We start from the raw sequence: 63,730 nt of genomic DNA on the forward strand, positions 1-63,730 counted from the left end.
GCAGCGTGTGACACTCTGGACAGAAGTCTGAGAACTGGATGAACTCACTGAAGCGGAGGTGATGCTGCTGCTGGGTTACATTGATAACACCATCAGCAGACAGAGCACTGGATCAGACTGATTCACTTGTTTCCCTGCAGACGAAGACTGACTGACACACAGCTGCACAACAGAGACATAAGCCTGAGAAAGTCTGCATGTGCAAAGGGGACTTGGAGGATAAAGAGGTTATTGCATCATTTCATTGATCATTTTTTGATGATACTTGATGCATCATGAATATATTTATTAATCTCTTTTTACACGTTACCTTTTGAGGCTTGAGTGAAAGACATTTTGAAGAACACTGCAGTTAAATTGTAATACTTTTAAAGGGATAGTTGACTCAAAAATGAAAAATCATTTATTTTACTCATCTTTCATTCGTTCCTGTTTGAGTTTCTTCTGTTAAACACAAAGACATACTAAACAATGTTGTGAAAAGACATCTATTGAATTTCTTTTTTTTATTGTACTATAGATGTTAATGGCTACAGGTTTTCAACATTCTTCAAATTATGTAGCACTTAAGGTTGAGTAAATGGTAAGTTTTCGTTATTGGGAGATTAAATCATAAATTCCTAACACAAACATATCAAAATCAAAGGAACTCAGCTTCAAAATTATTGCTGAATATTTTTGACATATTAGATTTTTTAGACATATTTGACAATTAACAAAAACAAAACTTGACTCTAATATATCCAAAACATTTAACAGCAATTTTGAACCAGACTTCATGAGTGTATTGCGCATATTTAACAAATAATGCCTCATTTGCATATGTAAATTTAATATTTTTTATTTTGGAATTGGGAATCTAAAAGACTTGAGGAATCCCAATCAACTTGGGAAAGTATGTTGATAACTACTGGTTATTTTAGTACCTTAAAGCAGTGTTTCTCAACCACGTTCCTGGAGGACCACCAGCTCTGCACATTTTCTGTGTCTCCCTAACCAAACAAACCTGATTCAGATCATCAGCTCATTAGCGGAGACTGAAAGACCTGTAATGGGTGTGACAGACAAAGGAGACATCCAAAACATGCAGTGTTGGTGATCCTCCAAGAACGTGGTTGAGAAACACTGCTTTAAGGTACTAAAATAACTAATAGCTATCAATACTTTCCCAAGTTGCTCAAAAATATTATGTGTACATATGCAAATGAGGCATTATTTGTTAAATATGCGCACTCACAGCACATAAAGTCTGGTTCAAAATTGTTGTTAAATGTTTTGTATACATTAGAGTCAAGTTTTGTCTTTGTTAATTGTCAAATATGTCAAGAATTCTAATGTGTCGAAAATATTAAGCAATAATTTTGAACCTGAGTGTCTTCGATTCTGAGACTTTTGTGTTAGGAATGTATGCGAATTAGACCAAATGTAATTAAATAATGGCTCATTTGCAATCAGTCTCATCAAAAGGATGTATGGGCTGTTTCTCTTTATCAAGTACGCAAAGTTCGGACTTGCGTTTTTGGAAGTTCAGACTTAACAAGTTCAGACTTGGAAGAACGAACTCCCGAGGACGCAAGGACACAAGTCAGGTACTTCTTTAAATGGAACGACAGTGTACTTTATAATGTCACTTACCTCACCATGGTTTCATCGGTTTCACTGTACATTAACAATAAAATGATTTAATTATATACAGCACGACCCTGTAATTAATATTATAAGTCTACATTTTTGGATTTAAGAAACTTTACACAAAAAATCATATAAATGTGAGGTAAAATTAGTTATTATACACAGACACGTGTCTTTGATCATCAGATTTAATAAACTACAATGTTAATTATACAAGTATATACAGAATAAGAAATATAAGAAATAAAGATTACGTCAAACAATTTGGTAAACAAAGACAAAAATCGTACAACACGGTAACACAATTAAAGACAATTATAAAAGGTAACAAAATAATACTGACAAAATAATACACCTGAGAACAAATAATAGATTTATATGACCAAAAACTGTCCGCTAGATGTTCACAAGATTTTCTTTGTTTTAATTTCCAAAATCAATCCTTTTGCACTTAACAAGTTTACAATGATAATTGTAATGTGTAGGATGCTGGATCCAAATGCAGGATTTATTATGAGAATGGTCAGACAAGCAATGGTCAACAAACAGATGTGCACGGGCAAATCCAGAGTCGTGGTCATACAACATGCGGATGGTCAAAAAGCAGGTAGCAAACAATGTAAATAAACAAAACAACAAAGCAAGGGTCTAACAAGACAAGGCGAGGCAAGGAAAATGCATCGCAATGTTTACAGATAAACAAGACTCAGCAAAGATGTGTGTGTGTGTGCACACTGTATTTAAAGCCCTTGTGATCAGTCCAAAATAATCCTCCAGTTTTGTGTGTGAGTGCACGTGTAATCAAAGTGATACAGGAACCGGTGTGTGCATATGCATGACGGAATTTTAGTCAAGGTTAAGGTGCGTTTTCATCATTGATCTGAAGTCACTAGATTGCTGGTGATCATACTAATAATTAAGCTTGTTAAGTTTTTTATGATTTATGGAGGAACTATAACGCTTTGTTTCATTATTTCATCTTCATTTACAAGCAGCAGAGTATTTACAGCTACTGTATATTTCTCTCCATTTACATCCCCTCAATTTGTGTCCTCTGGCAGCATTGTTGCAAACTACTGTTACACCTAATTACATTTTCTTAAACCATTAGTCCCAAGGCAGCATCACACACAGAGGTAGTGGTCATTTTGAACTGTGACTCACTGTATATAACCATAGATGTATATTCTATATTCTAAATAAAAGTCCAAAACACAGATTTCACACTTATTCCAAAAGAAATATTTTGGCTTTCTTAAAAAACCTTTGTTTGTTTAAAAATAAAGAACATTTTATTAATCGGAAGAACCATTTTGTCCTCAGTGAAGAGCCTTGTTTTTGGATGAAAAGATTCCATTGATGTTCAGTCATTAAAGTATTGATGCCAGCGAGTCAAGAGCCTTTATTTTATTAGTTGCTCAAAAATTAGTTGAGAATGACTCAAGGATGAGTAAATGATGATAAAATTGTCATGTTTGGATCAACTTTCCCTGTAACTTCACATTATTTCCAGGATTAAATGAAAACCGATGCAGCTTTGAATGTGGTCTCTGACTTTTAGACCTCACTGTAAGAGAAAACAGTCAGACCCTTAGACTCTTTATTGCTCTTTTCAAATAATAGCATGTTAGTTTAGGGTGGTTTTACACTGAGTTGTGTGAGGTTTGGTCATCGAGCTCCCAGAGTTCATGACGCTCGCTCTGAAGATTTCTACTTTTCTTCTTCTTGCTCTTCATATTGTCCATACGATGCAGGAAAGTGTACGGACAGTGTTTGTAAAATGCAGCTGCGAGATGTTTCTTGTAACTGAAGTCATTTGATTGTGTGAATTCTGCCAGAAAATATTTTTTAAACTTGTCAGAGTCTCTCCAACAACATACAAGTTTTACTACTTGCTGTTTCGGTCCAATTCTGTGAGAAGAGGAAAAAAAACACACTGAACTTTAAGAAGAAGCTGCAAATTGACTGTTCAAAATGGAAGTTTTAGTTGTGACAAAGCAGAGTATGACTTTTAAAGTAATCCATATATTTTGTTCTTTTTGTTCTTTTTTACTCATACAGACATATAATTAGGAAAAATGTGTTTTCTTTTCTTTCTGTTAAAGTACTAAAGTACTGTTAATGTGTGTCAAGGTAATTTCAGTTAACTATAAAACTTATTCTGTTCTATTAAAAAAAAAAATATTCACGCTAATTTTAAATTAATTTCAGCTCGTTGACAAGGAAGTGAGTGAATTTAAAAACCTAGGTGTCGTTACAGACTCAAAGCTTAAGTTTGTTGCCCATATTACGAAAATGTCTAAGACAATTAAAAGAAATTTAATCTGCTTTTATATGATAAGACTAAATATTTTACTCTTAAAGCTGCGCAAATGTTTGTGCATGCTATGATATTATCACATTTGTCTTATTGTGCAATAATCTGAGCTCAAGCTACTAAGTCAGTTGTTAAGCCTGTAATGTCACTTTACAAACAAACTTTAAAAGTAATGAATCAGAAAACAAGTAAAATGGCATCATTTTCATTAAAATATAACTATATAAATATAAGTTTTGATGGTTTTTAAAGTTTTCATTTTTAAAAACCAGGTTTCTTGCCCCTATAAGGTAGTCTGTCAGTTGATACATAAATTCAGCAGTGATGGGGCAAAGAGTAGAGAGGGAGCAAGTGGGAACCACTATGGGTCAGTCATCCTTTTCATTGAAAGGGTTATATCTATGGAAAGCCATGCCTGTTGATTTAAAGTTACAATCAGAACTTTCGTTTTTTTTACTGTAAAGCTGAAAGAATGGTTAAATGGTATTATTCTTTCAGGTTGGTCAGGTTTACATTTCTCTTTAGCATGCAGAGTGACTTACATTTTATGTTTGTGGCTCTGTATATACTGTACATGTTTGTTGTATTGTATTTTTTTTTATGTAAAGCCTAACCAGGCATGAGGGCTGCAAATTAACTTATAACCCTATGTACGCGACATCGGTTGTCTTTCTGTCAAGTGTATTGCCCCTGTTAAATAAACAAGCAAAAAATTAAATAAAATCTCATTTTACTTTAACAAGTTTATCTTGTTATACTAAATTAACTAAAACAAAATAATAGTAAAGCTATGTAGCCTTGTTTAAAAATAACTAAAGATTTTGAATATACAGTATATGTATGGTAAATTTTTAGTACGTGTAAATTAAATATAGTTCTTCAGTGATTTTTACAGTATATGTAATTTATATATGCTGTACAGTTGAAGTTATTAGCCCCCCTGAATTATCCGCCCCTCTGTTTTTTTCCCCCCCACTTTTGTTTAACGGAGAGCGGGTTTTTTCAACACAATTCTTAGCATAATAGTTTTAATAACTCATCACTGATTTATTTTATCTTTGCCATGATGACAGTACATAATATTTTACTATATATTTTTCAAGACACTTCTATACCTGGGAATTTACTCTTCAGAAATACCAAAAAAGGATGCATATCTTCTTAACACATCACTGACAACTAGCAAAAAGGCAATTAAAAAGAAATGGCTCAAAGCCAATCCTCCATCTGTAGGTGAATAGTATGATATTGTAAAAGAGGTCTAAGACATGGAAGTACTGATATTTTCCTTGAGATAACAAGCCTATAAAATTTCTGCATACTGGGGTAAATGTTTGAGAAGAAATGTATTTGTGTTTTAATTTTATAGTGGTGCTTTTATTATATACATATATATCTGGAGCCTGTTGATTTTTGATATGTAACCTTTATCAAAATTTTATATAGCAACATTTTATCAACGATAAATACGAGTGTAAATAAGAAGGTATTTGGTGATCTTTGACACTTGTATTGTATGTTTGTTTTGTTTCTATCTTCCTTTAAAAATAGGTGTTTTTTTAATTGTTGTTGTTTTGTTTGTTTGGTTCTGAACTGTTTTGAAAAAGGAAAAAAAGTCTTCTATACAGCTTAAAGTGACATATAAAGGCTTAACTGAGTTAATTAGGTTAACTAGGCAGGTTAGGGTAATTAGGCAAGTTATTGTATAACAGTGGTATGTGTTGTAGACTATCGGAACAAAAATAGCTTAAAGGCTTAAATTTTGACCTTAAAATGGTTTTTAAAAAATTAAAAACTGCTTTTACTCTAGCCGAAAAAAACAAATAAGACTTTCTCTAGAAGAAAAAACTTTATTAGACATACTGTGAAAACTTCCTTGCTCAGTTAAACACGATTTGTGAAATATTTAAAGAAAGAAAGAAAAAATTAAAACGGGCTAATAATTCTGACTTCAACTGTATATATAAATTAACCAACATGTGATAATGCAGCAGATCAGTTAGATTGTGAATAATTTCCAACCATAACGTATCTGACATGAATACCATCATTTAAGCTGAACAGCAAGGGAAGTCATGTGGACTTTCGCAATGGTGATTCAAAGTCTAAAAACGAGACAGAAGAGCACGTCTGCGTTGCGTTTGAGAGGTAGACCTGAAGAGCTTTTTTAATGACGTGATAAAGAGAAGAAAAAAGAGGAAATAGAGCTGAGAGGTGCTTCCCATTCAGCCTGTTATAGTAATGCAGCATTGCAGCACCTTCTGTGCCCAGGGACCCAGGGCCAGAGCTCCTCCTCCACAAACTCACTCACTTTCCGCTCTTTTTCTGTTTTAAAGAGGTTTGGAACAATCCAGCTCACATCCACTTCATTCTGCTGTTGTTTTATGTCAGTAAAGTGTTTTGTCTGTCTTCAGGCGTGCTTTTGTTTCTGTGCAAGAAAAAGGATATCGACAACTGGATGGCGTTTGGATGCATATTCGGCATCATAGGTCACAAGTGTGACCAATCAGCTGGACTCCTTTGTGTCATACAGCATATAATTGAAAAAACGCTCAACAGCTGCTCCTCTATTGGATAATTAACCATTTAGAGGCATTTGCTTATTTGGTGTTTGCAAAAAATGCTCAATTATGATCTGCAATGTGATGTATAGGCTGCAAGTAGAATCAAAGATTCTTTGAAATTCCATGCTATTTTCCTGCTTGTTTCAGTCATTAGTGCAATCTACATTTTCCACTTTTGTGAAACAATGAGTGCATTTATAAGCATGTTCACCATTTGGGGCGACACGGTGGCTCTGTGGTTAGCACTGTCACCTCACAGCAAGAAGGTCGCTGGTTTGAGTTCCGGCTGGACCAGGTGACATTTCTGTGTGGAGTTTGCATGTTCTCTCCATGTTCGCTTGGGTTTCCTCCGGGTGCTCTGGTTTCCCCCACGGTCCAAACACATGCGGTATAGGTGAATTGAGTAAACTAAATTGGCCGTAGTGTATGAGTGTGCGTGAATGAGTGCTTATTGATGTTTCCTATTACTGGGTTGTGGCTGGAAGGGCATCCGCTTTTGCAAAACATATGCTGGATAAGTTGGTGGTTCATTCCGCTGTGGCGACCCCTGACAAATCAGTGACTAAGTCGAATGAAAATGAATGAATTATACAAATGTTTCCAGAATGTATGTTCATATGTCCTGTTCTCTTTTATGTTCTCTTTACGTTTAAAAGAGGAACTTTCCTGTAACGTCCTGGAAGATGTATTTTGGTTACCAAAAAATCCTACAGAGAACATGCAAACTCCTCACAGATATGCCACATGGCCTAGCTGGGACTTGAACCAGAACAATCTTGCTGTGCGGCGACAGAGCTAACCACTGAGCCACAGAAATTGGCTTTACAAATAATGTGAAACAATATTTACATAAAACAGCTGATCTTGTGCCTCACTGACCCATAAGGCAGTGGCTTTTGAAGCAGCGTTTTCCCTACAGACACATCACAAACAAACAATCAAAAAACAATTAGTCATGTGCAGCTACAGTAAATATAGAGCTTTGGTAAGAACTAATGGAATACTGGCTTTCTACAGTAAAGTCTTACTAGAAATTAGAGCAAAAGTGGAAAAACATACGTTTTCACATAACGACTCCCAAGCAGAGTTTGTTTACAGGCGTCATCTTTATTTTTAGCTTAACTACCAGAAATGGGATAGATAGGATATCATTTTTTATGTATGTAATGTGTGTATTTTAAGTGTTGTGGGACCTCTGGAAGACTAGCAGTGCCTTAGTCAAAATCCAAAAATGCTGCCTTCAAATGTGTTGAAGTTTTCTCAGCAGACAGGAAGTTAAGCTAAGTTTAGGATTCAGATGTGTCTTCATTAGATTTGTGGCGATAATAATTTGATTCAGATTTTTAAAATGCATCTCTCTATGCTTCCTTTAATTAATTCAGTTAATAGAATTTAACAGCAGAGGGCACTCTAATGACTTTTTAAGGCATAGCTATTTTTTCTAGGCAATTTTTTTACACTCAAATGCTTATATAAAGAAGAGTGCAAATGCGCTGACTGGCGATGCATTCCAATATATATCAAGAGATATATGACCCCCAATAGAGCACTTTGGAGTAAAAAAAAAAATCATGGCCACCATATTAAAGTGTTGAGCTCCAAAGTGTTTAAAACTGGCCACTTCGAAGGGGCCTTTGGAAACAAGGATTTTAAAAGATACAACTGATGGATGTGTTTGGGTGCTCTGTGTTGGTCTCAGATAAATAGTCTACCAAAATGTGTATATTTTATACAAGCTGAAGCTGATTGGTCAATTCTTGTCACATGACTCGCAGTGCGCTGGATTTATTCAACTGGGTGCGTCTGGTCTGGAAGGCGCGAGTGCATCACGTACCTTCATTGGAAACATTGAACTTGTGCGAATTCTAGAAAAGACGTGATATGTCTATGGCCCCTAAAAGGCCGCCATTAATTGGGATCTCCATCTGTTGATTTTCTTGCATAGCCATGGTGGATTTACCTAATTTGTTGACAAATGGGTTTCGAATCCATTCCTTGTGCAGTTTGTGGTTCCTGACTGTTTCTGCTTAGCTAAGAAACTTTCCAAAGATGTCTGTTTCTTACTCATTTTGCTGCTTGTGGGTTAAATTTGGGCGCTCAAGTGACTGAGATGTAACTGAGAGAAAACGGTAATTTTTAAAAATAGAAGATCGTTCAGACTCAGATAATAAATAAAACAGAAATAATTTATGATTTCATGTGCGGCCCGGTTCCAGTTGATCCACAGAGCGGTAGCAGACCGTGACCTGGTGGTTGAGGACTGCTGCACTAATCCCTAAAGATGGACCCTCCAAAGGAATTAGGGCATAGGAATGAGCCTTTCCAAATTGAACCCAGCAACAGTCTTGTAAGCTTTTATGTCATGAGATTATTATAAAAACAGCTCACTGTTAAGACACGCTTTACTTATGGTATAATGATTATATTAGGTTCAAGTGGCATCTATAAGGAACTAGAAGCAAGCAACGTATGTATGTTTGTAAACATGCAGCTCCATCTGCTGTTTAAAACTAAGCTCAGATTCAAGAGAGAATTTGCATTTTGAAAATTAAAGAATCGTTTTTACATACGATTTTGCCACAGCTCTATTACTGATGTCTTCCCACCTTGGAATTTGTCCTTAGTAAGAAGCATTTTACAGCTTTTGAACCCATCCATAGTCTATACATGTTGAATTTATTTCACCTTAATGTTTCCCACATCCTGCGATATCCCTTCTGCTGTCCTACGACAGAACAGTAACCTGGTTGTCACCCTCATTGAACAAGAATGTAATTTGCTGAAATGCTCATGGTGTATAGTTTTATGACGCACTGTGTGATTTTGACTGATGGATACTGAGCTGTGTGAAATTCCGGGGTCTGTTTATCAGTGTTTTGCTAAGGTTTCTCCAGCTCTGCTCTGATTCTCATCTCTTCAACATCATCATAATGGAACATTCCACCTCCTGCTGGGTTCTTCAGAACTTACATAACCTGCTATCAAATCACACGTATTCTATTGAATGCCACAGATTCTGAAGATGAAACAACGGTAATAAAGTGGAATAAAGGAGTCTGGCTTGCATAACCTCAGCACAGCCCTGCCTTGATTGAAGAAAATCCGTGAGGTTTTTGTTCCTGAAAGAAATATGTTTAAGATGCCTGAGATAAATGAAATACATTTATTCAAATATGAAACCAGTATGTGTGGATGATGTACTGTAAATCAGTTCTGTGATCACATAGTCAATATTTTTGTAAATTCATGATATAAAAATCCTCAATCATGCAATAATATTAACATTTTTAAAAAACTGTTGAGCTCTCTCTTGAATTTTTTTTTTAACTTTCCCTCGCGGTACTTGTCGATATCGATCTTGTGCCCATATTAAGCATTAGATGGAGTTTACCACCTGTTTTGGGCTGCATTCTCAACTCACTTTTCAGCTTTGTTCAAATCCACATTAATGCAAATATTTAAGCCAGTGGCATGGCAGCAACTGCGTTATTTAGGCAGGTTGATGTGCTGGTCAGATGAGAATTACTTGTTCAGCTGATAGAATTTGGTGTGAAAAAAAATGAAAGCATGGATCTATATTGTATTGCTTTAATGGTTCATGCTGCTGGTGGTGAATTGGTGTGGGGGCACTTTGGGCATTATAGCTTTATTTAAATGGTCCAGTCTAGCTGTGTGGCAATGGCTTCTTCCACAGAATAATGGGCCATGGTTTTTAACATGACAGGTTGTTCATTTTACTGAAAATGGCCTCTGCAGTCACTAGATCTCAAGTATGCTGGAATGTGAGAGCCACAAAATGGACGTGTATCTGACAAATCTGCAGCAAATGTGCGATGCTTTCCTTTTAATATGGACCAAAATCTATGATGTTTTAAGAGTTGACACTTAGCTGATGATTTATTATAAAGTTTGTTTGGCATTCTGTCCCTGGAGAGAGCCCTGAGCGCATAAGATCCTCGAGCCCAGGGCTCCCTCCCATTGTAGGGCAAGAGGGGAGTCTGAGCTTAGGTAGGTCACGAAAACTCCCCTGCTGTAGTAGCAAATGAACAGATAGTGATTGCTCTTAAGATATAACTTCTTACTAGGATTGTGTCTATGATGCCGATTTGGATTTAGTCAATTGACTTAAGTTGTGTGTTTTTGCACGGTGGGAGAAAACCAGGGGGAAACCCACGTGAGGATGGGGAGAACATGTAAACTCCACTGTTGGCTGTCGGATGGCTTGGTGAGAACTAGAACATGTGGCGTTCTTGCTGTGAGGCAACAGTGATAACCACTGGGCCATGTGCCACCCATCTAAGAAAGGAGGAGGAGCTGGAGTGGAAGGGGGGATTCTTCAAAACGAACATGGCTGTTAAATGTAACTTAGGGTATTTATAGTGGCTTAGGAATCGTCTGATTGGTGAATCATGAATTGGCTAATGCATGACTAGCTATGTTCAGTCATAAGCACGTGATCCTCTTGAAATTTGTTTATAAATAAACCCCACTTGTTGAATCTATGCCACAAAGACTTAAAGCAGTTCTCAAGGCAAAGGTGGCTGAAATGCTACACTGGAAAGTTGTTCACAATAAAGCAGTCATGCTTAAATTCTGGGTGAAAGATGGCGTCTTGAGTGGTCAAGAAAAGACCTACTTAAAGATGCTATGGGAAGGGATGACAGCATTAAAGGGGTTAGTTCACCCAAAATTAAAATTACGTTAATAATTATTCACTGTTGTATTATTTGACCCTCCGTAGGACAGCAGGGGTCCAGAAAAAAGTCCATAAAGACACCTCAAAACAGTCCATGTGTCTCCAGTGGTTCAATTCATTCATTCATGCAAACTCCACACAGAAATGCCAACTGACCCAGCTGTAGGCCATAAGGTGAAGTAACTTTTTGTTTCTTTCCGTTCCCATATATTAGGCACTACACTCTTTTCATTGCAATAAAAGAATCAATTGGTATGGAATGAAAAAATAAAAGTTCTCCATAAATAATCCAGCAGTTCTTTTTTAGTATAAAGTCAGCAATAGTCCTATCCTCACGTAATAATTTTTTGATGGTGAGAGATGCAGCTATGAATAAAAGATAACAAAAACGTTTAAGTTCAAATATCTTCTTCAGTGTTATTTGGTACCAATCTGTAAAGTTAAAGTGCGTTGTAAAAAATGCTTTATTTCATGGTCTTCATTCGAAATTTTGTGTAACTAGTGTTAGTGTTTAAAGTTACTTAGATTAATGCACCAATACTAGTCTCAAATATGTAGCTTTTATATGTGAATTTGACATATTTTGTGTTGCTAAAATGCCTATTAATAAAGTTACATGCCAAACTAGCAGCATAAGATTTCATTTTTTGTTAATTCCTAATTACACACATTTTTGCGTCTTGACAAAAAACTGCTGTATTTTTTTGTGGAAAACTTTTAACATGTAATCCATTTAAAAACTAGTGCAGATGTGGGACCAATGTGGGACCAAACATCAATTTCTAGCCACTTTTTCTAGATTCAACTTATGGCCCACTGGGACTCAAACCAGAAACCTTTTTGCTATGAGGTGACAGTGCTAACCACTGACCCACTGTGCAGCCCTTGTGGTTCATATGTAATATTTTAAATCTATGAAAAAACATTTGTGTGCACAAAACAAAGACCTAATGTTGTGCTGCTGGCATATACATAAAAGATTGCCTTTAACTGACACAGAAGAGAAGAAACCGCTGAATAAAGTCATTATTTTAGTTTTTGTGTGCACAAAAAGGTCAAATAAATTCTTGGATTTCATCTAAAAATAAATAAATTTGTGTTTTAAAGATGAACACTCAGAAGGTCTCAGAAGTTGGTACAAAACTAAGGTGATTAATTAACAATAATAAATATCTTTTTTGGGTTGACACGGTGGCTCAGTGGTTAGCACAGTCGCCTCACAGCAAGAAGGTCTCTGGTTCGAGTCCCGGCTGGGTCAGTTTGCATTTCTATGTGGAGTTTGCATCTTCTTCCAAGGTTGGCATGGGTTTCTTCCGGGTGCTCCGGTTTTCCCCACAGTCCAAAGACATGCGCAATAGGTGAAATGGATAAACTAAATTGGCCGTAGAGTACATGTGTGTAAATGAGTGTGCATGAATGTTTCTCGGTACTTGGTTGCAGCTAGAAGTACATCCGCTGTGTAAAACATGCTGGATAAGTTGGCAGTTTATTCCGCTGTGGCGACCCCTGATGAATAAAGGGACTAAGCCAAAGGAGAATGAATGAATTATCTTTTTTTGGGTGAACTAACCCTTTGACATTAGAAAAGAATCAATGAGATGCATTATGGAAGACACACTTGTGTGAAATATTGTCCTTGTCACATTAACCCAGCTTTTAAAAGATGCACACAATCAGCGTATGGAAACTGGTAGAGCTGATTTCAACATTCAAATTGATATTCAATATGTTCAGCTGCGATGTGTTTTGATAGCGTGCATGTTTGCTCAGCTTTGGATAAAATATCACTCTCTGGGGCTTGAATGAAACCACATGAGACCGACAGACTCTTGCTATTAAATGGCAAAGTAAGTATTTTGAATTGGCCGAGTGGTACTTCCAGAAGAAATCTTTTCAAAAATGGCATAATATCTAAAGAGAAACCAGTTTTCTTAGATGATTACATCTTGTCACGCAATATCTTTGCTTGTGTACTGAATGACCATTGTGACAGAGAGTTCGATTTGTCTCCAGCTTAGAAATTGGTAGTTTATGAACACAAGATACCAAGTCATCATCGGTTTCTCTTTCTCTCTAGATTCTTAGAGACAACACTGCCATTGTATGAGCATATTTTAATCCCATTGTTCAATCCCTACTGCTCATAAAACAATTACTCTTTCTGACTCGTTTTGCTCTTAAATTTCCAACTTATTTTTTATGCAGGAGCTGATGTGGCCATTAGTAAATTTAATATGACTGTTAGTTGACTCAGCTACTAAAGTGCTGGTTAGTTATAACACTTTTATTTATCTTAGTGATTTAAACTGTAAGCAGTTTATGAATCAAAAGCTTGGACATTTACAGAAAACAGATTATTTCCGCACTGAAAAATAAGATGGATAAAATATACAAAAACATATTTAATTGTTCCAATGCCTTTGCAAAAGCATTGGAAACAGAACTGGCACTGTATTTCTCCACTTTTGTTAGTTTAGGATGTCTTATGTGTGGCTTAGAGTCGAACTGGAATATGGAGCGGATTTGCTTTTGTGCCATTTTTAGTGAAGTTACTTGCCAAAGTTGCAAAGCTTGTGTCAAAAAATCACATTACAGCAGCACTGTATCAGATCTTGATTTGATTTGCCAAAAGCAAGAGATCTGTAATTTATGAAGTTCTGACAATCTACCTAAAAAAGCAAGCAGCAAACCCCACTGCTGTTTTCCTTGGGCTAATATTTTTCCTGATGGCATAATTTTATATCAAGACCAAGTTAACTTTGCCAATGAAATATAGTTGTAGCCATAGTGAAATCAATTCATTTTATATGTCATGTGTGTCTTCTCTTGAAAAGTGATGCCAAATAGTATTGATCGTCCCCTTATGGCTGAATACAGTAGGCCATGACAAACCCTACCCTCAAATTGGACCTGTTACCTGAACTTAAAATACCCAGCAGCTAGCTCTCTGCAACTCTCACATGGTCGCTCACTGAAGCTAAGCAGAGTTGCGCCCAGTCAGTAACTGGATGGATGGGAGACCACATGGGAAAGCTGGGTTGCTGCCGGAAGTGTTGTGGTGTTAGTGAGGCCAGCAGGGGGGCGCTAAACCTGCGGTCTGTTTAAGTCCCAATGCCCCAGTATAGTGAAGGGGACGCTATGCTGTCAGTGAGCACAGTCTTTTGGATGAGACTTTAGACTAACTGTGACTCTCCTGACTCTCTGTGGTCATTAAAAATCCCATTGCGCTTCTCATAAAGAGTAGGGGTGTAACTCCGGTGTCAAGGCCAAATTCCTTCCATCGGCCCTTACCGATCATAGCCACCCAATCATCCCCATCTACCGAATTGGTCCTGACTCTCTGTGGTTGTTAAAAACTCCAGTATCCTGGCCAAATTTGCCCACTGGCCTCTGTCCATAGTGGCCTCCTGACCATCTCCATATCATAATTGGCTTCATCACTCTGAAAAAAATGAAATAAATAAAAACAAAAAACAACAATGTACATTACATTTTTTCCCATAATATTATTTAAGAAAATACAAAAAGATTACAGCCCCATTTTTTACACCTTTAAACAGTCAAAGGACACAGCAAACACAAAACATTATTACCGTTTGATTACCAGTAGGTTTTTTCAGGACCAAATAAGAGCATTTCGTAAATATTGCCTGTTCTTAATATTTTATAAATGTAAACTTCCTAGAACATTGCAGGTTGATTTGTTTCTAAAAACAAAAATTAGAACATAAATCATTCTAGGAATGTTCTCTTAAACTTCATGGAACCTTCTATTTGCATGAACAAACCTTCCCCGACAACTACACTGTAAAAAATGATATGATCAATTAGTCCTGACAGCATATTTTAGGTCACTAAGTTAATCATATTCTAACTTAATTTTATAAGTTGCACAAGCTGTTTAGGTCACCTAAACATGATATAAGTTTAATGGAATCATTCGTTCATTTTCTTTTCGCCTTAGTCCTTTTTTTTTTATTTGGGGTCACCACAGCGGAATAAGCCGGCAACTTCCAGCTGCAACCCATGACTGGGAAAAATCCACACACACTCATTCACACACTTTAGAAAATTTTGCTTACGCCAATTCCCCTTTACCACATGTCTTAGGACTGGGGGGTGGAAACTGGAGCACCCGGAAAAAACCCACGCAAACACAGGGAGAACATGCAAACTCCACACAGAAATGGCAACCGACCCAGCCGAGGATTGAACCAGCAACCTTCTTGCTGTGAGGCGATCGTGCTACCCATTGCGTCACCGTGACACCCTCAATGAACTCATAGGGGTAATTTGATTCAGCTTAAAAATGAAGGCAGCCAGGATTTTTTGTAGTCATAACCCACTGAGAACCTTCATAAAAACAGAGACATTCAGTCATTCATTTTCTTTTCGGCTTGGTCCCTTTATTAATTTGGGGTCACCACAGCGGAATGAACCGCCAATTTATCCAGCATATGTTTTATGCAGCGGATGCCCTTCCAGCTGCAACCCATCTCTAGGAAACATCCATACACACTCATTCACACACATACCAGCGACCTTTTTGCTGTATTTTCAGTATTTTTTTAGTCATGGGCTAGTACCGGTACGGGTCTATTACTTCATTTTTTATTTACTTATTTTAATTTCAACAATAGCTCACGGTAATTAAATAAGGTAAAATAAAATCACTTGAAACCGAAAGTGAAACAAGTAAGTTGGTATCGTTAACCGGAACACACGCAATTTGAACTACATGACCACTAGAGGCCACACCATACACCACTATGGAAACTTCGAATAAGGCGTGAGAAAAACCGCGATTTTACACAAAACACCGTCTAATCGTCTCGATTTTACTCCCTCTTAACCACTGGTGTTTTGTCTTTTAGAGAAAAACAACGGTTATTTTAGCAGGGACAAGTGGCTTTAAGTTCGATCAGTGTACGTGATGTGAAATGGAAAACCTGAAGTGGATCACTGGCCGAGTTGCTACAGAACACAACAAATCAACCTGTCAGTCGCTCCACTCCATTCATATCTGGCACTCCAGAACTGCGTGCAGTCTGATGCGAGAGAGAGAGCGAGGGCGACCTAGCTAGACTACAATTTAAATAAGAGGTTTATAATCAATATATTTAGACAATACGAACACAAATAAACTAAAAGTGAAAGCGCTTTTTTATTTAATGACAAATTAACAAATTAAAGGGAATCACGTATAGATAAATAGATAGATGTAAACAAATATAAGCCTATGTGTCTGACGTAATTTACATGAGCGCGACTGAGCGGTGAGTCTCATCTCTCGCATCTTCGCGGGCACATGACAGGCTCCTCCACATCTCTGCTCCTCCTCTCATTGACTCTGGCTAGGAATTTGGGAGAACTTGGAGGAGATATAACGTTACGTCACTGTAGGGCAGGACAGAAAGTTTGACTGCATTGGTAGGCTACCGGCATGACATTTTAGGATGGGAATCATATAATTCAGCCCCCTCCGCAGGTCCAGCTTTATATCCGAGTCTGACTGACATGGAATGAGCCGTATAAAGGGCTTCAGTCCAGTAGTTGCCAGCCAATTGAACTGAAAACAAGAACTGCGTGGATGTTATAGGGACTGTGGATATTTGTCACATATTTGTTAGAAGTTTTTTTTCCCACCTAACATTTCCAACATTTCTGTCTTAGAGGACATACATATTTTGTACTGATTCCGCGGGATTGCACGTTACAACAGGTGAGTCTTTCCTGATTTTTATAGCCTACAGTTCTACTTTTTGGCATCCTAGACTAGTTTAAATTTCATGAGAGGAAATAATAATCACTTTCATTCCTTGGTAAATGTCTTAATCTAGCTAGCCTGCTATAGTTAAACGCTTTTAAAGACCTCTCAGCTAAAGTGTTTGAGATGTCAATCTGATAGTCATTCATTTTTAGCCTGAAACTTTCACCACAATTGCATATTATAGCATAAAGTCATCTATTCATTGATATTTAACCCAATTGGTCCTGCTGAAGGGTTCAATACCTTTATAAATTGTCTAGCAAATCTGTGTTAATGTACCTTAGAGTTGTCAACTTGGCTTGTATATAAATGGCTGGTGTAAAACAAACACATGACCACAGCTGTTTAATTATCCTCTCTGAAAGACCATATGTTAAGAAGAACTTTCATAAAATGTTCACAGTTGAGGTGCATCTACTTAAAAATAAAAATATTTCTCTTTTGAGACTCCTTAGTCATGAAATGCATATAATACATCTAGATTAACACACACGTGCCTAATTACATACATACGTGCATATACAGTGCTCAGCATATATAAGTACACCCCTCACAAATATTTTAAATTCATATTTTTAATAGGAAGCTATACAATATTATTTTTGTGCATGTACATTAGATTAGGCATTACTTAAGCCAAATCTGGAGTTTACCTAAAAAAATAGCTTACGATAACGGTCCAAAGACTAGTACAGCCATATGTTATGGAAAAATATTAAATAACAATTTAAAAGAGAAGCAAAAAAACTAAACAATTAGAAAAATTTAGTTGAAATTTTTTAGGTTGCATTTATTTATCTATTTATTTATTTGCAATATTTTGCTTGATTTTAATTGTATTATCTTTAAATTTCTGAATATGTTTGGCGACCTAAATATATATATATATATATATATATATATATATATATATATATATATATATATAGCCTTGCCTATATTCACTGAGAAATAGATAAAAATATCCATTTTCAAAGTGGAGTGAACTCAGTTATGCTGAGAGCACTGAATATCTAACTTTTTAAAAACATGCTATGTCTCGTTAAGCAATTTATGCAAAATCTGTAGTGAAATTGGTTGTTAATATGTTGTTTTTAAAAAAATATGTCTGTGTATTTTGAAGGAGTTATGATACTCAGGAGTAACCTCTGCTTGTGGCCTTTGCTGTTACTATGTATCAGAGCACTACCTCAAGGTAAACCCAAGATCCCCCTGTACACGCATGGTTTATGAATACACAGTTGAAGTCAGAATTATTAGCCCCCCTTTGATTTTTATTTTTTTTTTTACATATTTCTCAAATGATGTTTAATAGAGCAAGGAAATTTTCACAGCAATTCTGATAATATTTTTTCTTTTGGAGAAAGTCTTATTTGTTTTATTTCGGCTATAATAAAAATTTTTAAAGTCAATATTATTAGCTCCTTAAAGCAATTTTTTGTCAATTGTCTACAGAACAAACCTTCTTTATGGTTTGCCTAATCACTATAACTTACCTAATTAACCTATTTAAGCCTTTAAATGTCATTTTAAGCTGAATACTAGGGTCTAATTTCTAGTGAAATATTATTTACCGTTATCATGGCAAAGATAAAATAAATCAGTTATTAGAAATGAGTTATTAAAACTATTATGTTTAGAAATGTGTTAAAAAATCTTCTCTCTGTTAAACAGAAATTTGGGGAAAAAATAAAACGGGGGCTAATAGTTCTGACTTCAATATTGTTTCCTGTTATTTCTATATCTGAATTTGAGATGTCCATCTGACACAATACTCCCATTATCCTTTGTGCCTCCAAGCACATCTGTGTTTGATTCATTTAGAGAGTCTCTATGTGGTATTAAATGCAAAGCAGCTTTTGCATTGTTTTCGACCTGATGAATGATGTCATACTTTCCTGAAAATGGTCAATGGGCTTATATAATAATCAAATAAAATGTACATAATCAGTTGCAACTTGCTGAAACGCGTATATGCTGACTCATTCAAAGATGGCCTTGTGGAAGATGAATCCGTCTTCGATCTCTTCAAAATCAGCGGCATTAGCAGAAAAACGATTGGAGCCAAGCTCTTCAAGGGCCACGACTGGGACTCACCGGCATATCGTTTCATCCGCTTTGACCACATCCCAGCTGTGAGCACCCCGGCGCTCCATCAGATCCTTAAACAGGTCCAGAACAATGAGGGCTTTGTGTTTGTGGCCACCATGAGACAAGATAAGGGCTCCAGGGGCACCTTACTTGGAGTGGAGGGTCCCGGAGGGCTCCGTCAGCTTGAGATAGTGTCCAATGGTCGCGCCAACACACTGGATCTGGTCTACATGGTAAAGGGATCCCAGAACGTGGTGTCCTTCGAGGATGTGGACCTGTCTGATTCGCAGTGGAAGAACATCTCGCTGTACGTTCATGGGGAAAACGCTCACCTGTATGTGGGCTGCAGCCTCATAGACAGCGTGATCCTGGATGAGCCTTTCTATGAGCTCCTGCATCCAGAGGGCAGCCAGATGTTTGTGGCCAAGGGATCTATCAGGGAAAACCACTTCAGGGTAAGACCTGTTCTTCTCTGTGAACATCACCTTTGATTTATTACATTATAAATCAATTTATCATTCATATATACAGTATATGGTTCAGTTTTTTTTAAAGAATTGGTTTATTTAATTACCTTTAAATTTAATTAAACTGAATGTAAACATAAGAAGATGAGATAAACTCTAATTTTCTTTTATTAAATAAAATTTCAGAAAGCACAGCACATAGACGCATTTACACCAGAACTTCTCTTTTATATACTGTATACAGTTGAAGTCAAAATTATTAGCCCCCTTTGTATTTTTTTCTTTTTTTTAATGTTTAAAAAAAACTTCTGGAGAAAGTCTTATTTGCTTTATTTCAGCTAGAATAAAAGCAGTTTTTAATTTTTAACAGCCATTTTGAAGTCAAAATTATTAGCCCCTATAAGTTATATTTTTTCGATAGTCTACAGAACAAACCATTGTTTTAAAATAGCTTGCTTAACTACCCTGACCTGCCTAGTTAACCTAAATAACCCAGTTAAGCCTTTACATGTCATTTTAAGCTGTATAGAAGTGTTTTAAAAATTAGTAGTAAAATATTATTTACTGTCATCATGGCAAAGATCAAATAAATCAAAGTTCAAAGTTGTTAGAAATGAGTTATTAAAACTAATATGTTTGATAAAATGTTGAAAAAAAAACTCTTCGTTAAACAGAAACTGGCGAAAAAATAAACAGGGGGTCTAATAAATCAGGAGGGCTAATAATTGTGACTTCAACTGTATATATGGATTACTAAATATGTATAATAAAGGGGTGGGCAAACTCGGTCATGGATGGCTGGTTTTCTACATAGTTTACTCTAACCACAATCAAACACACATGCCTATACTGTAGCTTTCTAGTAATTTTGAAGACACTGCTTACCATAGTCAGGTGTGTTTGATTAGTGTTGGAGCAAAATGCTGCAGGTCACCGGCCCTTCAGCACTGAGTTTGCCCACCCCTGGTACTGTATAATCTAATGGATTTACTTGAAATGGGTTTGAGAAAAAAAAATTATATTTGTTTTATTCAACAAGGTCTGATAACATTTCTTCCCAGATAAAAAAAACTGTAAATGACAATTGTTTTTTTTCAGCAAATAATTCTTTCTTAAACATTTGTTCAAATTTGGAAAAAAATATCTTTACTAGTTAAAAGAATAAAACTTAAATCATATTTTACTTAAACATTCGACTATAAATAGTATAGAAACACTGAGTATGTTTACATGGACACCAATAATCTGATTTTAATATGATTAAGACAATACTCTGATTAAAATTCTACCACATAAACAGCAAATTTTTAATAATTTAATCTGATTAAGATCATAATCGAACTAAACAGAAATCGGATTAAGACATGTGGAGTATATCGATTTAAGTAGCATTATTTAAGTGCAGTACAGACATGTAAACACCGAAATCAAACTATTATCGTCGTGTAGGACTTTTCACCCCATTTTGCGACAGGATAGTCTATATAGACACGGCTTTTTGACTATTCTCTACACCTACCGATTCAGTTAAGGACCGCACACACAGTTTTTTCACCTTGCATCATGGGGTATCAACTTCCAATTAAGCAACGCTCTTCTAGCAGTTCATACTTGCATCCAATATCACGTTTGTCATGGGGGGCATGCATAAAATGAAAGTGAAAGTGCCAAACTGCGGTAAAAGTTGACAAATTCCAAATGAAACTCCAGAAATTACATGAAACTCCGGAGGAAACATGGATAACACAGTGACGCAATGCCGCAAATCGTATTATGTGGGATAACATGTAAAGCGGGATCATGAAAGGAACATTCAAAAAGCAGCTCATGTAAACCCCTTAATCATATTATTGTCTAATTCATATTAAGGCAACTTATTTGATTACTGATGTCCATGTAAACATAGTCACTGAGATATTTCAAGTGGTCTTTTTCCAATTTTTTCCATAGTAGGTATATATTATTCATTTTAATAATATGAAGATCACTGACATAATTAGTCAGTTATAATTAGTAATTAGCCAATTAAAAATGAGCTTTTGAGCACTGATTTCTGTCATTCTGTCATTATTTAAGAGATTAAAATGAGAGATTGTCCAATATTGATTAATATTATTTGTATAAAAATATATATTTATAAATATTTTTATTCTGTGTAAATTAATTAAATATTAAAATCAGTGCAAAATATAGTTTGTAAAATAATAATAATGATAATAAAATAAGAATAGAAATAATAATGTTGACTTGTTGAATGTTACATTTATCCAATCAATAAAAGAAACTTTTAGCAACCAACTATCAAGTAGACCTTACTTTGCTAATTTAAAGCATGAATAAAAGCCAATTTGTATGACAAATATTCAAATAAGTGAGCAAGAGACAAAAATCTATGTCAGAATCAGCCAATAGTTATTTTTTGAATTACTTTCATCCAATAAAACTCTTGTCAGAGCATCTCTAATTTAAATGTGATTGTTGAAAATGATCATACACTACTTAAATTTCATTATAACGGACCTGCAATCTTTGTCATATTACAGGGCTTACTGCAAAATGTTCAGTTCCTTTTTGACACTCCAATAGAAAACATCCTGAGAAACAAAGGCTGTGAGATTGCCAAACCTGGTAAGAATTTATATATCTTCAAACTTGGAAGTATAAAGGCCAAGGAAAACCTTGCAGTAGTTCCTGAAATTTGTCATGAAGCATCTGCTTTTATGATCTCTGGCTTGTTTTTTGTGCTGGACTGCTGTTTTAGGGCTTGGATTAGTCTCTTGTATAATGCACAGACTTCTGAATGTTCCAGGTTTCAGGAGCTCCATTGGATTTGTGCAGTTCATGATCAAATTTGTTTTAAGAGAGTTGGTATGTTTTCCATTGGATTCAGTTTTCATTTTAAGCTCTTCTGGCTTTCACCTAAGTGGGTCACAAAATCTGCAGATCAGAGCTGTGGAAATTTCTGACCGTATTACATCATGTTTACGGGAAACGCTCATGTTAGTGTGGTGGTGTAAGGGTCAACCAGTTTGCACATGCCATAAAGAGGATAGAGATTGTCATATTAATATACACTGGCAGGTTGTGCATGCTTTAAGGGAAGGTGGAAAAATGGTAGAAGTACACAGTCATAATTTATACATGCACATTGTCAGATCCCAAACTGGCTGCTTCAACAGATTTCTTCTCTCAAGTTCTGGAGAGAGTTACAGGCCAGTTTGTGAAGCAGCCACTTGTTGTTTGTGGGCTAGTGCTCCATTGCTCCATACGTATTAGCTTTTATGATGGTTTTCTATGATTCGTTCTACATCTATGCTTCAATGTATGCTGATTTGCACCACAATATTGTAATCTAAGATAGATTAGATCATTCAAACTGACTTTACTGGAAGCAAAACAACATTACTGGAAGCAAAACAATGTGTGAAACTGAATAATCTCCAATATTCTGCATTAGACGCAACTGTTTGCTAGAATAAATGAATATTCTTTTGTAAATAAAAAGTATATAAAATTGATTGGAAATATAAACATTATTATTTACAGCAAATTCAAACTAAATTAGTTAATACTTTTCAAATTTATCATCTAAAGTATTACTTTATGGCTGTATACACTGTAAAAAAAGCTAGTACAAAAACATACAGTAATTCTTCGCCTTTTCTTGTTCACTCAACTTTTAAAAACATTAGTTGCACTGACCTAAAATGTCTGAAGTTGAGTAAACAAAAAAACTCATAATCCTTCTTTTTGTTTTTTCTTGTTAACTCAATTTTTGAAACCAGAATCTGGTTCCTCCATTTGAATTATAGTTTGACTATTTGGTTTGTCATTTAATTTTTTACAGGATTTTACTGCATTAATCATGAAAATTAAATATCTAATACATTTGATTTATCATTTGAGAATGCATTATGATTTATTATTAGATCGTTTAAGTATTTGATTTATCCTTTGGGAAGTTGTTTTCGAAAAGTTTAAGTTATTATTTGACCTTTTTTGGCATTTCATTTTGTTAGGAAAAAACGTCCATATATATATATATATATATATAGGGCGACGTGGTGGCACAGTGGAGAGCATGTTCGCCACACAGCAAAAAGGTCGCTGTTTCGAGCCTCAGCTGGATCAGTTGGCATTTCTGTGTGGAGTCTGCATGCTCTCTCAGTGTTCGCGTGGGATTTAATTTTCCTCTGGGTGCTCCCGTTTCCCCCACAAGTCCAAAGACATATGCTATAGGTGAATTGGGTAAGCTAAACTGTTCATAGTGTATGTGTGAATGAGTGTGTATGGATGTTTCCCAGTGATGGGTTGCAGGAAGGGCATCCGCTGCCTAAAACCTATGCTGGATAAGTTGGCGGTTTATTCCGCTGTGCCGACCCCAGAATAATAAAGGGACTAAGCCCAAAAGAAAATGAATGAATGGTCTTAAAAGGGTCTTAAAAAGTCTAAAATTTGGCTTGATGAAACCAGAAGAAACCCTGTTGTTGCTATTAATAATAATGACATTAATAATATTTTTGTCGTTGTTGTTAGGGTTAGAAATATTGCAAGCTTTAGAACCAACTCAAGTTGGCTGAAGCTTTTTTGAGTGAACTTGCAAGATTTTGCTCACCACGGTTTTTCTAACTTAATGAAGAAATTTTTGATTTAGGTTAAGTAAATGTGTTAAATGTAGTTGTACAGACATTTGTACTGATTTTTGCCAAACCAACAACAAAAAAAAAGTAATTTAAACTTTTTTTAAGTTGGATTTTTTTGTGTACAGTTAAAGACAAATTATTAGTCTTCCTGTGAAAGTTTCCAAAGAGATGTTTAATAGAGCAAGGACATTTTCACAGTATTTTTTATAATACTTTTTCTTCTGGAAAAAAGTATTTTTTTTAGCTTGACTGGAATAAAAGCAGTCAAAGTTAACAATTAATTGTCAATAAACACTTTTAATGGCAATGTTATTTGCCCTCTTAAAAAAATGTTAAAATATTTTTTCCTAAATCTTTTTATGTTATTTAAGCCTTTAAATTGCACTTTAAGCTAAATAACTTGCAAAATAACTAGAAAAATATCAATGCAAAGTCATCAATGCAAAGATAAGACATTAATTATTACTGTAAATTATTAAAACTCTAAAAAAGTTTAAAAAGTCTTTCTTAAAATCCACTTGACAAATATCTGAAAAATAATGCATGTTTCACAGGAGAGCTGATCATTTCGTCTGCAACTTTGTATCTAAAGTACTGGGATAGCTTAAAATGGCTTACTGTTGAGCCCTGATTGCAGTTTAATGCTGCAAAGAGTGCTGAGACAGATTATTTGACAAGTAAATAAACGCGTCTCTGGAGTGTGCTGAAATAAGTAGTTTTAGACCATTGCAAAACTAAGCTTTGTGTGAAAAGTGTGGCTGTGAGTGTTTCTCTAGCACTGCTGCCTCAGTTCCCTTTTAATTGCAATTGAATAAGTATGCTTAGGATATGTGCAGTCAGAAAGGCTTCCATTTGCACTGCCAACAGGGATGCGTGCCAACTTCTGAACGTCAGGATGCCAATACAGAGGTCCCTATAAACTCTCTAGTGCCCCAGTTTAGGAGTGCCACGTATTGCTAAATAAAAGCTCAACTGAACAGCACAAAAGCTCTGCCTAAAAAGTGGCTGAAACAGACACATGCACGCACACTTATTTTCCCAGCGTTGACTGAAGCCCCCCGAGAGATTTGAACGAGTTCAGCAGTCTCTAAAAAGCTGCTAACCCTGCACGAGTCTCAAAGGAACCACTGGAGGTAACAACATGGCTCCCTGATTTAGTGTCTCCCGTCCTCCATTAATCTGGAGAAAATTTACACAAATGACCCCAAAATGGCTGCAGATATCTAATGGGAGTTTTGGCATTATGGACAGCATTCCTCTGCTGTTGCGTATCCCCAGCCCCGCCACCTTCCTCCTTTTTTAAGACAGGCTTTAAAAAATCACTATCTTCCTTTAAGTGTTACTTCTGCACATTTATTTTACTCACATTAGAAATGTAAAGAAAGAATGATATATTTGAATGTGTAGGGTGTGGAATATCCTACAAGTCTGTTAAGTGCTTTATAATCCACGTATGTCTATAAAATTTGTGCCGCTGTATTTTGTCTGTTCGTTAATAAAGAAATGCTCATGGGGCCTTGGTAAGATGTGTTAAAGTCTTTTTTTTTTCTCCTATTTCAAGTTATGGGAAGTAAATGCAAATGCGTTTTCTGATTCATTGCATTATTCTGTCTTTCAGAGGAAGTTAACGTGGTTAATGAGAGTACAGAATCTGTGTCTGTCGGTACATCTATATCTACCAACTTCATTGGGGAGAAGGAGAAAATAGCATCAGACGTGTGCGAGCGCTCTTGTGAAGAGCTCAGTAACATGGTCCAGGAGCTCAAAGGTCTTCGTATCATCGTGGGCAATCTCATCGATGGCTTGCAGAAAGTGGTAAAATAGTTTTACTTCATTTACTGTGCTTGGTTTAAAGGATCTGTTCTGAAAAGGACACACAATTAGAACCGTTTTCCCATACATGAAGGTCACAAAAGCACCATAAAGGGGTCATAAAAGTAATACGACTTGTATGCTATACTCTAAGTCTTCTGAAGTTGTGCTATAAAAACACCTTGAACACCTCAATTCTACTACATTGCATGGCAAAGAGTGACCACAGGTCTTTCTAAGAAAAAAAAAAGGAAGTGGAATGACTTTCGTGGGAATCTGTTTTTGTTGATCTGAAATGTAAAATTTATTTCATGAATTCAGATTGGTGGTGTTGGAATATTTAATCAATTCCTTGCGTGTTCAAAAAAGGGTCAGGAAAGGGATTTCTTCAATGTCAAAGATTTTAGTAATTTATTGGATACAAATGAATAATTCGATGAACAGAATCCTGGTATCCTCAATGCATTGCAAGAATTGCATTTAGGATGTGTGCAGCAATTTACATTTCCTGACTCCAGCTTTTATTCTCAGCTGATATTAACAGGTGGAGTTTAGTGGAATTCGTCACTTGTAAATCATTCTCCATTCCTCCATTGGCCGCACCCATACATACTTCCTCTTTTTCTACGAATTCTCTGCACAATGTTAAAGCATAAGAATTCTCAACTGCAAATATTCTACGTTCAGTTTCAACCCATCTCTGCTTACTGGAAGTTTAGCTGCAGAGCTTAAGTTAATTTTAAGACATTCAGGTCTTTGCATTTCTATCAGCTTTATCTACTTCTGCAAAAAAAAGCTTCATTAGTATGCAAGGAACATCACACTCAGAAAAGAGGTTTTTTAATAAATCACCTTAAGCACTCCAAATGTTTAATAAAAAGAAAAGAGATCAAAGTAATAAAAAAAACAAATCTTATTTTCACAACAGTGGGCGAACTATAATTTGTAGAATGGTATTACAGATTTAATATCTGACCATGTATGCAAAAGTTCTAGTCTAAACACAACCATTAAAGGAGAACAGGGCTGAAGAGGCAGTGGAAAACGTGAAGATGTGGGCTGGGGTTTTATGGTTTGTTTTAGAGGGAGATAGGATGTGTGAATAGGAACCAAAGTCATGTCTGGCAGCGTTTAAACAACCTCTTTATCCTCCAATGGGAGCTTCCCAGCGATGAGAGAGTCTGGGCATAATCTCTGGGAAATCTAGCCGCTGGATGCTGCGGGTCCCAGAGGCTCTTCCAGACCTTGCGGTGTTCTGTTTCACAGCCTGACACTCATGGCTGCTACCTATGCATTTAGTTCTCACCCACACATGCACAAATTAATTCATCAGCACACTGTGTGCTTCTGTGTTATTGTGGGTGTCATTTAGAAGGGAATAACCTTTCCTCCCTTTTGCATTCTTCTTGTACTTTTCCCCTCCCTCAACCTCTTGTTCTGTCTCTTTTCTCTTTCTCAACCCATTACTCATAGCCACAAATGCATTTTTTTCCCCTTTGCTATTATCTCTCAGAACTACAAGTTCTGGTAAAGGTGTTAAAAGGAGAAAGAAAAATAGAACAATAAAACAAAAAGCAAAGACTGAAAAAAATAGCATTCAATATTTAAAGCACATATCTTAAGACAAGGAAACTACATTGAAATCAGAAGTCACTTGAGGACATTTTACTTCAGCATGGCATTCAGCCAGAAATCTCTCTTGGGCTCTTTTAGAGATTGTGTTAAAGGGCTCGCTAGACTTTATAGATATACTTTTCAGAAGATTGATTTATTTATCTTATTTATTGAAAATATCTGCATTTAGCACTGATATATTAATCACAAAACTATTAAAGAGCCCCAATTATGCATTAGAATGGTCATACTTTTGTTTTGGGGGTCTCCAACAACAGGCTGATATAAAACTTATTCATTGTCTTATAATATGCATTTATTTTTACCTAATTATCCCAGCAACTCCCATATGATTAGTTCAGCTATTCATTTGTTCCCAAATCCCTTCTTAGCGCGATGCTAATCTGCACTCACTGGTCCGTTGTGTCTGTTGCGATTGATCAACTGCGTTCAGCGTGAGACAGAAAGAAATGCCCACCACGACTTATCAACATTGTGCCAAATGCAGGAGTGCATCAAAGCAGTCTTTTTAACACCAGCTTATTGCTCTATTCTTAACCATAAGTTATAACATTTACACACATTCAGTATTAATCAACACAGTGGCAAAAGCTAAACTTTTTTGAAACTTGACCACCGTACATGTGTAGAAAAGCTGACAGTGGCCATTGCAACGACAAACAGCAGAGGGTGTTTAAATTTAAATCCGTGAAGAAATCGGCATGTGTCGTTTATTCATCCTGCATTTAGATGCCATATGAGAATATAAAGAGTTAACCAGATGTAGTACAAGCCACGTGGAGTGGTTACAAGTAATAAAACACAATTAAATACATATTTTGCAAGCTAGAGAAAACAAGGAGGCAACCATTTTAATTGCACTTACTTACACTTGTGAAATTGAGGAAGAAACTGATCCATGAACTGTGTACTGTAAAGTTCCTGTCAAGCTCTGACAAAGTCCCATACATCAATAGTCTTTTCTGATCCTTCCTTTAACAAACGGCCAACGAATCAACCGTTGTAGACATGTAGATTGCTAAAGCACTTATCAGAAAAATGACAGGAACACAGCACAAGGCTTGGGCTATAATGCTGGGGTATTTTTGCAAAAATAACTCTTCATTGACTCTTCACAGCCTCACTTTGGTTAGGGAAAATAACACTTACTTTCCCCTTACACTTCAGAGCACAGCGTCTACGTGACATGATTCAATCGGTGTTTGCTACAGTGTTTGTCTTCTTTTTCTTTTTACAGTGTTTGTGTCCGGGGCTAGGGGTTTCAATTTTCCCAGGTCGGCGAGCACAACAAATGGGCTGGGCTTAAGTTCCGTATTGCCGTCACGCCGGCACGGCTAAAGATTCATTCAAATGCCGGTTCATTCAAACCACTACGAGTCGACTCTTTTATAGACGAATTAATAGTTTTAAACATGGTGCACTTTCAGATTTAAGCCTAAGCTGGATATTTCACTTCACTTAGAGCTGTGTTGGAAGTCATTTTCAAAAACCCATAATAGAGGTCCTTTAAGGAGTTTATAACGTCAATAATAAAGTTTATTGAGCAAATCAGCATATTAGAGTGATTTCTGACTGTGACGCTGAAGCTTAGATTAGTGACTGCTCAAAGCTTTCCCTCCTAGGAATTACATTTTAAAATAATTTGTACTGAAAATAATTTATAAAATGTTTTTTTTTCTTTGGTTAGCATAAAATACATTTTTTCAACAAACATTTTTAAAAACATTTAAACCATAGCATGCATGGAAATATTCCCTATCAAAAATATATCATTTTCCACAGCTTAAAAAAGCGATCTGACAACTGGAAAACCAGTTATTTCCAAAGTCAAAAGGTCACAATGATAAAACCTCTTGTTCTTTAGAGTCAAGGACTACATTCTCACTTCTAGCTGCACAGAAGCACGCTCATTCCATTGTGGTTTAAATCACCTCTATTTATCTCCATGTGGAAGACATTGACAGAAGCATTGCCTCCTCTTGACCGCTTGTCCATCTGTCTTGCTGGGTTAGACTGAGGAGAACACCGTGATGAAGGAGGTGCTGGGAAACATGAAGAACATCAAAGACAAGCGCATGTGCTGGCAAGACGGCCGTCTCTTTGAGGATAAAGAGGACTGGGTTGTGGACAGCTGCACCAAGTGTACCTGTCAGGTAGGAAGAACAGTGACGTGCGATAAATGGAAGAGAAACAGCAGTCTGTTATTTTCTTAATGTTTTCCGGCTTTATCTTGCAGGAATCAAAGATTGTGTGCCATCAAATCACATGTCCACCAGTAGCATGTGCCAGCCCCACTTTCCTAGATGGCGAGTGCTGTCCACTTTGTCTGCGTGAGTGATATTTCTGATATATTGATGATTTGTCTGGTATTCATCATTAAGAAATCTAGAAAACTTAGACAGAATTGTGAACTCTTGTTATAATAATACAATTTACAGTGAAGAACAACATTAGACAACAATTTTTTAAAAATGTAAGAAATTTTAGTTGTGGCTGTACCATATTAGTAAAACAGTGAGACACTTCAACCAGAAACCCTTTATTTTGAGGAAAACACATCATCAAAATGACAACAGCAATGACCAACCCAGGCTCATCTGATTACCTACCGCTATATACATTTCTGAAGAAAGCGAAATACATCCCTGAAGCTAAATATTTTTGCAGTTTTTGTTTTCTCAAATTCGCCAGGGACCGCTGTGTACGCTTTTTTAGATCTCAAATATCTCTCGCAAGTGCCATTCGCACCAGATCTTCTCACATCAATCCACCAAGGGGCCGCTGTTGACTAACTCTCTGACTGACTGACCAACCGACCGACCCCCCCCCACTCTCTCCCTTCCTTAAATCCAACCAATAGTATTTTAAAAACATAGACTGACCCGCCCACTCACTTCCCTAAACCCAACCTCAATGTTTTGAAAAGCAATCCAAAAAAAAAGAAAAGCCCTCATCTGATTTTTACCATGTTTTCAGATTTTACCATATTCTCACCCTGTCAGCTGTTTAGCGAGAAAAGGAACAGCATCATCACACCGTAGCCTTGGTTTTAAAGACAAAATGCAGCCATACGTAGCTCTGGCTACTTAATTCACAATCTCCAGAGTTGTATACAAGGCTACATTTTCAGAATAAGCCTATGTTGTCAATGACTGTAGCACAAATGAGGATTACAAGTGAAATTACACACTGCAAAAAAATGCCTTTCTTACTTAGATTTTTGTCTTGTTTCCTGTCCAAATATCTCAAAAGTCTCAAGTCAAAAAGTTCAAGAAATTGAACTTCTCAAGAAATTTAACATATTAAGAAATTCCTAAATCAAGACAAGCAAAAGATTTTCTAGACAAGATTAGTTTTCCTACCCCATTAGCAAATTATAAAACTCACTTACTTTTTTTGCACATCATTTCTTAAAACAAGACAAGATTGACAATATTTTTTGCTTGTCTAGAAAACGCTTCTTGATTTAAGATTTTTTTTTATATTTGGATTAGAAACAAGACAAAAAAGTAAAAAAAAAAGTAAGAAAATGACTTTTTGCAGTGCGGCAGTAAAACATTAGCACGGTATGGTGTGTAGAAGACCTGGTGGAATATTGGTCTTCTGCTAGCTTCTACTATGGTTCGCTGACTGCAGTGAGGTTTTTAGCCATAACTTTGTTCCCAATGATTTTCCAGAGGTTTTCAGACAGGTCTAGATCAGGGCTTAAGGAAGGCCATTTCATTATTTTATTGATTTCAACTTTAAGTAACGGGCAACACAGTGGCTCAGTGGTTAGCACTGTTGCCTCACATCAAGAAAGTCGCTGGTTTGAGGCCCCGCTTTGGTCAGTCGGCGTTTCTGTGTGGAGTTTGCAAAATAAGAACATCTGCTGTGTAAAACAGATCCTGGATAAGTGGACAGTTCATGCTGCTGTGGCGACCCCTGATGAATAAAGGGACTAAGCTGAAGGAAAATGAATAAATTAACTTCAAGGAACAGCATTACCTATTTCCTTCATGAAATTCCTGAGAGACTGGCCTTCTTGGGACTTCAATGAATTACTGACATTGGAAAGATGCAATATGGCGGTTCATTCTGCTTTGGCGAACCCTGATTAATAAAGGAACTAAGCATAAAAGAAAATGAATCAAATATGTAACATTGTCGACAAACACTATTTGCAACTTTATTTTGTTCAGATCTTTTTACTAACATTTTGGTCAATGAAACAACAATTTCAAAAAGATTTGAAAAACAGAAACAAATTATCTTTGCTTCAACAGAGCAGAGCTCCTTGCCCCACTGCACCATTTTTATACAATATATTATCCACATTTTTAATCTTTTTTTACATGATGTTGTGATATATACATTCATACAATGCTTAAAGGGGCTAATAATTTTGTCCCTAAAATGTTAAAAAAATTTAAAACTGCTTTTATTCTAGCCGAAATAAAACAAATAAGACTTTCTCTAAAAGTAAAAATATTATCAAACATACTGTGATAATTTTCTTGCTTTGTTAATCATCATTTGGAAAATATTTAAAAAAGAAGAAAAAAAAGTCGAAGGGGGCTAATAATTCTGACTTCAACTATATATATATATATAAATACTCTGCTTCAGAAATATTCTTAAAGCTGCTTTTTTACCGTTTTTTATTGAATAGGCATCAAAAATGCTCTACAGATAATCAAATTGTTACATAAATATTATGTCTGTGAATATTTTAGCACAAAAAGACTACATGTATTTAAATATGTGTTCTCTACATATCCGTTTGATTGAGTGGCAGGCCAGCATGCAAAGAGGCTTTCCTCTATGTTTTCTCTTCTCTAATAATACAGAACTGTTATTGTTTTAAAGGCGCTTGTGTTTGCCAACCACACATTTTTATGATCCTCCAGTAACAAGCATTACTGTACGTTCCCATGCTCTGAAGTGGGTTAAGAAAGATGATGTCATGTATAGCTTAAGCTCCAAAACATCAGAGGCGAATAAACAATGTTGCTCTTTAAATATACCAGCAACAAGAAGCACCATGAAGGGTGTGGTGGTGGGGTTTGACTCGGGTGAGGTTTGCGTAAGGATACTCGTGCTAAATGTGCTTTTTTATGTGTACAGCTAAAGACAGCGAGGACGGCTGGTCACCTTGGTCTGAATGGACAGAGTGTACGGTCACATGTGGGACGGGCACGCAACAAAGAGGCAGGTCATGTGATGCCACAAGTAACCCCTGCAGTGGCCCATCTATCCAAACCCGCAGATGCAGCTTGGGAAAATGCGACAGTCGTGGTAAGACTTAGTTTGGCAGACATAACCTGCACACTTTCTCTGAACACCTGCTCTTTAGTCGTAGAGATTTCAAATGCCCTTTATCCATAAAGTCTTTGGAAGGACACCAACAGTGGTTTGAGTGGTATTGGACTGAATCCTGTTGCTTGTGGCTTTAAGAAATACAGTCCGTCACCTTATAACTGCTAGTGCGCAGTTTGTTGTCTCCCTGGTTTGTTTCAGGTGTGTAAGGGCAAATCGCAATCATAAAAAAATCCACTCATCTGTAACATCTCCACCATTGTCACATTATCGAGACAGCTGTTAAAAATAATAAAATGGAAGAAAGAGAATCAGCTCACGAAAACGCGGATTCTACTTTTAGCTTCTGCCAGAATCTCTAAATCTGTATGGGGAAAAACACATTTTGGCTGTTGCTTTTGTTGTTTTGAGCTTTTGAAGGAATAGTTTGTCCAAAAATGAGAATTTGGTCATTAAGTTGTTACATACTTGAATGACTGTTTATTCCCTATAAGTCAAAAGAAGATTAAACTATTTGCTCTTTGAATTCAATTACAATGAGTGCTTTTGTGCTTTAGAAATATGCAAACCCACAATGAAAGTCTCAATCAAATGAGGCTCATTGGAAAAAATGCATATGTGCCTGCAAAAGAATATTACAAAGTCATTCCAGCAGACTGGACGTCATAAAATGTTAATTAATATTAGGTTAGATTTAAGTCACTAACATGTAAGGACAATGTTATTTTGACGTCTAATAATGACGTGAAATGACACTGATATATTGTTGATGTTTAGATTGTGTTGAAAAGTCACCAAAATCCAACACCAAGTCAACATCTTAAACCAGCATCATATTGATGTCAAATACTGACATTTATTCATCAGGTACTGCAACTAAAATCCAACGTCTAATAGACGTCATATTGGTAACGTTCACACAATGTCAAGTTTTAACATCATTAGACGTTGATATTTTGTTGCATTGGAAAGTGACCAAAATGCAACGTCTATCCGATGTTGGACATTGACGTCGGCCTGACGCTGGGTTCTGACGTCAAACCAATTTTCATTTCCAAACAAAATGCAACATCCCACGTTGTTGGGGTACAATGCAATCTGACATCCTGTTGACGTCCTGTGCCTGCTGAGATTGCACATTTCGCTACACATTAAAATCTGAATGTAGAGTGAGTGATGCATTTACAGTTGAAATCAGAATTATTAAACCCCCCTTGAATTTTTTTTCTTTTTTAATTATTTCCCAAATTATGTTTAACAGAGCAACGAAATTTTCACAGTATGTCTGATAATGTTTTTTTCTTCTGCAGAAAGTCTTACTTGTTTTATGTTGGCTAGAATAAAAGCAGTTTTTAATTTCTCAAAAGCCATTTTAAGGTCAAAATTATTAGCCCCCTTAAGCTATATTTTTTCGATAGTCTACAGAACAAACCATCACTATCCAATAACTTGCCTAATTACCCCAACCTGCCTAGTTAACCTAATTTACCTAGTTAAGCCTTTAATTGTCACTTTAAGCTGCAAAGAAGTGTTTTAAAAAATGTCTAGTCAAATATTATTTACTGTCATCATGGCAAAGATAAAATAAATCAGTTATTAGAAATGAGTTATTAAAACTACTTTGTTTAGAAATGTGTTGAAGAAATCTTCTGTCCGTTAAAGATAAATTGGGGAAAAAATTAACAGGAGGGCTAATAATTTAGGGGGTTTAATAATTCTGAATTAAACTGTAGTTTATCCTAAATGAACCTGAAAGAAAGGAAGATTTTTTTTATCAATAATCTGCCCCATAATCATAATTTGTGTAAAAAGGACTAAATTTGTCTTCTACTGCCACTAGTGGCCATTTGTTACAACCCCTTCGTTTGAGTTGCAACAAAATAGAGCTCAGGCAACAAAATGATCTGTATACGACTTTTTTATTATGCATAGAACTAATAGAACAGCAAATCAAGCAAACAAATGAATGTCTAGGGATAAATAAAGATAAAAAACTTAAGATATGTTAACAACTAACTTTAACTACATGATATAAATAGTTCAAAACGAAACCATAAGGTTACAGAACGAAAGAGATGGTCTTGACAGGAGGACGCCCAAGTAGCCACACCGTCCTCCAGAAGCTTGCACAACACTCTTATTTATATGCTTTAAACCAACTGGTGAGCAAGCATGCATCCAATCAGGGCCTTCTACATCCAAACTGGAATCCTAGGGATACACACCATTTCAGGTAAAAACTGCCATGAAATTTATATACAGTAGGTACAATAGAGTTTAAATGTACAAGCTAATATAAGAAGTTAAAGTAAAAAGCGTAAAAATATGGATCAAATTTATAATGCTTTTGTGCCCTTTAAATAGTTCAAAATCTTCTGTTTTGACTTACATTAATGGAATAAAAAATTGCAACAAATTCCATCTGTACAAATGTGTCTTATTATGTTCTTCAGTACAGAGGAAATAAATCCATATGCTTTGAAACAACTTTCAAAAGTTGTGAGAGAATTTTTGAGTCAACCGGGCCCATAGCAACCAGTTATCACTGATTAATAATGACAACAGAGCCATGTAGGTTTGGCGAATGTAACAAGTGCTCAAGAAGTAATAGGTCATTTTACCATGGCTTGCACTCACTTACATACATTTCATCAAAAAGGTTATTGCTACTGATTGAATGTTGCATCACCTAAAATCCTATTTGTCACACTAAGCAAACAATAATTTTAAGATATTTCCTTGAAGAATGTGACATGATACTGACCTGTTTTTGTGGCAGGTTTTGTAACAACATGGGTGTTTTCTTTCAGCATCGGTTGTAAATATATATATGAAGCTTGTGCTAATAGATAAACTCCTTTCCATCAGCCAGGGAATGAGCTGGTATTCATCACTTAAACTTGGTGAGGTTTTAATGAGCGGCATATGGCTTTTTGTGGTGTACCAATGCTAACTCTGGCTTACAGCTGACTCAAATGTTTTTTTTTTTTTTTATAAATGACAAATGTTACCAGCTGGTATTTTGGACAGAGGTGGACAAACTGGCCTTTGTTGCATTTACTGCTCTAAAATATATACAGTTGTCAAAATGATTAACCCTCCTGTGAATTATTATTATTATTTTTTAAAAATATTTCCCAAATAATGTTTAATTGAGCAGGGAAATCCTACAGTAAATCCTATAATATTTTTACCTTTGGATAAAGTCTTGTTTGTTTTATTTTGACTCGAATAAAAACCATTTTTTAATTAAAAAAAAAACAAAAAAAACATTTTAAGGTCAATATTATTAGCAATGACTTGCCTAATTACACTAACTGGCCTAGGTACCCTAATTAACCTAGTTAAGCCTTTAAAGACTCTTTAAGCTGAATACTAGTAAATTAAATGAATCCACATATTGTTGATGTTGTGCTATCAAACACATGGACTCATGGGAACAGGAGAACAGAGCTGACAGTGTGTGAGCAGACGCAATTAATGCTTATTGTGTCACTGCTGGCCTGAATACACCATCAGCTTTCTCCCATGTTGAAACCCAAAGATGGATGAGCATGAGGTGGTGGGTCCAGGTGGTCATTGCTTCATCATGTGTACTGACAGGCATTCCTGTTGTGTCATTCTTGGATCTCATGCTTCGTACTAATATAAATGTAAGATGTCATTGTTTGCGCAGGTTTGTTTGCTGCTTTATCACAGCCTTTAATTCAGGACAAAGTAATGATGTTTATTAGATAAGTGCACCTCAGAATATTGTTTTAACCCTTTAAACCTCTGGTAGAAGCTTGGTTTTTGGCCGTAGTTAAGTTTTATTTTCTAATATATTTTGTGAAGTTCATAAACAGCGCTAAATATTGTATGCACAAAGCGTCTATATAATTTGAACAATTATGCTGATCAAATTGTTCTTGCTCTTTATTTTGCTAAATGATGTTAAAAACAAAGCATATAAACGTCTTCACTGACTTTTTTTTACTTGAATGGCTAATTTTAGCTATTAGATTTTAATAACAGATTGGTTTTTATGCATAGTTAAGTTTTATTGTAGAATTCGTTTTTTGGGATGTTCATAAATGCCACTTAACGATGCTATTAAACACCAAAAATCTACTTATTTTTTAAAATGATGCACATCTAATGAATGTTTCTGTTCTTCATGTGCTCTTCATTACTGAATAAGGGGCTAAAATCAAAAAATTTAAATGTCTTCAATGACTTTTTTGCTCAGTTGAATGTATTCATGCAGAATACAAATGATTCTTACTTTCAAGAGCATTTTTGCAATGGTATTGTGCAGATTGAGCAAAATTTATATCTGGCCAAAATTGCTCAAAGGTCCTGTGAAGTGCTTTAAAATGTGCAGTTTTTATTCGATGTTTGATGTAATCTCTACTGGAAAATGAAGAGAGGGTGGGACTCAGAGAAGCTCTTCCCCTTTTAAAAAAAAACAGCCAATAGAGTTTCATTTTATTTACAGCCCTACCAGTGAGAGTGGTTGAGCTCAAGTACATTAAATAAAAGCAAATGAGATGCGTCTTGAAGGTGGTGTGGCATATCAGATACTAGAGAGCATTTGATTGGTCAGAATTTTATGAGAAACTGAAGTATGAAGTGACATGAAAAAAATTGTTGATCTATTTAGGCGGAAGTGACAAACTGCTAGCTTGGATGTTTATATCAGTTGTATATTTTCTACACACAAAATTTTGTCACAGTTTTAGAGCACACTAGATCACTAATACTGACAAACTGAAACTAACATCTACAATTTTTTATACCTTTAATTAAACACACGTCATATCGTCTTTGCATCTTCCAAACTCCAGAGCGGGATTTCCTCATGGACTTGAAGGCAGTAAACAAACAGTATAAAACTCTGGTAATTATTCTACTTCTCTGACTTTCATTCCAGTTCGTCAAGATGGTGGTTGGAGCTTGTGGTCCCCCTGGTCATCTTGCTCTGTGACGTGTGGAGAAGGACAAATCACACGAATTCGCCACTGCAACTCTCCTGTTCCTCAGCTGGGAGGAAAGGACTGTGAGGGCAGTGGGAGAGAGACGCAAAAGTGTGAAGCTAAACCCTGTCCAAGTGAGCACTTTTACATTTGTGTACACTAGACATAGTCTTGTAAAATGAAGCTGAGACCATGTGCATGGTGTAAGTTTAAAATCATTTCAATATTTGTTTTCTCCTACTAAAGGCAAGAACACCTGTCATTCACATGTACATTTTGGGGCTTTTCATGAAGTGGTATTTAATTTCAGTGTTAAGAAAATATTCAAAATACACCTTTAAGTGTTTACTTTGTCACACTTCATCCTTTGCTGTAGCTGTTCACTTCAAATACAATAGATTTATTTTCTTAAAATTAATGTTTTTCTTCTGACTAAACCATAAATCTACTTTATTATCACATGCACACACTAAAATGACCAGTTTTATTCATATCTATATTCTGAAGGGTATTACAGAGGGATGAACTCATGCATAGTTTAATTTGCCTGATTATGTACAATATTTAATTCTACAAATAATTATGAATTTATATATATTTTTCTGACTGTTCTTATTTTATGATTTACAAAATAGATTTTGTAAAAACCTTTGACTGTAATATGGCTTTAATTATACATTCTTCCTCTTGTAGTTGATGGAGCCTGGGGCCCCTGGTCTCCTTGGGCAGTCTGCTCTGTCACCTGTGGTGGAGGAACGAGGACACGAACACGTGTGTGTAACAGCCCTCGTCCACAGTATGGAGGAAAGAAATGCCCTGGAGATTCCGTAGACACTAATGCCTGTAATAAACAGGACTGTCCTGTGGGTATGTTACCTTTATATAGTTTGGCATTTACACTACCTTGTCCCTATTGTTAAGTTCAATTTTCGGTCATAATAAAACTAGCAGCTGTTGTTTATTTAGATGCATGTTTTTATGCTACTTTTAAACTATTGATTACAATAATACGTAAAGGTAAATAAACATCCATTCAGGTTCAAGAATGCTCCTAATTACTGGACTAAAAGTTGTTTATTTAAGCCATAAGTCAAGCAAGGAATCACACATTTGTGGGATTTCTTTTTTTTCACATATATCGGGAACATTAGTTTTTAGTTCCAGGGCTGATAAATAATGTTATTTGAAACATTGCTATATGCTATAAAGAAAGTCTAAATCATAATATGCGTTCAAAATATAAATTCTATATAAATTGCACTTAAAGATACATACATAAAATGGTCCCAACAATTTTTCTTATTATAAATGTGTGTTACAACATTAATGATCATAGCCTGAACACTATAATAATTTAATAATAAATGTAAAGTATATACATATCTGATCTAGACCACAAAACCAGTCAAATGTTAAATGGGTATATAGCCAAAAATACATTGTATAGGTCATAATATATGTCAGAAATCCTTAAAATATTAAGCAAATATTATATTCCTTGAATATATTTTGAAATATTTCTACTGTGAATATATACAAACTCAATTTTTTAATAGTAATGTGCATTACTAAGCACTTTATTTAGACAGCTTTACAGGTAAATTTCCCAGTATTAATTGTAATGTAAATTGGGCACTGGACAAGGGAGTGCGGATCCAAACGCAGGTTTAGTAATAGTAGTCAGGCAAGCAACGATCAACACAGGGGCAAACAGATGTATACAGAAAATCCAATCATGGTCAAATATCAGGCTAGAGGTCAGAAGGCATTCAGCAGACAACGTAAGTAACAAGTTAACTCATAGTGCAGTAATCAGTCCATGAGCAGCTTCAGCTGTGTGAGTCTAATCAATGGAGATTTGGAGCAGACGTGTGTGTGTTGCATGACTTTATATTGTAGTCCATGTACCAGCAGATTTGTACTTCTATGCAATCTGTGAGTTTACCAGCGATCTGTAAGAATTAGATCACTAGTTATTATGATATTTATCTTTTTTTTAACTCTCAAATTCCAGATTGACAATTTGTTCTTTCTTTGGCAAATATTATCCTATCCCAACAATACATCAATGAAACGATGTTCAGTGGTATGTACAGAGTTAACATCTCAGTACAAAAAAGAAATGTATGATAAAAAATAAAATGTATATTTATGATCCATATATATATATATATATATATATATATATATATATATATATATATATATATATATATATATATATATATATATATATATATATATATATATATATATATATATATATATATATATACACACACACACACACATTATGGAAAATTATTTAATAATTATTTAATTTATTAGATTATTTGTTATTGTAATTAAAATTTCCATGGAATATATTTTAACACAAACTAAATTTTAAATTGTAATAATTTATCCTTTTAGACCAACAAGTTATGTATTGTATGAGTTCAGTAGAGTTGTAAAGTGAAGTGAAAGTGAAAGTCGTGACGTGGCCCATCCAAGTGTGCACACACACAGCAGCGAAAACACACTGTGACCACACACCCGGAGCAGTGTTGTGTTGAGAAGAAATGCATATCAATCCAATGAGTAATCTTCTGGCCTTTCCCTTTTCTTTTATTGTCTGCTTCCTCAGATGGTTGTCTGTCTAACCCATGTTTCGGGGGTGTTGAATGCACAAGCTCTCCTGACGGCTCGTGGGAGTGTGGTCCGTGCCCTCTCGGCTTCCGGGGCAATGGAAAAGTGTGTGAGGATGTCAATGAGGTACAAAGAGAACGAACGCTGGGAAAACCCTAATGCAGTTAGAGCCGTGTTACAAGCGATTGTTATACTGCATTGCTCACAATTCAGCACGGAAAGCAAAGCCAAATCAAAAACACTCATCCCACAGTCATGCTATCCAAAGTTTATATGAACCCACAATGCTTTATGTGATTTACTGGTGTAAATTCTGTTAAATATTAAACAATCAGGGAAGTGTTAAAAACTAAAAACATACAAAGAGATGGCATTATTCTCCTCACAGTTCATCTTTCAAATATTAATAATATTAATAAATTACTTTAAGCAAGCCATGAAAAACCTTACAATCTTAAGCATGGATGTATATTAAATCACGGATATATATTAAATATTACTGCATTGTAGTGAATACAAAGAGAAAATATCAAAAGGAATCAAACAGAAACTCAAATGAGCTTCGCTAATATTAATGTCAGGTTAAAATACCAAGCGTAACATTACAGATAAAAATAAAGCTAAGTTAAACATACCTATCACTTAGTTATGTGTAGGGAATTATTTGTTGCACAATCTTATCATTCAAAGTGATTTCAAAGAAAAAATTCTTACCTACAGTTTAAGAGTGTACTCACACTAGGCACGGTTGTCTTGAGCCGTGCTCAGGCTCAATTGTCCTCCCTCCCCTTTCCCCCTCAGCCTGCACTCACACTGTTTTTTACCTTCCGAGCCTGAGCACTCTTACGTCATTGATGTTGCGACTCGCTCAGTACAACAGATCCACCACTTTTGACGCTCATAAATATTCATGAACGTCATCGTGCTTCAGGTTTTCTGAAGGTGCAGCTGACGTGCAGCGAGGGCTTTGCATCCTTAATAAACTATGACAGTTCGCTTTCATTAAAAAGTAAGAATGATTAATAAATCCATATAAAATGGTCCCTTAAAAGTGACGTTGCGTCTTTAGTTTCGCGCTCAGGTGCACTTTGAAAAGCCCAACTAAACCACGCTTTGGCACACCTCTTCCTACCAGGCTAGGGCTGGCCAACTGAACCATGCCTGGGTGCAATTTGGAGCACTCACACTTATCAAAAGAACCGGGACATGGGGGTTAAACATCACTGGGCACAGTTTAGGCTAGTGTGAGTACACCCTAAGAATTTTACATACTTAGAGTTCTTTCTAGCCCAAATAGCAAAAACATCTTAGGAACCACAGCATTTTCTAGACAAAAAAGATTGTGTTGTTTTCAGAAACAAGACAAAATTAAGTAAGTGCTTCCTTAAAAATAAGCTAAACAATTTGCCAATGGGGGAAGCAAAATAATCGTTTCCGTTTTGACATTAGATTCTTTTGCTTATACCATTGGCAGATTATTGTGCTTGTTTTAAGAAAAAAAACCACTTATTATTTGACTTATTTCTAAAAACAAGCCAATATTTTTGCTTGTCTAGAAAATGCTTCTTGATTTTAGAATTTCTAGATAGTTGGACTAGAAAGAAGACAAAAAAGCAGTGCAAACTGGAAGTGCAAATCATAATATAAAAAAGTGGCTGGATACAGTCTTGCTGACCATTTTTAAGAAATGTAAGACTAACATCTCTCTTTGATTCTTCTGTTCCAATAGTGTGACATGGTCCCCGATCTGTGCTATAAAGTGGGTGATTCCCAGCGTTGTGTCAACACAGACCCAGGATTCCACTGCTTGCCTTGTCCTCCTCGATACAAAGGCAATCAGCCGTTTGGAATGGGAGTGGAGGCTGCCAAGCTAAATAAACAGGTCAGTTATGCAGTGTACAGACAGATTGAACTGATTATTGCACAACTATATAAATGTGTTAGTTTCTCATTGTGGACTCATTAGCTTGGCTGAATCCAGTCTCAAACTCAGACAGAGCGCCTACACGCCCCCCCACAGTCCGTTCGCTGACCGTCTGATGCATATTACACACAATACTGAAATGTGCTTTCTCTCTCCGGCAAGATTGCACTTTTTATATTTCATTTCTGTTGATTATTCAAATGAATAATTTTGAGATATCTACACGTTTTACTGTATATTAAAAGCTGTATGACCTTTTATTCATGTAAAAAGTGGAAATTTGTGTAGCTTGATTGATAGAGCTTTAGATCAGTCATCATTAGTTGCATCACAGGGAACATTTTTGTTAATGCTTTTAACTCTTTATAATTAAAAAACTAGACTAGTTACAAAAATACAAACTTACTGCATACATTAATATGCAGCAGCCAACAGATTCCAAAACAAGCAAAAACAAGGGTGGGGGGGGGGTATATGAATATGTAACAATATAACAGTGAATAAATATAATAATAATAAAAACTAAATCTGCTCTTACATCATTAACTTCATTTTAAAGGAGATTGGTTGCTGTTACCTCAACAGCCAATGAGCTTGCTTCTCAACTTTTTATATGCTCAGTATTGTTCTTTGCTGTAATGTTGCAGCACATTTTTTTCGGAGACCCTCCCCCACCCCAGCTCCACCTGTGTTTTTATCTGCTACAGGGAGTTACATAGTGTTATATTCTCAGACTGCATGTTTGTAAATGTGCTGGCAGCAGCGTAGCATATCTATTCCGCCAAGAACAAACATGGACATATACATATTTATTACCATATTAATCTCTCAGAGATGGGCAGCATATAAGCAATAAAAAAGCATATATAGTATATAAGCAATATAAGTGATATGAGCTAGAGTAAGGAGGGAAAGGGGAGATTTAAAAAGAAATTTAAGTGCTCAAGTGTTCAAGGATATGTTTTTAGTTCTTACCAGATAATGTGGATGCATTTGCACCAGCTTTCCAATTCCAGTCACCTAAAGTGTATTTCTAAGGGAAAGTAGCTTTAAAGCAATCAGGTTTACAATGTCAAACAGATTTGCTCTTAATTAAAATTATATTTCAATTTCTACCATAAAGCAGCTCTTTACTGTCTGTGTTTATACACATGGATGCCTGACCTTGACTGAAATTAATCAGAATAGATTTAAAGTAAAAGAAGCCCCAACATTACTTCTACCTTTCATCAGTTCTTCCAGGAGTTTGTGAGTTCAATGGTTGTTGAAATAAAAAAGGACGATTTTACAAGCCATCACAAGTGAGTGATTTTAAAAATGTACCTGCAAAATCCTGTCAGCACTGTATTATCATTGTCATTTACTAGTTTGACAGTATTTACCTGCTAAAAGTAATTTTTTCCGAGAAGTTTGCTTCAGCAAGCAGATTTGAACTGAAAAAAAGACTAATTTTGGCATAATTATGATCGAAATTACATCACACCAGTTTGCTCTTTGTTTAGCACATCAAGGCTTTTAATCAATGTGCGCAAAAATGCCTCAGAGTTACAGTCTCAGTATTTCACGACATTTTGGACAGAAAATTAAGTCTGCTAATTGGAAAAAATCTTTAGTGCCGACAACAGTGGCCAACCATATGGATCTTGCTCTCATTCTCCCATTCTTCTCTCATGAATAAAATTTGCAGATTTCTTGGAAAACTGACTCATTTACTTCATTTTCAACCCAAAAGTTTCATAATGTCCACAGTTAATAGGTTCGTCTCCAACCTCAAGCATCCCTTGCTTAGATCCAATGCCAAGAGCAGTAAATTGACAAAGCACTGAAAATAATTGCCTCACATTTCATAGATCTTTGATCCAATAGCTTTTCGAATAAACTGCTCAATTGTGCACAGCTGAAATCAACAAAATAGTAGGAAACTATCAATAGTACATCTTATAAGGGCCTCACAACATTATTCCCAGTTGTTTCCTCAGACGATGACCCACTTCTCTTTATTGGACTACTTTTGAGTGGTTGTCTGTTTATTTTTCAGGTGTGTGAGCAAGAAAACCCCTGCAAGGAGAAAACCCACAACTGCCACAGGTCTGCTGAGTGCATTTACCTTGGCCACTTCAGCGAACCCATGTTTAAGTGTGAGTGTAAGATCGGTTATGCTGGGGATGGACTCATCTGTGGCGAGGACTCAGACCTTGATGGCTGGCCTAATCAGAACCTGGTGTGTGGAGCCAACCAATCCTACCACTGCAAAAAGGTAAGGGAGATTTTTCCTCGTCTATGGTGGCAAGACAACGTTGTTATAACTTTAAAATTGTTACTAATAACATTATTGAAATAGTTTTTAGAATTAATATCTAAAGCTAATAATTTATTAATATTAATATGTATAATAATAATTTGTTATGTTACGACACCATTTTTCCCTTCCTGATAGCGATTCCAGTAAATGCGCTCAGGAAGTCGGTGATTCTGAACCAATACCTGAGCGTGTATCTGTAGAAACATTTGTTATACTACTAGCCCTGTATAAATGGACAGAATTAATTTAAGGTGTGCCTCAGGCTTATGCATTATTAAAACATGGACAAATACATACAGTAAACTAGAGTATTTTTATTATCTGACATTTTTATTATCAGACATATTATCAGTAATATTATTTACTGTATTTTACTGAAACAAGTTCTGCCACAAATCAAAATCTATTGAAGTTTTACAGTATAACTGTATAAAAATCAGTGCAAAATAAATAAAAATAAAAAATGATTATGAATAATATAGAAAAATAACCTCTTTATAATGTAAAATTCAGAAAAAAAATGTCTGTGTTTCATGTGCGGTGTTAAGCAAACCTAGCAGGCAAATGTCTTGTTTAATAAGATATTATTAGATTGGTTTACTGTTTCAAATACTCATCAATATGGTGACATCATTTTTACAGTATCGGCGAGTATTTCTGACAGTTGGTCAGGGTTGATCTGAGGGTCTCAGACCAACCCTAATAAAAATAATTTAATTATAAAATCTAATAATGTAATTTTTTCTAGTGATTCAATGCCATACTATCATCTAATTCTAACATGCTGATTTGACAAGAATTGTCAATACAGAAAACATTTGCGCTCATTTTTGCATGATAACATAATAAATGTCTGGTCTCACATTTGTTTAATTTAATGCACCCTTGCTGAATAAAAGTATTCATATTAAAAAAACAACATATTTTCACTAATCTTTGAATGCTAGTGTTTCTACACCATTTAATAATAATGTAGAATCAATATAAATGTAAATAAAAAAAATCATTTTGAACTTGTTAACCAGTGTAAAATTTAAAGACAATTGAAAATATTTTTTTTTCTTTCATTGTGCAGGACAATTGTCCCAAACTTCCAAACTCAGGCCAAGAGGATTTTGATAAAGACGGTCAAGGTGACGCCTGCGACAAAGACGATGATAATGATGGAATCATGGATGAGACCGTATGCATAAATCTTAATTATATAATTTAATATCTACAATGTTTTATCTAAAGCGTATAGGCTGAGCTTGTGTTTTGTTCTGTCATTTCCCAGGACAACTGTCCTCTACTGTATAATCCCAGGCAATTTGACTATGATAAAGATCTTGTCGGTGACCGCTGTGATAACTGCCCATACGAGCACAATCCTGCTCAGATTGACACAGACGGTAATGGCGAAGGGGACGCCTGTGCTGTTGACATTGATGGAGATGGTGAGAAACTACTAGAAACTGAAAACTATCTTTTTTTTTTGTCCTGTGAGGTCAAAAATATTGTAAAATATAACATTGTTTTTCCTTCTTTTTATGGCGGATTTCTTTTCTTTAAAAAGCCCTGAACAAAACTACCAAAAAATTATTCTGAGGATTTTAAGACTTCAAATTCATGTTGTTTTTTAAAAAAAATAGTGTTCATTTTCCCTATAATAAATGCTAAATACATTTTTTGTAATATTGTTATTATTATATTCATTATTTTTTATATTTTTTTATTATTATTATTAATATTATTATTATTGTTATCATATGTTTAATAACAACATTATTTTGATTTATTATTTTTTGCTCACTGTTTACAATAAGGTTTCATTAGTTATTGCTACTTAATGTATTTAATAACACAAACTAGTAATGAACAATACTATTATAGCATTTAATAACCCTTATTTAGTTCAACATATACTAATGCGTTATTAAAATCCAAATTCATGCTTGTTGACATTAGCTAATGCAGTTAACAACTAACAAAAAACAACTTTATTTTCATTAACTAACATTAACAAAGATGACTAAATGCTGTAATGTATTGTTTATGTTACTACAGTAAGTATGTTAACTAACATTAACTAAAACAACCTTATTGTAAAATATTATTAACCCTATTGTTAAAAAAACAAAGGCTACCACTCACTTAGAATTATTTAATTTAGCAAAATTATATTTTAAAAACTGGATTGAAAGTGCATTAACATAGTCAAAAGGTTTTAAATAAAATGAAAAACAAAAATAAATGCTCTAAGAATGTTTAATAATTAACATGTCTACTCAGCTCAGTGTAACGCTGTTGTTTGTGTTTTACAGAGGTTCTAAATGAGAATGATAACTGTCCCTACATGTACAACACTGACCAGAAGGACACGGATATGGATGGAGTGGGTGACCAGTGTGACAACTGCCCTCTGCTGCACAACCCTGAGCAGGTACAACAGCTCGGTAAACACACACTCAGCAACACTCAATGTTAAGCAGCAGTTTAACAATGTGATTTGTGTGCTCTTGAAGACTGATTCAGATAATGACCGAGTCGGTGACGAGTGCGACAACAATCAAGACATTGATGAGGACGGCCACCAGAACAGCCTGGATAATTGTCCTTACATTCCCAACGCCAACCAGGCCGACCACGATAAAGATGGGAAAGGAGACGCTTGCGATTCCGATGATGATAATGACGGAGTCCCAGATGATAAGGACAACTGCAGACTGGTGCCCAACAAAGACCAACGAGACTCTGATGGTGAATCAATCTATTGGTTAAAATTACAAGAAGTGATTCTTTGTTTCTCCTGACTGTGAGAAGATACACTACTGGTCAAAAGTTTGGAGTCAGTACAATTTTTAATTCAGACAAAGAATAAATATGAATATAAATATGAATAGTCAATAAATTTTTAGACGATTCATTAAATAGTTAGGGAATTTTATCAATTTATTTTTAAAAGAAGCCTATTTTCTAACACTTTAGTTGAAGGGAGTGTTTATAAGACTGTTAAGACACCTTTATAATCATGACAGGACACTTCCTAAATATAAATATGAAAGGCAAGTTTATTTATATAGCATATTTCATACACAATGGTAATTTAAAGTGCTTTACATAAACAAGAATAAAAGAAAAAAAGGAAAATAGAAATGATTAAAATAATAGAAAATAATTAAAAACAGTTTAAAATGTGTTAAAACAGGTTATAAAAGAATGAAAAAGAAAGACATAGTTATGCAATCTGTCGGACGTAGCACAGTGCTCATTTGGTAAAGGCGCAGCTAAACAGATGTGTTTTAAGTCTTGATTTGTAGTCCTTACTGGAAACAAAGCATCTAATTCTTGCAATGTTTTTGACATTTAAATAAGATAAAATAAAATTTTAGCCATACGTATGACAACTCTCAACAAGTGTCATTTGCTCAGTTAAATCATTTTAAATGCATTTTAAATTGGGATGTCTTTATCATTGACGATCACAACATAAACTAATACATCATAACCCATCTTTGTCATGACAACTTAACATTAGCAAGACAAGGCTGTATTTTATGCAGTTAAATGGTAAAATTGTGCGAAAATAATTTTACAATAACTATTTCTTATGAATATAGTTTAACATTTTAACATTTAAAGCTGAATTTCTAGCATTCATCACATGATCACCTTCAATCAATTATTATAATTATTACTATAGAAAGCTTTTTAGTTTTATAGTTCTGTTAAAACTGTAATATATTTGACTTTTTCTGATTTTTTTGATGAAAAGTTCAAAATTACAGCAAATAATTGAATAAAAACCTTTTTGCATTTACTTTCATTCTTTAAGAATTTAATGTGTCCTTGAAGAATAAAAGTAAATCTATTTTAATGATACTTGTTACAAGCACCAGCGATCCAGCAACTGCGGATCACTGGTGCTTGAAACAGATGTAATCAATGGTGATCCAGAACAGCTGTGTGCGAAGTGCATGAAGGAACTTGTAGTTCGATAGTGTGTGTGTATGTGTGGATCTCCGGCAAACCGCAGTTGCTGGATCGCTGGTGCTTGTAACAGTACTTTTGAATGGTGCTGTATCAGTACCAAGTATATACAGATTTCAGTACTGATAGTAATAATAATAATAAATGTTTCATGAGCATCATCTTATTTTAATGATTTCCAAAAGATCTTTAATAATATGAATGACTTGAGGACTACAACTTTAAATCACAGGAATAAATCATAACATTCAATAAGAAAACAGCTCTTTTAAATTGTATTAATATTTCACACTTTGACAATTTTTGCTGTATTTTTGATCAAATAAATGCAGCCTTGGTGAGCAAAATAGTGTTCTTTTAAAAAACATTTTAAAAAAGTGCTGATCCCAAACATCTGACGATTTTTTATATAATTGTATATAGAAATGCATAGCTTCACATAGCTTTGTAACAGCTTCACATTGTACCTGCTTGAAGAAAGCTTAAACTGGTGTCTAAGTTTATACATTTAAATCAGAGCCAGCCATTTTATCTCTGTTGACTTTTGTCCAAGATTTAGACATATTTATAACTGGAAAATTTCCTTTACTTTAGCCAAGGTCAAGGAAAATGATGTCACACTCTCACAGCTTGCAGGTGGTTGGTGAAGTGTGTGTTATTTGCCCCACTGTGCCACATTTCATTAAAGCCACCAGTTTGTTTGTTTGGGTTTTTTTGTGCATGTTAGGAGGAAAATGAAAACAGGTTACAGCTGGAGGTGGAAGTTGTCGGATGCTAGCATACTTCTCACACCTCATTATGTTTTGTTTACTGGATAAAGTTGAGATGGTTCCAAGAAGAGAAAGGCAACTACCGTTAAAACAGAGGAACTCAGTCAGACCAGCAAATGCATACTTGTCTTTTCCCTCGTATTTGAGTGCTAAAGTCTGGATTTAATAGATTTCACATTTGAAGCCAATCACGTTAATGTACATTACATGAAAAGACAGCTGAGACTGCTTTGTGCTTGCACAAGAGAGATGAAAGTTTCCTATTCTATTTATGTAACCCCTTTTATAGAAATGTGTGTGTGAATAATATAATATAATATAATGTAATATAATATAATATAATATAATATAATGTAATATAATATAATATAATATAATATAATATAATATAATATAATATAATATAATATAAATACATTTATAAATACAAATTAATGGAAAATGTTAATAATATAAATTAATTAAATAAAATCAATAACTTAATGAATTGATTAAATATTAAAAATTAAAGTAATTATTATTAACTATTAAATAATTATAAGTCCAAAGACATGCGCTAAAGGGCAATTAGGTAATCTAAATTGTCCTTAGCCTATGTGTGTGAATGAGATTGTGTGTGTTTTTCAGTGATGGTTTGCAGCTGGAAGGGCATCTGCTGCGTGAAACATATGCCGGATAAGTTGGGAGTTCATTTCACTGTGGCGACCCCAGATTAATAAAAGGACTAAGCCGAAAATAAAATAAAATGAATAATTAATAATAGTTAATGTAATAATTATTAATAGTTAATGTAATTGTCATGGCAATTTCAAATAAAGAGAAAAGGCTTACTTCTAGAAAGATTTTATTCTTTGCAAAGAATAGGTCCGACAGTCTTACAGGAACACCGGTTGTTGCAGTGTTTGACACACAGGCTAACCTGACACCAGGTTTTATCTTCTTTCCCCTGCTTCAAGGCCCTCTTGGTCACAGTTGACACCCAGTTCTCTTTAGAGCATTAGAATTTAGAGCCAGATTTACACTTATTGAAGGCTTATGTTTAAAAGCAGATAACCACCTTTTGAATGACCCTTCTTGCAATATGTTTTTGTATTATCTTTAGGAAGGCATATTTTTCTTATTATATGAAGATATATGAAGTTTATAGTTAGAAAGATTTTTATATAAATCAGTGTTATAGTAATAATAATTAATTAATAATAAATTAATTAATTAATAAATTGTCCACCACAAAATATAATATAATATAATATAATATAATATAATATAATATAATATAATATAATATAATATACATTCTGTAATTTTAATGAATTTTAAATTAATGGAAAATGTTAATAATATAAAATAAATTATTATATAAAAACAATAACTTAACTAATTAAATAGGAAAAATAGTCATTAATATTAACTATTAAATAATTATATTTTACTATAATAAAATGATTTCATGATCATCAAACAGTAAAAATTTGATAATATGAAAAATGTAAAACAGTAATACTTATTGTAATACTTAATATAACATACTATAATATCATATCATATATCATATCATCATATCATATATTATAATTGCATCCAGTAATGTGTGTGTATGTGTTAGGGCTGCACAATATATCGTTTCAGCATCGATATCGCAATGCGTGCATCTGCAATAGTCACAACACAAGATCTGCAATACTAAATCTGAATTGTAGTATACCAGGAGCAACAAAACATGCGATTTGTAGAGTCACTGCTAAGTTTAACTGCTAAGATTATAAATAGACTGTTAGGTTGGGATTAGGGTTAGTGTAAGTTGACATGTACTTGCAAAGTTTCTTATAGCCAGTTAAATGTCTGTTGAAGTTCACAGACCCAAGACTGGATTCATATTAAGCAGACAGTCTACTAATACTCAAATAGACCATCAAAATAAAGTGTTACCGCCAGATTTAACCATTGAACAAATCAACTGTCATCAATTAAAAACTTTTTTTTAACACTGTCCATAGGGGATGGAAGAGGCGACGCCTGCAAAGACGATTTTGACAACGACAGCATTCCAGACTTTATGGACGTGTGCCCTGAGAACGATGCCATCAGCAACACAGACTTCCGCAAGTTTCAGATGGTGCATTTGGATCCCAAAGGAACTGCGCAAATTGATCCCAACTGGGTGGTCAGACATCAAGGCAAAGAGCTCGTTCAGACCGCCAACTCGGACCCTGGCATTGCAGTGGGTGAGTATGAGAGCTTTCAGAGCAGCACATCTGCTGGTGATTTTCACCATGACGTCGCTAAATAGGCTTCTTCATCATTTAAAATTGCTCCTCAGGCTTCGACGAATTCAACGCTGTGGATTTCAGCGGCACTTTTTACGTCAACACAGATAGAGATGATGATTATGCTGGCTTTGTGTTCGGCTATCAGTCCAGCGGGCGCTTTTATGTGGTAATGTGGAAGCAGATAACGCAGACATACTGGGAGGACAATCCTTCAAAAGCCATCGGCATCTCTGGGGTTTCTCTGAAAGTGGTCAACTCGACCACAGGCACAGGAGAGCACCTGCGCAATGCCCTGTGGCACACTGGGGACACACCTGGACAGGTCAGACTGATCAGATATTATTTACAGTTGAAGTGAGACGAATTAGCCCTTCTGAATTATTACTTTGCCATGATAACAGCACATAATATTTTACTAGATATTTTTCAAGACATTAGTATTCAGCTTGAAGTTCAATTTGAAGGCTTAACCAGATTTATTAGGCAAGTTAATGTAATTAGGCAAATCATTGTATAATGATGGTTTGTTCTGTATTCTATCAATATATATATATATATATATATATATATATATTGCTTAATGAAGCTCATAATAATGACCTTTAAACGTTGTTTTTTTTATATAATTAATAAAAACTGCTTTTATTCTAGCCAAAATTAAACAAATAAAACTTTTTCAGAATAAAAATAAAACTACTAATATAATAATACAAATAATAATTTTGACTTCAGCTGTATGTAAGCTTTAATGACAGGCTTTGCTCAGACTAAATAGCTGCATGTGATCTGACAGGTTCGCACACTGTGGCACGACCCTAAGAACATCGGCTGGAAGGATTACACCGCCTACAGGTGGCACCTCATTCACAGACCCAAGACTGGATTCATCAGGTGATTCACAGGAAGTGTTAGGTGCTTTCATACATGTGGTTTAGCTGTTTGGATCAAGCACTGTAGCAGTTTTATGTGGTTTTAGTTTGTTTTCGCATCATACTGATTGCTCTAGTCTGAACTAGTTGAAACGTTAACACTTAACCTGAAAGGTTATATAATCATGACATGACATGTGAAGGAGATATTTTTTATATTATAAGAACTGCCATGAAGTGTTATTGACTCAGTTATGTCACTTTAAATGAAAACATGACATTTTCGAGATGTATTTGTCATGATGACGATTTTTATATTACCAAGATAACATAACTCTGTCATAAATCTGTCATAAACATGATTGTCATGAGTGTATTACAATTGTGTCATGGATTTTATAACAGCATCATTATTATTTTTCCTGACCTCAACTACATTGGTACACATTTAATGACATTATATTTGTCACTAAAATGTCATTAAATGTCATTCAATATTCATGCTAGTATAAAATTAAAGTTTTGAAATTCAGTTTGTTCCACTGAAAAAATATTCATGACACAATTATAATGGCATCATGACAGTTATGTTTATGACAGGTTTATGACAAGTTATGTTGTCTTGCTAATGTGAAGTTGTCATAGCGAAGACATCTCAAGCAATGATATTTTTTTTATTTAAAATGGCAACTGAGCTAATGACACTTAAGGATAGTGTTTACAAGCATGCATAAAATCTTTCATTTATGATAGGTGTCATGTCATGATCATAACAGTGTCATAACAGTCTTATGAACACCTCCTTCAAGTTGTGTAACATTAAAAACAAGCCAAAGTGCAGTTGTGTGACAACATCCACATCACTCGTTGGCTATTTATGTTAATGAACATATTTCCTGAACTGCTTTTTGATTGGTCAGAATAAATATGTGAAAATATTCCTACTTAACTCCTGAAAGTAAACAAAGCGAGGAAAAGGAGCCAGACAGCACAATGCTTGCTAGTATAAAGAGAGGACTATATCCCTGGTCATCTTATATTATATAGTTTGTATCTTCAGATGAACTATACATTTTAAGAACGAAGCATGGATACAGCTTGAAAGCAGTGTTTTTATGCACTGCAAATGACAGTTAATGGAGGCAAGTAACTTAAAGTAGATAATGCTAAACTATTGCTACAGATAAGCACAAAATCTCTGGATTTGCGTTTCAAACAGTAATGTTAATATATTAGCCTGTGAACAAGCGTACAAATTCAGATGGCCAGGTTTAATACAGTCTAGCTAGTGTGATTTAACATGTCTTGTTTAAGAATTAGTCTACGCTATAAAAGCTGCAGTGCACACTAAAATACCTTTTTTAAATACTTCGGTAAATGTTTGAAAGTGGACAGGCTCAAAACTTTTAGTGCTTGTTTAAGTCAGTATTTAAGTGTTGCCTATTTGTAACCATACATAAAAAGTGTCTCTTAATTGCAGGAATAAACAGTGTCTTACTGTAAGGCTGAAGAGTTAACTGATCTATGTTGTTGCTGTTTTTCCCCAGAGTGGTGGTTTATGAGGGGAAACAGATCATGGCAGACTCAGGACCAGTTTATGATCAAACATTTGCAGGAGGGAGATTAGGACTCTTCGTCTTCTCTCAGGAACTGGTTTATTTCTCTGATCTCAAGTATGAATGTCGAGGTGAGTACAGATTTAGCGTAACTTAAAATGGAGATTTATCTAAATTACCTCATCACTGTTAGTAATGTACGGATTACTGGAGACAGCAAAAACAACAGACACCCACCCTCAAGAGAGTGTGAGGGGATGCAAATATATGCAGGAATTTATTGTAAACAAGTACAAACTCTTTTATATTGCTCATAACTAAGCCCACACTGAATCTGTGCGCTCAGATTTATAGCCAGTCATTGTGTCTATTTATTTACTTGTGTAATTTTTCATTTATTTATAATACAGTTTGTAGAGTAATATTTTCTGTCTTTTAGTAATTATATCATATGAGAGGCTTGCTTTGTTTACCAAAAAAAGTGGATCTAATTGGATTTACATTGCAAACATTAAAAAAACATTAAAAACATATTATTTTTTATTTCATATACAGTTGAGGTCAGAATTAATAGCCCCCCTGAATTACAGCCTCTTGTTTATTTTTTTCCCTAATTTCTGTTTAACGGACAGCAGTTTTTTCAACACATTTCTAAACATAATACTTTTAATAACTCTTTTCTCTTAATTTACTTATTTTATCTTTACCATGATGACAGTAAATAATATTCTACAAGATATTTTCCAAAACACTTCTATACAGTTTAAAGTGACATTTAAAGACTTAACTAGGTTAATTAAGTCAACTAGGAAGGTTAGGGTAATTAGGCAAGTTATTGTATAACAACGGTTTGTTCTGTAGACTATCGAAAAAAATAGCTAATAAAAAGGGGCTAATAATTTTGTCATGCTCTGTTAAACATAATTTGGGAAATATTTAAAAAAGAAAAACAAATTCAAAGGGGGGCTAATAATTCTGACTTCATCTGAATGTTGTTTTTAGTTTCGATGCTCCCAAAATCATTATGCATAAATCAACAAAAACAAAATTTTGCACAGACATAGCAAAACATTTCTGCAGAATCTGTCTGGCCCTGCTCATAACTTGTGGAGAAAATAGCAAAGACACTGGACAAGGATAAATCTCTCTTGTCTGCATGTGTCTTTATGCTAAGTTCTTACTAAATGTGACCACTAGCACTAGTTTACTCATGGAATGTTTTTCACCGCATGTGATCTGTCCGCTTAAATTGAATTATTTGAACTTGTGGGGTATACGTGATTGAAACACACGCTTCGAATGTTATCACACGATTGAATGGGCGTTATCAGTGGTTATCAGCTGACAGATATGGGCCAGTAGGGGCCTTTTACACCTACTAGCCTCAAAAGGCTGTTATCATTTATCCACATGGCTAATCAGCTATACTAAAAGAGTAGACTCAGGATCCGATCTGCTTTTACGTTACTGTGACGATTGGGTTTAGGGGTTAATAAAATACAATTAATGGGAAATTTAATAAATAATATAAATAATTCTCTTTAGCGTCTGGTCTCATTAGAATGTGAACTATTGCTGATTAACCATATGGATGGATGATAACAGAAGCAGAAGGCCCCTACTTGCCCATGTCTATCAGCTGATACCCACTAATAAAGCCCATTCAATCGAGTAATAACATTCGAATCAGCTGATTGAGGCCAATTACCTGTGAAACACGCCCAACATTCTGCATCATTTGAGTGTTATCTGATATAATATTCTATAACAAAGCAGAAAGGCAAAACCAAAACGCTTAACAAATTATTAACCCTTGTTTCTCTGCTTATTTTTTTTTTTAAGATAACTGAGCAAACATGGAAATTACACCCTTTAAAGACTACAGAACACATTTACACTCTCTGACAAAAGACCAAAGACTCCAAACTACAAACATCACCGATGGAAACAGACCTCAAACTTCCCCATGAGGAGAAGCAGTGAACTTACATTACAAGTAGTATTTTATACATGTTTTTTTTTTTTTGGGGGGGGGGGGGGGATTTTTAATCAGCCTTTGAACATTTAATTTGTAGTATTTTTCTTTTTTTCTTACAAAATGCAACAATCTAGAGGAAAAACAACCACAGACCTTCATCCTCCGATGTCTTTATCACCAGCTGCTTTACTTGCACAAGATTTTTGTACTTCCTGTTTATTTTTATATAGTGCAACATTTTTCTCCTTCAGGTTTGTTGTTGCAATAAAGACATCTTTTTCTACAACCCTCGATTCTAACAGGGGCTTTGGGTTTGATCAGCATATAAATGTTTCAGAGAGCTTTGAGATGAAGATGTTTATATTAAGACTGTACCATAATTACTTGTGTAAAGTATTTATATGACTCTTGCAATTCAGTATCAAGTTATGTCTAGTTGTTTTATGCAATGCTTTCAGAATCTAGACATTGTAAATACTAATTTATTTGTTTACACTGACAAAATTTGACTATTGCCGTTTCAAGATTTAAAAAAGAACTTTTTTATTGCTATGCTCGAAATCTATAACGCAACTTCATGCCTATAAAGGTTTTTTATACATTTTTTATAGAAGTTCTTCAAATGTGAGTATGAATGTGCTATTGTGTCGTTTTGTTTTTATCCATTGATGCCACACTTCATTTGCTGCATTTAAAACTCTTTTCTGGTGATTAACCACTTTTTTCCTTTAGTTTTTTTGTTTTAAAAATGTAATGAGAGCACAGTATATAATTGGACTAATCATTTTGTGAGTATCAGAGAAATAATTACACATAAGGAATTGTCATCGTCCAGATCTTTTGAGCCTAAACATGTGCTTTGTTGTTGTTGTTTTTTTGTTTGTTTTGTTTTGTTTTTGTTTTTTTGTTTTTGCTTTTTTTAATGATTTCGTTTTCATAACTGTTTTTTATATTTTGTAAAATTGTGCAATGCTTTTGCTTTTTATGCTGCAGTAAATCCCTTGAAAACCTTGTAAAATTTTTCAATTTAGCTTTTCTCACAATTGTCTTGTTTTTTCTTTAATAAAATGATTACTCACAGTTTTCTATTTGGACTTACACTTTTAAATTGTTCTAGATATTTATATGTAAGATTATGTTGTTTTTTAAAAAGCGCCTATGAATGGAATATACCTAGATATACCTAGGCGTAGTAGTAGTAGTAGTAGTAGTAGTAGTAGTAGTAGTAGTAGTAGTAGTAGTAGTAGTCCATCGTTTACATCAGCGGTGTCAAACTCAATTCCTGGAGGGCCGAAGCCCTGCACAGTTTAGTTCCAACCCTGCTCCAACACACTTACCTGTAGGTTTCAAACAATCCTGAAGGACTCAATTAGTTTGATAAGGTGTGTTTAATTAGAGTTGGAACTAAACTGTGAAGAGCTGCGGCCCTTTTGGAACTGAGTTTGACACCTATGGTTTACGTTGTTTCCTTGTTCTCATGTAAATGTCATGAGTGTAAAATCCTGGTAAAAAAGAGAGGCCAATCTGAAAAGAAAAAAAAACACTGACTAATGATCCACAGATCATTAATATGCACGCTTCAACAGCATGTAAATAGTTATGACTTTTCCTAGTGAGATTACAACAATTACATATTTATTTCCTGATTTTGTGAGATTAACAGTTTATAATATTTCCTGGGACTCTTATTTTGAAATGGGACAGGCATTAGCTGTAGGTAAGTCAACACAGCAGCATCTTATCTGTGTACAGGTTGTCAGAATGCAACATGTGGAAAAACAGATTATAAATATATTCAGCGGCTGCCAAGAAGAAGCATAAGGTCTATTTAATTGTAGTTTTACTCTCTTTTTTGTGCTTTAATGTGCATATTGTAGAATGGTTTATGCTACAAGAAGTTTTTTTTATGAGGCAACAAAAACATGTACCTTAACATTTGTAATGAGGCAATCGATTTAGACTGTTCAATAAGTGTTTAATGCATGTTCATGCATATCACTCTGCTCTTTGATTTTTCTAGAGCTAAAGGACAGCTATAAACTTTATAAGACTCATACATGCAGGCAGAGATTGATAATAAATTCTGCCTGTGTTTTTATACACGTTAAACTAAAAAAATCTAAAGATAATTTTAAATTAATCTCTGCCTGCTGAAACCAGCCTAGGCTGGTTGACTTGTTTTAGTGGGCAACCAGCCTTGTTTTAGAGGGGTTTTGTCCATTTCCAGGTTGATTTCCAGTCATTTTCAGCATGGTCAAATTCCATTATCTTTAGCCGGTCAGGCTGGGAGATGAGCTAAAACCAGCTTGACCAGCCTAGCCGTCTGGGAGCCCAGCCATAACCAGCTATGTCCAGCTTAAACCAGACTGGTCAAGCTGGCTTTAGCTGGTTTTAGCTGGTCATTTCCCAGCCTGACCAGCCAATACCAGGCTGGAAATGGCTGGAAACCAGCATGGAAATGGCCAAAACTCCTCTAAAACCATAAAAAAAGCCATGCAGCCGCTAAAGCCATACAGCCTTGGCTGATGTTTTTTACAGTGGGTGGTGGTCTCTTTTTCATTCATTCATTTTCTTGTCGGCTTAATCCCTTTATTTTTTAATCTGGGATTGCCACAGCGGTATGAACTGCCAACTTATCCAGCAAGTTTTTACACAGTGGATGCCCTTCCGGCCACAACCCATCTCTGGGAAATATCCACACACACACTTATACACTACGGACAATTTAGCCTACCCAATTCACCTGTACTGCAAACCGGAGCACCCGCACGCAAAGGCAGGGAGAACATGCAAACTCCACACAGAAACGCCAACTGAGCCGAGGTTCGAACCAGCGACCCAGCAACCTTCTTGCTGTGAGGCGACAGCACTACCTACTGCGCCACTGCCTCGCCGGTGGTCTCTTCTATCAGTGTTAATTATAATTTCCTATATTTCCTACAACTCCTACTCCTAACATCAAACATTCTCAGTTGAAACGATTGTCATTTGACAAGGCATGCTCAATTTGTTCACTTATGTCCATTCTAGGGGTAAAACATAGGGTTTTAACTGGGTTTACATTAATTATCATTTTTAAAACACAGTTTTACTATGTTTAGTGTAAAGGGTAATCTGTTCTTAGCATATATTACTATAAAAAATGGGTTTTCTATATGTGAAATGAATGAGAATCAATAATTAATAGTCACACAGGGCTTATTTCCTCCGGATGCTACGGTTTCCCCCACAAGTCCAAAGACATGTGCTATAGGTGAATTGGGTTAGCTAAACTGTCCATAGTGTATGTGTGTGAATGAGAATGTATGGGTGTTTTCCAGTGATGGGTTGAAGCTGGAAGGGCATCTGCTGCGTAAAACATATGTTGGATAAAATGGTAGTTCATTCTGCTGTGGCGTCCCCAGATTAATGAAGGGACTAATCCGAAAATAAAATGAATGAATGAGTTTGGCTTACAAAAATCAACATGCTAATCTAAATAACACTGCTAGCAGGGCAGCTCACTTTAACTGTGAAAGCAAACACAGGCTGCATCCAAAATTACATTTGTCCCTGTTATTTAGTTTAGGTAAAAAAAAAAACAGTAAGTGAGAAGTGTGTCTATATTCACACAATACTCATTAAACAGTTAAAAGATCTCTAGACCATTTAAATGACTGATAGTAGAAACTGTACCTTTAAATACAGTACAAATCTACAAACAGTACATAGTCAATTGACTGTTGCATGAACCCATTCTAACAATGATTTCCCACATTCACTTTTTCTTTTCTTTTTATTGAAAACCAATACAGTTTAAATAGCAGTAGGGGGTGACAAACGGAAAGTATTAAATCCTCAATCTTTGATGCCAAAACATTATAATGATAGCCGATGACGCCATACAAAGAGAGCTGTTGTGCAAACATTCCACAACTGCGAATGAATCCTTGTTGAAAATCTTTAATTCGCAATGAAATGACAAAAGCCAGGCATTGTGCATCTACATCCTTTCCCATGGATTACATTTGTATTTGCATGCGCTAGGCATTTGTAAACCTCATCGCCAATTTTGATCCCCTTCTGCTTACATTTTAAAGGCTCCAAGCCTTTTGTGATCTCCAGCAGGCACGCTTTTTGAGTCCGCTTCAAAACGCAAACTGACATTTGGGACTTGCAGCTGCTTTCTAGCCCAAGCCAAGATACCATTGATATGTTGTAAACGTGGTTAGGCCAGTGAGACGTAAATATGCACATTTTAACTAGCCAGCGACTGGCTTTAAGAGATAAACAAGTTAAAAGACTACTGTCATTTCCAACTTCTGCTTTTAAAACCAAATAAAGAGGCGCCAGGCCGGGATCTTTAAGAAAATTAAAAGTCCTATAGTTACTGGCTTCCCTCTCAGAGCATAAGGGAGATTTTACCACACTCTTTTTCAGAAACAACTGCTCTTTTACCAACAACTTTTACCATATGCTTAAAATTAATAGTGTTTTAAAAGCTCCTCTTCCACATGTGTCTCAAATGCTCCTCAATTCTATAATCCCGAACTGGCTCGTGCAGTTTGTAGTCTTGTTAATGGTTAATCTTGCCTTCTAAGTGAGCAATAAGCGGCACGTGTGCCTCCATTTGGTAAACATTAAGGTAAATTCTTCTTTAATTAGAGCTGACTGGGAATTTTCTCAGTGACTGACGTTAAGTTAGCAAGTGCTGTCAACCAAACAGTGTAAATGTTAACAAGTGTGGCCCAGCACCGCAGGCATGCACAGCTTGTCAAAGTCAGCTTTCGATGGAAACAGAAGGAGTCAGATGTTCTGTTTCACAATTCTGACCTTTTTCTTCACAAATTATCAGATGTTACATTGCAATTCTAAGGAAAAACTTGACAATCAATACATCAATGGACAATAGCTGGAGGTTTTTAACTCCATGAACCCCACATATATCCTCATCCTCATGCCAATGACCCAACTCATCTTAAAATCTAAAAGCCATCTAGTTTCTTATAAAAGGCCCACATTAAATTTTGAAAACATTATATTCTGAATGGGGGCGAGGCAATGGCGCAGTAGGTAGTGTTGACGCCTCACAGCAAGAAGGTCGCTGGTTCGAACCTCGGCTCAGATGGTTTGTCTGTGTGGAGTTTGCATGTTCTCCCTGCCTTCACGTGGGTTTCCTCCGGGTGCTCCGGTTTCCCCCACTGTCCAAAGACATGCGGTAGAGGTTAATTGGGTAGGCTAAATTGTCCGTAGAGTGTGAATGTGTGTGTGGATGTTTCCCAGAGATGGGTTGCGGCTGGAAGGGCATCCGCTGTTTAAAAACTTGCTGGATAAGTTGGCGGTTCATTCCGCTGTGGCAACCCTGGATTAATAAAGGGACTAAACCGACAAGAAAATTAAATGAATTGAAATATTCTGAATGGCATACTGATTTATTTATTAACCTTTTTGTCAACACAAACACTCCTGTTAAAATATTAGGGGGGGGGGAGATGACCTTTCGTGACCTTTTAATTATATTAATGTATTAATTATTTTACATTTAGTAGATGCTTTTTTCCAAAGAGATTTGCTTTGATTATTGTTTTGTAAAGATAATATACAATAATTTTAACATTTTTAAAAACATATACACATGTAAAAATGTAAAATATGATTTCGTTTATTTATTTATTTTTTTTATTTATTTATTTATTTATTTATTTATTTATTTACTAGGTTAAGTCACATTAATGGCTATAATAATCACAAGCACAAAATTAACCCCAGCAATTTATTCCTTGCATGCTTCATAAAATCTATTATGTGCTTAAAAAGTATGGTTCTGTCTAATAGCCAATTATAGCTGTGATTAATTTTCACAGCTAATGTCATACTGGCGCTGGGTTTGTTTTCTAAGCATGTACTCTGATAGGGCTGTCATTAAATACAGCTGTCAGATGATATATTTCCACTTCTGCTCCCCTTTGGCTGGTCTCTCAGCATTGCTGTGTAGCAATATCACAGATTTAGATACACTTATTTCTAGAAAATACCATGACAGTGATAACATTGAAAGACACTTGAATATGTTGTTGTTTTGCTTATATGTCATCTTACTCATTTCCTTAGTTATGTCAATTAAGTGAGCTGATAGGGTTTTGTTACAATGATGAGTTGCAATTGGATGAGTAAATATCGTGTCTGTGCTTGACTATGTTTCAGTGTAGCGTCAGAAACATTTGCTTGACTTGTTGCAGGGTTTAGAGATCTGCTCAATCAGCACAGGTCGAGTCTTCAAGGGTATCTCTTAATAATCACATGTGCATGAGAAAACAAAGTAGTTTCCATTAGACTGGGTTGGAAGCTCAGTTTCCTGGGTGGGAAGTTTAAAGAAAAGGCTTTCAGCTCCTGAACATAAAACAGCACCTTTATGACAAAGGCACTCGTGACTGCTCTGGCAACAAAGTTTCTGGGTTTCATAAAACGTGATTTTATCTTTTTATCTTTTTATCTTTTTAAAACGAGTTTATCTTTGACATTCAGCTTTGTACATGCACTCAAGAGTGCTGAAATGTCTTGTGCTGTCTCGACTCAGCCGTTCACCTCATCAGGTTCACAATCTGTATCAGTTTTTCTCAGTCACTTTAGTACATTTCTCAGATCAGAATTGAAATTTGCAAAACACTAAGTGCATTTCTCAAAATAATGTCAACAAATAGGAAAACACCATTGATTACCTGCAAAAGCCAGTCTCTTGCTCAAAATTCTTCAATGATCTCTCAAAACTAAATTTCTGTGCCAATGAACGTGTCAGTGCCATCAGAATGAAGGGTATTGGGGATATTGTCAAAAACTGACCTTGTGATGTTTAATTTTTCTGCAATACATATTGCAGTGTTCAGTATAATTTCAGCAGATGGCATCAATAGCTCTGTTTGGAAAGAATTCATGAAATTAGATTAAATGAGACGATTTTGTAGGAGAGTGCATCTGCATAAAATATAATAAATCACAAGCAATGATTAACACAATAGAGCAAAGATTTGAATGAAATAAGCCATTATGTATGGTTGGCTGGGAGTCTAGCGGGAATCAGGCACAAACTGAATAATCAAATGTAAAATAACACTGTATAGTGTATCATAGTATATGCACACAAATCTAATTCATCTCTTTTTGTGCCTACATTCTTTGATGTGGCTTGGAATTCTCACACAGTCACATGCCCTAAACACATGCAGATGATAAACTAATTGATAAATGTATGGTTCAAATTGGCAATGACTCAACAAATCATGTCTGTGGTTTCTGTTCAACTATAATATCGTAACCCTGCAATGTGACTATTGCGGATACACATATTGCGAGATCAATGCTAAAACGATATATTGTGCAGCCCTCGTCAGAATGACAAGTTTTTATGTGTACTTATACTTAAATTACTTAATCATGTTGGCAGTAAAACAGCCAGTACTCTGGAGGGGTGTTCTGATGTAAACTGGTGTATTTTTTTTGTTTTGTTTTTTTGTGGTTTGTACTATTCAGGCCCAATACCAAGGGGGTTTGGAAGACCCACCGATCACTGACAAAGCTAATCAGTTTTGGCCAATGCGTGAAGCACCA

General features: G+C 35.3%; 1 protein-coding gene and 1 long non-coding RNA gene across 2 annotated transcripts; both read left to right on the plus strand.

The window, feature by feature from the left end:
• The first annotated feature begins 727 nt into the window (after window positions 1-727).
• LOC141377035 (uncharacterized) lies at window positions 728-7,966 on the plus strand. Its single transcript, XR_012388832.1, has 2 exons — window positions 728-4,137; window positions 4,389-7,966. It is a non-coding gene; the product is annotated as an uncharacterized lncRNA (long non-coding RNA).
• Window positions 7,967-16,707: 8,741 nt separating this feature from the next.
• thbs2a (thrombospondin 2a) lies at window positions 16,708-57,232 on the plus strand. Its single transcript, XM_009307490.5, has 22 exons — window positions 16,708-16,931; window positions 18,103-18,174; window positions 18,972-19,525; window positions 22,081-22,165; window positions 25,799-25,995; window positions 29,640-29,780; window positions 29,864-29,957; window positions 32,734-32,904; window positions 37,838-38,014; window positions 38,574-38,747; window positions 40,507-40,634; window positions 42,238-42,390; window positions 44,471-44,689; window positions 45,810-45,917; window positions 46,011-46,170; window positions 47,038-47,156; window positions 47,239-47,473; window positions 51,471-51,698; window positions 51,794-52,065; window positions 52,537-52,634; window positions 54,160-54,299; window positions 56,011-57,232. Exons 2-22 carry the CDS (start codon window positions 18,108-18,110, stop codon window positions 56,016-56,018), a joined length of 3,528 nt encoding a protein of 1,175 aa, XP_009305765.2. The 5' UTR covers window positions 16,708-16,931; window positions 18,103-18,107; the 3' UTR covers window positions 56,019-57,232.
• Window positions 57,233-63,730: the final 6,498 nt, after the last annotated feature.

The sequence above is a fragment of the Danio rerio genome, chromosome 13, assembly GCF_049306965.1.
Source record: "Danio rerio strain Tuebingen ecotype United States chromosome 13, GRCz12tu, whole genome shotgun sequence".
Classification (NCBI taxonomy): domain Eukaryota; kingdom Metazoa; phylum Chordata; class Actinopteri; order Cypriniformes; family Danionidae; genus Danio; species Danio rerio.

Coding starts and splice junctions, on each gene's coding strand:
- thbs2a (XM_009307490.5), top strand. CDS start 18,108: ATGATACTCAGGAGTAACCTCTGCTTGTGGCCTTTGCTGTTACTATGT. Junction 29,958..32,733: donor GTGCTGTCCACTTTGTCTGC/GTGAGTGATATT, acceptor TTATGTGTACAG/CTAAAGACAGCGAGGACGGC. Junction 38,015..38,573: donor TGAAGCTAAACCCTGTCCAA/GTGAGCACTTTT, acceptor TTCCTCTTGTAG/TTGATGGAGCCTGGGGCCCC.